Source organism: Myripristis murdjan, chromosome 14, assembly GCF_902150065.1.
Source record: "Myripristis murdjan chromosome 14, fMyrMur1.1, whole genome shotgun sequence".
Lineage (NCBI taxonomy): Eukaryota > Metazoa > Chordata > Actinopteri > Holocentriformes > Holocentridae > Myripristis > Myripristis murdjan.
The window spans coordinates 17506804-17567428 of NC_043993.1; the positions used below are offsets into that span (position 1 = coordinate 17506804).

At 41.4% G+C, this 60625-nt stretch overlaps 1 protein-coding gene across 6 annotated transcripts; it reads right to left on the bottom strand.

Annotated features, from left to right (window-relative positions):
* Positions 1 to 635: 635 nt before the first annotated feature.
* Positions 636 to 38172, bottom strand: usp25 (ubiquitin specific peptidase 25). 6 transcript variants are annotated; one of them, XM_030069317.1, is made up of 26 exons: positions 37936 to 38172; positions 30643 to 30720; positions 29674 to 29818; positions 28767 to 28890; positions 27607 to 27769; positions 26111 to 26197; positions 24558 to 24695; positions 22924 to 23000; positions 22632 to 22705; positions 21643 to 21794; positions 17005 to 17132; positions 16802 to 16897; positions 16461 to 16625; positions 14341 to 14579; positions 14170 to 14240; positions 13811 to 14045; positions 12037 to 12297; positions 10931 to 11070; positions 9935 to 10108; positions 8988 to 9083; positions 7479 to 7657; positions 5664 to 5742; positions 5382 to 5461; positions 4856 to 4979; positions 2418 to 2610; positions 636 to 1541 (listed from the first exon to the last, which is right to left on the bottom strand). In XM_030069317.1, exons 1-26 carry the CDS (start codon positions 37975 to 37977, stop codon positions 1369 to 1371), a joined length of 3513 nt encoding a protein of 1170 aa, XP_029925177.1. In that variant the 5' UTR covers positions 37978 to 38172; the 3' UTR covers positions 636 to 1368. The 6 variants fall into 6 exon arrangements, with proteins under 6 accessions (XP_029925177.1, XP_029925182.1, XP_029925181.1 ...); XM_030069318.1 differs by having other exon boundaries at positions 1369 to 1541; positions 13817 to 14045; XM_030069322.1 differs by lacking the exon at positions 9935 to 10108 and having other exon boundaries at positions 13817 to 14045.
* Positions 38173 to 60625: the final 22453 nt, after the last annotated feature.

Consider the following 60625-nt stretch of genomic DNA (forward strand, 5'->3'; position numbering starts at 1 on the left):
AATAGCAAAGCCTTTTTCAGTACCTAGTGGTTTGCCAGCCTGTTCTGTAACAGGAAAGTCTCAGGTTTGACTCCTGCAAGCAACATGCATCCTGTCAAAGTGTCTATGAGCACTGAAGAGCTACAGGCATAAACTAGAGACAATGAGAGCACTTACCACCTAATGCCTAGAATGAGAAGTGACATTTCACTTGTTTTTTTCCCCCAATATGCTCATCAACAGTCAACTTCTAACTTCACTGGCATGATCTTCAAATTCATGCAAGTTAGAGCCACATGTGATGCCACTGTAGACGTAAGGAGGACAGCGATTGCTGGTGGCTGACTGATCCCATTCAAAAGACAGAAATCCTGCACTAGATTATGATTCATACAAGCACAGCGCTAAATATAATTAATGATATTTATGGGTTAATTAAGGAGTATCAGCATTTTCTGCGTTATTTGACAGTCACAGTAGAGAGAGACCGGAAAAGGCTGGGGAGAGAGAGGGGAAGACATGCAGCAAATGGCCTGAGGTTTGAACCCATGACGCTGTGATCAGGTCTCAGCCTTGATAAGTGATGCGCACTCTTACCAGAGGAGCTACCGGGGCGCCCGTTCAGGAGAATAATAAAAAAATCAACAGACAAAACATTTATTTGGCCTAAAAGGGCCATAAATAAAATTTTATTCTCTCAGATTTATTAACAAGCCACAGAGTGTCCATGGCTGTCTACCACAGCACTTAAAACGTCTCATTCTGGTGCAGTCCACAAAGACATGAGACCCATTTGAGATACTTAGAGCCGCTGATAAATCTTAAGGCTCTCATTTCCTTACATCCTTAGAAAAATAAAACAAAACGTGATAATACTGTACCAAACGGGTGGCAGAGCAGCAGGGTGATCCTTTTCACGCAGAGAAGGGTGCTTAAGAAAGGGCTATCTTGGTGGTTGGGAGGGAGGGGGGCTTAAACCAAACAGCAACGACAACAATTGAGAGAAAAAAAAAAAAAAAAAAAAAACTACAAAAACCCTCAATTTTGTAAATTTTTTTGCAAAGATGAAGCATAATGTGCTTGGCTTTCAATCACTGCAGGATTGCTTTTTTCCCATAAACTTCCAGCTTTCTGTAACTCTTCCCTCATTTCTTTTTTTACCCTCCCAATAGTCCTTCTTCTCCTTCGCCTTCCTCTGTTGTGTTTTGCGTAAAATAAAAGTGAAATAATATTTATAAGGATAAAACCTATAGCAGCAAAAGAGAAACAGAGGAATAACAGCAATAAGCAAGTGACCCCTGGATTTATAAGGAAGGCATGGGTTAAAGAGACGTCCATGGATTTGTGCCCAGGGCCGGGCCTGTGATACAAGGAGAGGGGAGGGGGGGCTCATCTGCACTCAGTGGGTGCCCTGCTGAGGGTGGCCATGATGCGGTTGAAGCGTTCACACAACTCCAGGGTGGAGTAGGTGGGCAGCTTGGGAGGGTCATGGAAGCTTTTGATCTCCGTCGAGCAGTCCAGCAACTTGGGGAGGAAGTCTGTCAGCTTCTCCTGGAGGTTTGCTGCAATCAGAAAGAAAGGGGACAGACAGGAAGAAAGTGAGTAATTCATCTGCATGGGCCCTGCATTACAATGAATGGACAATCAGATTGGCACACAGAGAAATAGCAGAGTAAATATTTTCACTACGATATCTAAAGTAATCTCAAAGCACGTTCCACAAAGAAAGATTGCAAAAATACGATGAAAGAGGCCTGGGTGATAGTATTTCCTGAAGAGAGGCCAGGAGTTCTGAGAGCTACTTCTCTACTGCCAAGATAAAGGCTTGTTCATATCTCAGCAGTGGTTTTCTACCAAAAAAAATCATTATGCAGGAGCATTCACTGACCGTACCTTAGTGCAATTTGACAGACAATCTCGAAATTCTCACTGTGGGACTTTACATTCATTTGCATGATGTCAGAAAAAGACAGAGGTATGTTCATGCAAGACTCAAATATGTCACGTAATGTAATCACGTAATCAGTTTAGGTTTTGAACATTTTAAGGCTATGGCTTTAATTGGGGGAGCAATTATTACTGGGAAGGTTTCTTCCTCCATAAAGTGATTTTATTTTTTAAAGTAGTTTCAAAAGTATTTTCTCTGAGTTCAGAAAAGGACCGGCAATCATTTGATTTTTTTCTTTTTTTTTTTTTTAACTATCCAAAGCCCTGACATTTTTACAGATAAAACAAACTGAACATTTAAATTTGCAGGTTTTCCGGGACAAGTACGACACCCAGTCCAACCTGCTAGCAACTGCAGCCTGTGAACTTTGCAGTGGCCTGATTATGCTGATATTTGGCAGGGGTACGGGAAATGCACTAGTAACCTGAGCCTTCAACTCTCCAGAAATATCTAATAGGTCGAGTCCACTCCTTCTCTCTGTGGGACTCACATTCCATCTCTTGGCCCAGGTAGGAGCACCAGCGGTTCCTCATGTCCTCCACTGCCAGCAGGTCCTTCTCAGCATCGTGGACGAGCAGCAGAGGGATGCATGGCACCACCAACTCGTTCATGATGCCCAGCCCCGTGGTCACCTCTGGCTCCTCCCCTGACTCAAACATGGCAGCTGCTTGCTCGTTTAGTTTCTACATGGAGGAGACACAGAGGAGTACTGAAATATAAAATATTTCCCTGTACAGCTTATGTACATGTGTTTGTTAATGGGAGTACATCTCAGGTGATCCAATCACAAGTGGACAGCTCTCAGTGTGAATGGGGTCCTATGCATCTTAGACGCACACTGAGCTCCCTAAAATCACCTTCGGAGGTGGTCAGGGCCACACTGGGCCACACTGTATTTGTAGTGTGAATGCTGATGTGTCCCTGACAACATCAGAAGGACTGCCTGGTCACTTTGTGGATACTGACTGCTTGTTGAAGTGACTAATGGCAGTGGAATACAAATTTGGATGAAGCTTGTTTTTGAGATGGTGGTGTGTTTATTGGCCAATCAAATAACAGAGATGTCGGGCAGAACTGCTTCATGAATGGGTCACAGATAAGGAATAGGATGGGTGGGAAATATTGTAAAGATAGCGATACAGAAGTGCGGAGGAAATTTTTAAGAGAAGAGCAGGAATACGGCACAAAGGAATCAAAGTAAGAAAAGAAAGGACAGAAGTAAGTCTGGCAGATCTGAGGTCGGTCACAAATCTGATCACAAATCAGATGTGTGATCTGGAGACATCTGGAGAGCCTAGAGACACACTTGAGATGCAAGATAAAGATAGGTGTGAACAGTGATCTATCACGGTGATCAGATCTCTCAAGATGGATGTAAAAACAAAGCATGAAGAGGGTTTTAGTTCTCTGTGAGCTGAACTGCAGCCTGAGATCTTCAGGCCAGGCCTACTGACAGTTGCTCAGTCTTGACTCAAAACTGAAGTTGAGTGAGATTTTGCCACCGGGGCCCCGAAACATCCTGGCTGAGGCAATTCAAATGACTAAGCCTAATTCTGCATTATCTTTTAAATAACTTTTTAAGAACATATTTTTTACAGACATATTTTTGTGTCTTAATCTTTGACTTTGCTCTTTTTATAACCCTTTGTGTCTTCTATTGTTATTTTACTGTTCTTGTTTCTATGCTTTCCTGTAGAGTACTTTGTATAGTCGGTTCTTAAACTTGCGAAACAGTTAAAGTGAAGTAGTACTGGTAGTAATTCCAGAGACATCATCCATGTGGCAGTGTACTCTGCAGCTCCTGGAAGTGATGTGGGTCCTGACATTCTTGTTGCTGCATGTCATGTGGACAGGCACTACCCCCCCTGCTCTTGGCCAAAACCATCTTGCTGTCACATAAAAACTCCCTGACCCCCTCCTCCCTCAGGAAACTACCCTTTTTTGCAAGCCAGTTTGAAATCAGGGGCCACAAGGCTGGATTTGCAAAACATCCAAGTACATTAACTGTGTCAATGTTAGTAGTGTTTTCAATTAAAACAAGAGCTGAAGGTAAACAGCTGAGCGGACGGAGCAGGGAGCCAGAGGTTCTGGCCAGAGATCTGAGATGGCCTATCAGGCTGTGCAGAGCTGAGGTTCGAGGTTAGCTGAGGACACTTTTGTGTCTCATGGTAATGTGTTTACACTCGCTGGCCCTCCTGCTTCCTATTCCCACTCCAATGATTACATTATGAGCACAATGCTGATGTAAGGTTACTGAGTGCAGCAGCAACAGGACTGCAACAGACCAGTACAAGGCTGATCAGACCAAAATACCCTCAGCCCTAACCAATAAAGCCTAAGCACAGCCTGAAGCCTGATGTGAGTGAACTGAAGAGGGGGCTCACACCAGACCACTCAAAGGATTTTCATCTGCCAGTATCAGATGAGAAACTTTCAGTGGAATCTTTTGTGGGCCATAAGGAAGCCAAAGCAATATCTCAGCAAAAGCAATGTGATTTTAGCACTGCTGTTCGGTACTGAAGGGGAAACGTCCAGCGTTCTGTTACTTTCACTGAGTCATTTTAGGAGAGGGAGAGGAAAAGGAGTTACCAAAAGGAGGCTGGGATCATGGGTGACACAAAGGTTTCCATTTCAACCCAGAATACGTACACTGGTGATGCATCCTTTGAAATCACTTTCTTTAACTGCAGACATGTGACCATGACCAAAACTATGTAAATTAAATAGGTTGATGTTTTATCATTACATCTTGCTTAAGTCTGTGAGCTTATCCAAGCTAGTCATTTTGGTCTTCTGTTCCCTGTGCTGCGGATGTGAGTTTGCAACCAGGGAAATGTGGGGAACAAATGAATCCACTAACTTCAGTTGAGGTTGAGAGTTGTTTAAAAGAAGCAGTTATCTAGATGGTGTGTGACCGTGTTGTCTCACCAGTAAACACTCCCGACGATAATAACCAAGAAGCTCCTCGTCGTGACCTCTGTACAGCCCCTTGGCCAGAAGCTCCCTGTTGTACTGGTATGAGTAGATCAGGTACATCAGGGCCTCCACATAACTGGACAGGAGGACACAGATACAAAACTTAAGATATAAAACTCTTGGTACAGTGAATGCTGAAGGTGTGCTGAGAATGTCGCTCAAAGTTCATAGTCATATAAAATGAACTGAAAGAAGGCATAAACTAAACTTGACAATTCAGTGAACATGCGCAGCCATCTTGTCTTGGATCCAGCTAGGTGTGAGTTGCACATAATTTGCTGCCCTCTGCAGGTCACTCTGAGGACTCACTGGCTGACACAGATGCAGGGGAGCACTCAAAATAAATGTAACATGCAAATGGATATTGAATACTTAGGCAACAGAACAGAAAACCTCTAACAAGAAAGTTGGAGAATACATGTCATTGTTCCTGGAAGAGATTAAACGTTAGAAGAGCACTGGCAAGGTGTCACCATACTTTCTCTTCTGGAAGAGCTCCAGGCCAATCATCATGAAGATGGTTGTCTCACGGAAATTCCTGTAGTCCTGATGCCACATCTGATGGAACAGAGTTTAACAAAAGTGAGCTCTCTAAAGTTCCAAGAGGGGATGTATACAACTGATTTAATGTAGTATGAGCATTTTTTCTGTGTAGTGTACCACCAAAGACAGAAAACACATTTTGCAATCCCATCTTAATGACAGTCTTAAAAGAGCTGATATCTAAGATATATAAAAGCCAGAAAACAGTACTGCTGACCTCATACTCATCCATGTTGACCTCGTCGGGCTTAATTAGGTCCAGTTTGGCACGTGCCACATTCATAATGCTCTTACATCTAGGGGAGGAGGCGGGAAGATAGGAAGAGGAACTGGCGTTAGTGATGAGATGGTGAGTCATTGTGAGGTACTCCAGGAGATGAAATGGTCCTCCCTGCCCCTAGGCCTTAACATGGCCTAATGAATCACTCTTTAGTGCTGAGAGGAGAAGTGAAACACTCCTCCGGAGGCTCCTATTGAGGCCACAAGCACACATAAATCTAATTATCCAGCTCAAAATAGAGGAGGAGGGAGAAATCAATTTTTCACTCATGAATATGGATTGAGGCCAACAAGCGTAGTTGAAAAGTTTTTAGAGATAGTAAGGGGCACTTGATACCCTAATAGCATGAGAACCAGTATGTTAATAGGAAGGGAATTGTGATATTCACTAACGGTATAAAAAATGTCATTTATTGGACGTACGTGTCTTAAGATATGTGTCTGAACAATGGTGGAGGCGATGCTCATCAGTAACGATTTGCTGCAGAAATGCATCGGCCAGATGAGACATTATCAGGCTGCAGCTGACAGTGAGCCAGCAGGGCCATCCCAGACATGCCAGAGTAAAGGTCTATGCTACCCTCTGCTGGTGATTTGAGAAAATTGATCCCATATCAAAATCACCCAAGTTGTGTCCCAAAAGTATACTGTATACTCATTCCAACAAAGTTTTGAATATATAGTGTGTTCACAAAGTAGTATATTGCAGAGAGGGGGGAGCTACAAAGGGGACAATGGTAAAGTGAGAAGCTCATGAAAAACAAAAATAAAACAAAATATCTGTTGAGATACATTTTTGGGGGGCTGTTTGTATTTGCATGCTTCCTGTTTTTGTTAATATGTTCAATTTCTATCATACTGACTGCCAAACCAGTATACAATGGAGATGATAGAATAACACAGTAGGTACTATCTAGCATGCAGTGTGCTTTTGGGACACAAGGCCAGACTTAGAGCTATTTTCTACTGCAATGGTACTAAAACCTTTTGAAACTGGCACTAAAAAACAAGAACTTTGGATATTCTGTTCATTAAGGTTCCAGTTCTAATCAATTATTTGGTCTCTGCTTGACATTTGGGCCTATCAGAAACCAACAGCATCCTGGAGGCAGGGGGGGTCTTTTACTGCTGATTGGTCACACACTTTTGCGTCAATGAAGCAACTGATGGTGAGAGCCACCATGTTTAAATTCATACTTGAGTAGAAATATTTTGCTGTTAACTGTCAAACATCTGAGGAAGCCAAATAGAGGAAAAACACAGCACTATGGAGCAATGCTGAGGTCTAGCTCTCATCATCATTTGGCCAGAGGATGAGATTCAATGTGAACCTGAGGGAACAGAAGAAATGACAAGCAAAACAATGCTACGTACAAGGGAAATGGGCTAGGAGCGTGATACTGACAAATGTTGGCTAAAAGTTACAACAACAGGGGCAGACAGGACAAATGTCTGCTCTGCTTCAGTTGTCAGATATCAGACGACATTCTGTTGTTACTTCAACAGTTAGTTTCCCCTGATGACGGCTGAAACACAAATGATAAACTAGAACCAGATCTAGCACCAGTTCCTGTTTTTTCCCCCATATGAGCTAGTTTTTGTTTCTTGTTGAGCAGATGAAAAGGGCTCTTGGGGTAGTCACAAACTGGAGAGTGTCAACTGAATGGTGTGCCATACTTTATACCCCAAGTCAATATGCACCAGATGCACACGACAAGTACGTGGCAACAACATAGTGCAGAGTTAACCCTACCTTTCATCGAAGGCCAGGTTCCTGTCAGCAAACTGCGTGAGCAGAGTCCTCTCCAAGATCTTCTTGGGTGCCTGGTTTTGGATGAAGTAGACGATGATGTGCTGCAGCCGGTAGTCCTTCTCTGGAGGCGTGTCCTCCTGGGCGAATCTCAGAAGACGAGTGTACTCCACCTTTATGGCCTGACCAGAAAGAGAAAGCAGGAAGAGGAGCTAGAGACTGTGCTTGAGGTCGAGGCAGTAGGAACATGCTCACTTACTCCTGCTTATTCAGCTCTTTGTCATCAAGAACTTAATTAAAAGGTAACCTGCGTTGGATTTCATATCACGGTTTAATGAACTGTGGATGCGACTGTCGATGTGACATTCAGGAGCCCCTGTGAAATGCTTTTTTGCTTTTTTTTTTTTAGTCAGGATATTATCTGATCAGCTTTATATCAGTCTCCTTCCCACTGTTTTTGATGGGTTGTACATGACTCAAGTGGAAGAGATTTGAAAACTTCTGAAAGCACAAAGCTGACCACTGGGGTTATTGTTTCCAACAGCACCAGCTGATTTTTTTATGGGCAGGAATGGAATTTTACAGCAAAACAATCAGATTAGCACAGATGCAGCTGTTTTAGATGTAATGTAAGACTGATGCTGTAAAAAAAATCTGTCTTCACAAACCTTGGGCAGATAGTTCTGAGATGATTTACCATAATGACAACAATATGTCTGAAAACACAATGATTTGACCAACGATTTGTCATTTCAGACATTACGTTTTGCAGGACATCTGGATCTCAGGAGCTCATACTTGCATAGTAAATTGTGATTTCATAAAATCCAGATGGCCGGCAAGGTACTGACAGGCCTGTCATGTATATACCCTAACAAGATTCTTGGACAGTCAGTCCAAACACTGTCATATGCATTCAATAAATGTTGGATGAAAATGCTAACAATATTAACCACTGGAAAACAATCACTTGTCAACACTACATACACTTAATGTAACAGGAATTATAATCACAACACTAGAGCTGCAATGATTAGTCGAATAACCGATGATCGAACTATTAAATTAATCACCAACTATTTTGATAACTGATTTATCATTTTTGTGATATTTTTAAGAGGAAAATTCCCAAACTCTGAATTCAGCTTCACAAAGATGAACATTTTCTGGTTTCTTTAGTCTTCCATGACAGTAAACTAAATATGTTTCAACTAATTGATTAATCAAGAAAATAATCAACACATTAATCAATAATGAAAATAACAATCAAAAGCTGCAGCTCTACACAACATCTATGTGATCGTAATCCCCATTATCCTCATGACTGTGAAAAAAAAAAAATGCAAAACTGTTGAGGTTTCTTGTGATTAAGTGGGTTTGTGCTAATTTGAACTTTGCTTAACTACTCCACTGTGAATAAATACAAAGAAAAAGATGAGTGACACAACAAAGGAAGGACGGGGGAGGTGAAGAGAGAAAGAGGAGATTAAAGGGAGATATGGGGTGGTGTACCTTAAAGAAGGCCGCCTCAGGCCCACTCTTTTCATATACGCTGCTGGATTTGCCAATGGCCATAATTATACCCTGCATGTTTGGGGTCATCATCGCCTGCCCAAGAAGGGGGAACTGTGTTAAACAAGACAGTAGATCCTTGGGACAAACCAAACAAGGCCAAACACTATGTTATGTGCTTTGAAGCACTTCGGCATACCAGGGCATGCCAGACATCAATGAGCAGTCCATGCAATGGTTAGAGTGACACAACTGTGAGGACACAGCCAGTCAATTCAAAGGAACAACGCTTTATCCACACAAGGATAATGTGTAAAACCCAAGGCAGCCATATGAAGGCTGTGCAGAATGACAAACAGCCAGCTAATGATGCAAAGAGACAGGCTAGATTATTGACCGCAGGCCCACACTCCGCACACCGAATTACTGCAGATATCGAGCCACTATTGCATTACATCTTTATTAAATCTGTGCAAACCACAAACCCAGCAGAACTAGATGCATTTCAATTTGTATGCAAACACAAGTTGGGTGTCTGATAGAAAACATATAACATCTGAACATTGTTTAAGCCACTGACGTGGCCATGTTCATTTCAAAGTGACTAAGGTGAGGAAGCACAGCTGAGCTTTCTGTCAAGAAGTCAATGTGCCCTTGTGCCAAGATGCAGGCTGGAGAGACTTTTCACACAGGAGTGCTGCATGCAGGCCAAGCAATAGGTCCATCTTATTCTGCCGTGGTTTCAAGCACAAGCCTTTTCAAAACTGGTGACAGTCAGCCTCAAGCTAATTCTGACATCAGTCAGCATAAGGCAAAGGATTTTCCCAGGAGTGAAACATCTTTGAAAGAGCCAGCAGAACGAGCAGTGATGCTGCTGCTCCACATATCAAACAGGCATTGGCTTTACAGCACAACAAGGAGAGAAGACTTGGTGGGGCGAGAGCTACCTCGTCATCATACCCCCCTTCTTCTGACTCAATGACAAAGGTTCCCACGTGAGGGATGGCCACCTCTACTGTGCGCTGGCCAGGCGACTCATCCTCCGTGACGAGGTCAGGAGGAGGGGTGGAAGGGGCGTTCACCTGGACCTTGGGCTGGGGGGAAAGGGGGAGGGAAGGAGACTGTGGAGAGAATGGGACAGATGAGACAGGACGAATAGAGGACAGACAAAGAGGCGAGGAACATTAAAGGTGGAGAGAAAACTGTCTTGAAACGTCCTACATCATGGAGTTTTGAGATGGCTGAATCATCCTCAGCCATGATTGGTTGCCATTTCATGTGTGAGTTTAATGGACTAGAACCTTTGGATCTGTTGACTAGTTGTTGTGGCTCACTGCCACCAGTACAGACACAGTTAGTAACATCTGATGTTTAATTATTATAGTACAAGACGAATTTTTGGTTTAACCACTTTAAGCAGTTTTGCATACTGTTAAGCAATAAACTGAAACACAAGGTGATTTATTGACTTTGCATGCATTTCATTTTGATCATACAGAACACAATTTTTCCATTCATGTTGTTGCCTTTGTCTTTAACACTGCTTCTGCCAGCAAAATAGTACTATTATGTGTAATTAAGCATTATAAAGAGACTTCTGTAAAAGCTTGAATGACTTAAAAAAGGTGGAAGGAACAATTTTGTTGTTGTAGTACTTACATATTCAATTTTAGGAGGCAAGATGACAATTTATGTATGACATTTAACAGATAAAAACAGAACTTATGGGAAACAGTTACTCCTGGCTGGGCCTCTTGCAAAGCATTTCATGAGACGAGATTCTTAAGGGGAAAATGCTCCCAAAAACATGTAGAGAACACATGTATGAACAAATTGGGATTTATGTCATCATACTGAAATGGACAAAGGACAGGTTGTACATGACAGGCGACAACACCTGTACTTTGTCTGTATGTTTGTGTGTGTTATCATGTTGTACACACAGCATTAAGTAGCGCCTCGGGGCTTCTCTCTTCCTGCTCAGCAGCAGCCTTGGAGATGGCCCTCTCCATGTCCTCCTGCAGGTGCTTGGAGTCATTCGTGGGTGACGGCTGCTCCATGTACTCTGGGTCTTGCTGGGGCACTGGAGGAGGATCACAAAACCAGCAAAGAAATATGGAATGCATGTTTCAACACTTGTTAGGCACCCTGAATACCAATGTTTGTATCATAGACTGAACTTTCAGCTCTGTGTGTTCTGAGTCAGGAAGTAAGGCATTTAGTGCAAAGGATCTGATGGAACAAGCCCTTATTTTGGAAGAGCGCCTTGGTAGAAAGAAACCCACTTTGCTTATTAGTGGAAAAGCGTCGTGGAGACTAGGTTTACCAATGGGTGGGCACTTCCTATTACAGGTGCCTTGTTGTATTCTGATGTAATACTGCAGAATTTTCACTGCCTAATTAGGATCAGAAGCCAAACATGACACCATTTGTCCACCACAATTCAGTAAAAATCTGGGTCACAATTAAGGATGCACAGATCTGTTTTTTTGAGCTGAGAACCCATTCATTGTTTTCCAACCAAAATGCCTGGTATTGATACCATTTTTATAAGAACTGTAACACAACTGCGGGTGCAAATCAAATTAAGCTTTACAGTTAAGCCAGTCTTCAGATAATTGAGTGGTTTTGTAAACAAAAGACAATATAACATAACAGTAAAAATCATATTGGACCGATACTGATATTACTTTTTAAAGCTGATATCTGCAGATACCAACTGCTAACATACTGATCTATCCCCACTCACAATATACATACCGTGTGTGTAATGTTGGCTGAATCGAGAGCATATACAGTTATGCGCACGATTTTCAATTGTTTAGTCAAAACATGTCCTGAGATACATGCTATATAACAGTTCATACTGCATTATAGATATAAAACCGCATGCCAATATTCAAGGGTCATTTCCTCATTCTTTTTATAAGACTCTTGGGAACCATTCAAGTATTTCTTCTGGACTAATCTGCCTACCAACCATTGATTTCCAATTAAGCATTCTGCTCTGCATCCCTGCTTGGTGCCCCCGAGTGTGAGTGAGCCTGACCTGTGTTGTCTGGAGGGCTGGACTCAATGCTCATGGGCTGAGGGGAGGAAGAGGAGGTGGAGGCGCTGGACGCTGCCAGGGTGGAGGCGGCCGCTGTAGCCAGGGCCAACTTCTCCTGCTGGGCCTTGCGGGCCTGCAGGGCGTCCCACTCCTCTATTTCCTTATCGAAAAGCTCGTTGTCCTCCTTGACGTACTGCTTCAGGTCTGGGGGCAGTTTGTCCAAGCCACTGAGCATTTGACCCGTCTCTTTATCAAACTCCTCTGTAGAGACACAACACATGGAACATATTAGATCATATTAATACTGGGCGATACCTATAACTATCACAAAACTGTCATGTGAAAATACGGTGACGTTATGATTACAGCTGATTCTGGACAAGAATTTCTGGCCTTTTAAGAGACATATCATTTGGATAGGTTAGAATAAATTTAAATAGTGGTAAACAATACAAACTGAAGGCAATCACCTAACAAATGCATTTTAAATACAACACAGTGAGTATTCCATTACTTCTTAGTCAGAAATTACAAAATGAACCCTGAGACAAAAGTAGCTTTTATAGTGACTATTTTAGAAACCAAATGATACAGAGCTACTTTGTGCTGCAATGTCAGAGAATACAGAGGATAAAAGTTGTGTACATTCACGACATCTCAAAGTTTAAAAATAATGAGAATTTCTGACTTTGTTAAGACGTTTCACACTGGTTATAAAAACAAATTGCACAGTTTATTAGCCCATCATGACAAGAGCTATAGCATTATATTTTCCAATCCCCTGTCATTGTTAAGTCACACAATAAATACGTGGTTGTAGCAAGGTATAGGAAATGGATCATTATCAGATTTGGTAAATGGTGAATTTCTATAGCGGTTTTCTAGTCTACCCCCACACAAAGCACTTTACATTGTTCGCCTTACATTCTCCCAATCTGCACCACATTGCCCCACGTGGTGCCAATAATTTTAACAAATCCATACCTTTTCGCTATCCTTTCTATGAGTAAATCTACTAAATTTATCAATACTAATGAGTGTGAATATGTTATTATGTTGTAGTTGAGTGAATGACTTGCTTCCCCTTAAGCTTTCTGTTGTGCATTCCATTAGCTTTGCCACTTCAGTGGCCATACAGTGCTGACGGCAAAAACAAGATAGACAGACTATCACCTGTTGAGGATGATATCCAACTGGCACATGAACTGTTGTTAATAATCGCTGATATCCAATTATATCACAGTTTCAACAAGCTATACTACAAAGCATGGCTTACTTGTTCCAGTACTGACTAGTCTGTCAAATTACAATACTTTTTCAGAAATAGTGTTACTGCAAATAACCAATAAAATAGTAATTAAAAAAAGATCTAATAAGCCTGAAGGAAATTATGAATATCCCCATCCCCTCATTACTTCTTTTCATGATGAGCTCCTAATTTGCGACAAAAATGACCAAGCCTCTACAAGTTATCCTACTGGAAAAAGTGGTTTACCTTCTTTGAGTGGAATTATGCTCACTACTTTGATTTAATTGAGACTGTAAGGACCTAACCAATGGCTGACACAAACCAGAGTTAGTAGTTCACTACTACTTCTAAAACTCTTTCATACACAACTCAAATAAGGATGACAAAATATGACAATAACATTGGGCATCAACGCTATTTGATTCTCCTGATAATTCACCAAGAATTTTTGAATTACGTCATCATGGAGGGTTTATTAGGAGATTATGCAATGACCAAATAAATGAACCATATTATTGTACTCACGTTTACCTTCTATGAGAAAAGGCTTCTTGTCATTGATGTACATGAGGCAGTAGGCGCTGGCATTGCGGTACCCTCCAAATGAGTCCCTGACCAGCTCCTCCCAGGACGATTTGGTGACAGAGATGTCATTGTACTTCATCCAGCGCCGCTGGTGCGGGTCGTAGATGTAGGCCCAGTAGTGGCCTGCATTGGCCTGACCTTCGTGGACCAGCACAGCATGAAGCCTGTATGGAACCTGGATCCACACAGAGGAGATTTTGAATGCTCAAAAACACACAATAAAGAGCCTGATGTGATGTAATATCGCATATAATGCATTCTGTATTTTTTTAGTGAACAGAAAAAAGATTGCTGCTCACCTGCATCATAGACTTGTCAGAGTACATCATCTCAATTGTTCTGTGGATTCTGGATATACTGCCCTGTAGATCTGCGAGGAAGTCAACAATTGTGAGACATAACTAACTGTCATCTTATGTGTCACCCCTGCCTTATTCCTGAATGTGTGAGGGTACATAAATCAGTCTTACCGCGGGTGTCATTCTCCACCTCGCTCCTCCATCGATGCAGGCAGCCCTCAAGCACCCTCAGCTCCTCTTCAGTGATGTGGCGCGGGGCAGGGTGCATGGGCAGATCAGGAGGCAGCCGGGACTGGGTAAAGGGCTTATGAATGGGTACTCTCTGCTGCTGGGCTGCAGTCGGGGCCGTGGCGGGGCCCGCGGCCGTGGCCGAGCCATCTGGGGGGACCAAGGAGCCCTGTTCGGCTGTGCTGCAGGATCAGAGATGACACAGGACATGGCATAAACATAAAAACACTGTTTTGAGATCTATTTTAATGTCTCAATATATGGAACAACATTGTCAAACAGAGTCATATTAGTGTGCGTTCTATTCAAGATTAAGGTCAAAGCACTATCAACTCATCTGACGTCAACACCCTTGACTGGAAAACCATTTCCTTAAAGGAGCTCTGATGTTCTAGTGAAAAACTCTTTCAATCTTTCATTTCATATTTAAAAGGGACTGAACTCGAAGTGAACTGATGTCATCTTGGCCCATTAGTCTAAAAATCACTTCTTTTTTCTTCACCTACCTCCTGCTTTCGTCTGTGGGAGAGGTCCAATACCATAGGACATAAAAGGCAGTAAAGTGCCACAAAAGAGTTGAAGTATTCACCTTTGGGTGTTCATGCCTTGTTTATCTCAAGAGTCATGCCTTGTTTATCTGTGATATGGTTAGTGTTTATGCTCGGGGGCATTTTTATGTCACAGACAAGCACTGACTGTAGGGTCCAATCATGGTACATTATCCTAAGGACTACTGGCAACTACCGGGCATTTTTCATTATTTTGTCCTGAGTTAAGCTATCTGTTTTATGTCTGTGGCCATCAGTCCTGCAGGTCATATCTTTTGAGCTGGGAAATAAGTAAGCAGAGTCAGCAGACAGCAGAGAAATTAAAATTAACAGAGTATCAACAATTATCAAAACAATGTTAAAGGTCAGCTTTTATTCAGATGATCCTGGAATCAGGGACACGATACTAAGGCCATTGAAAGAAGAAAGAACATACAACAGAACGGCGATGAAACATAAAGATACGCTGTTATTTCTAGTCTAAAATGGATTGGACAAAATGCTTTTTTTATTTCATCTATTACTTTGTGCCTTCCAGAGTCCTTAACACCCAGCAACCATTGTAACCATTCTATCATATTAACTTCTGCTCTTCCCTTTTATGTATTTTGTTAATTTATCTTTAATCTATAGGCTACACTGATCCTTACGACCAACTATCTGGTATACATAAATATATACAGAATAAACTAAAACAGTTCAAGTTCTCAGCTGCCTGGGCAGCTAAGATTGTCTATAACCTAACATGTATTTTGTTCCTCTAAGGTCAGAGAAACACTGCCACATTATCAAGGCACCCACAAACCAACTAAATGCACACCATTTCCTAAAACAGTACACACCCTGAACTAAACAGACTTAGAGAGTTTGCACTTACACTGCATGTGAAAGTCAAACTGAACCTGAGAGCACACATGAATACTGCATGCCATGCTTAAACTGCATTTGCTTTCTTTCAAGTTTCATACAAAACTTCTGGACATGTATACATTTTAAATGCACGGAAATGGAAATATTACTTTCATCTTGTTCTTAGCCCATCTCATCTCTCAGAGGATTCTGAGGAAAACATAAACTGTCAAGTTTCAATTACTCTAAAGTTGGTCAAATTACACTGGATATTCATTCAACCGATAGTCCCAGTCTCCAGTTCTGAGTACTGTCAAAGCTCTTGAAAAATGAATAAATAAATAAATAAAATAAAACACACATAACTACGTAACAGTTTAAATATTAATGTGCTAACAGAAAATCATTGTTCACGGGGGTGCTTATGCATCACTAATAACAGGTTAAAGTTTTCTGAAACTACGTTTCGTTCACTCAGTTCAGGTGCAACTCTGAAGCACATGTAATTCCATCGTTAGCCTAATCTGTTCCATCTCTCTTTCCTTTCCTCCCTCATCTACTCCCAGGTATATCCTAGTTTCTTAAAAAAAAAAGTAGAATTAGCAATGATGGGGAGGGGGGAAACAGTGCACATAAGAAGGAGGGGCTGTCGTTTGCGCAACTTGCCTTGGTGGAGGGAGTGGTGGCCCTGTTGTACCACCGGGGGGCGCTGATGTGTCAATGTCCTCCACAGGGGAGGTACACACTGGCTTACTGGAGGCAAACTCCATGGCATACTGGAGGACATCTGCCAGAGGAAACCTCTTGGGGCCTGAGCCATAACTCAGATACCTGAAGGAGAAAGACAGAGCAAGAGAGAGAGAGCGGGGAAAGGAAAGAGGGAATAAAAAGGAACAACAAAAGACAGAGAAAGGGCGAGGTCAGAGTGAGAAATTACTCTCATGGGATGTGTTAGAAAGCTTTATAGACCTTGGGTGAGTAAACGGGTGTTGGCCAGCAAGTTATACCTCTCAAGTCGCTGTTGGAGCAGCGTCAGATGCTCTTTTAGCCTCCTGATCTCCTCCCTCTTGATCCTGGTGATGTCCCTGTTCCTGTCCATGTACCTGACAGTACACAGAACAGAGATTCAGTGTTAAGGAGATCTGAGGGTTAAAGTGTAATTTACAGCATTTACTCTTATTAGGATGGCCAATGCTGAGACTTCCATCACCTGTCCATATAGAGCATGGAGGGGAACTCCAACTTGTTATGGATCTTCTCGGGACGTCCGAGTGCTTGGTTGAACTCAAATCTGGACAGTTCAAAGGTCAATACAGGAGGGAGTTCTGTGAACCAATGCTGAAAGAAAATTGAATGTTGATATTAATTTACTTGTACAATTTATTAGAATGAACTTCACAAAAACTTAACATGTTCCTTTAGACCTGGGTTTTTTAAACCTTTTCTAGACTTTTCTTATAAGATTTTGTAACAGGGATCACTATGTGGGAGGATGTTGTTGTTGAATTAATACTGAACTTTACAATGTCAACATTGTGCAAGCACATGATGGTTGACACCATCGATTAGAGTCATTCATTCTATATTTGAGATACATCTACAATTGGGATCTTACAAACTAAAATGACAAAATTCCTCTACCTCACTTTCTAATTTTGCTGAGGATCTCTTCGAACAACTTCAAGGACCCTGCTTTGATGGCCACTGCTTTGAACGTCTAAATCAGATTTCTTACTGGTGTTTTAATGTGCTCATCACTTATAAATACCTGAAAATTTACAATAATATCAATGTCTATCAAAGACACACATGCCCTCATTGATGCCAGGTTGTGTTCAGAGTCATTCCACTCTTAACCACTGACATTGCTACACACAAATGCATAAATACATTACATGAGTGTGGACACCATGTAAAGAACACACAGTTCTTAAGCAACCCCACTCCCTAAATATATTCTTTTGTCATTTCTTTTTATTTGAACATTTAATAACTCATTCACTCCCTCTCTTTTATGCTGCATTTGCATCATAAAGGGAAAAGACTGCAGATGCAATTTCACAATTTTAAGGTGTTCATATCAGCTTTCAGACAGAAAATGCTACATGGGAAAAGGGATGGGACGATGACCAATATTACTGTATACCACGGTAAAGACAATAATGGCTATGGAACTAGCCCTAGTTTCTATTATTGTGACCACTGCAATAATCAGTGACTTGTTAGGAGGGTGACTAACAAACTAAAACATACAGTACAGCCCCGGGTTTCTCTAGTTTGTCATCACTGATGTTTAATTTTCGCCAAAAGGGGGAGTCTTCTAATTGTTGGGAAGTAAACAGTGTCATAGAGGAAGCAACTGTGGTAAACACATAAACACAGTCATGGCTAAAGCCAGGACTAATCAGTCTGCAAGCGATCAGCGTCACCACCCCTGTCAAATACTCTGCAGAGTCCAAGAACAATGGAGCTATTCTGCCCATCAAAGAGGTCCAAGTCTGAAGTTTGAAATTACTGCTTTGAAAAAGATGCAGACGATGATTTCCTGGTCTACATTAAGAGCCAAAGGAAAGTGGCAGGCGGCCAAGGGAAGCAACCAACAACACGCCAATTTATCACTCACAACCTGATTATCTCCAGCTTCATGTATTTACCACAGAAAAGTCCTCTATGACGCAGTTGGGCTGGTGCTTATTCACTAGAGTTCCTGAACATCCCCACAGTACAAAGAATATAAAACAAGTTAATAAGATATTGTCAACATCATATTTGGCTAATCTTAGTTGAGCTACTTATAAATAAATAAATAAATAAATAAATAACTGTTTTTTTGTTACAGGGGCTGTTACTCGCTATTGCTCAGGTTGGGTATCTTGTAATCCTGTTAAGCATATAACTGAAGCATAGTACTTTTCTGTTTTTGAGGTTTTCATCTTTCATCTAATAATTGAGATAATATTGTTTATGTTGAGATAATTTTAGCCAAGATTATCATCATCACAATCAATTATAATTTTACAATGGCACTAGCCATTGGAAAGTTGGCAATGTCTTGAATTCTCAGGGTTCCTGAATTCTAATGTCAGCAACAAGGAAGGAGCTGTAAGCAAGTGTAGGGAATGATATATTACCTCAAAAAATGACATGACTGGATACAATTACCTTCCGGATTTTTTGTTTGTGGTTGACACTGCAAGGTTTGATTTGCTGAATAATGAACTCACATGTTTCACTCACCGAGTGCATGTGCACTGAATGTTAGGGTTGGACTGACGTATCAGCTGACCATCATGTTGGCCGATTTCAAAAAACAATACTGATATTGATATTGCTTAAAAAAGCAGTATCAGCATCAGTCCAACAAGTAATCTTACTGCCAATACTTAGCTGATTGTGAAATTTGGCATTTTGTGTGCCCATTTTCTCTAGGAAAAGGGTTATTCAAACGACTGTGAAATAAGCAACAGAGCAAAACTAGCATGGGCCTTTGTTTAAGAAACATTAATTAAGTATCTTAAGACAGACCTGTCTGAAAAGTTGAACCTATTGTGCATCTGCATTTGTATTGCGATTCTTACAAAAACACATATTGGTATTGGCCTCAAAACACCTCCAATTGCTATTAAATGTGAAAACGACAAGGGGCAAGTCTTGGTGGCAATTCATGGCAACATTGACACTTCCAAACTGTTGAGTGTGAGATCCAATGGTGATGGTGATGGTGCGATGGTTATTCCCATATGATGTGAACAGTGCATCATTTTTAGCAGTCTCTTACTCTCTCCCCATGTTTTTCTCTCTCTTCCTCTAGCTGGTGCTGTTCCAGGGGGTTGGTCGCCATGCCCATATGTTTAGTGGTCTGGTAATTAGCTGTTCACAGCTGCTGTGGGACAGTGTGGACAAGGCTGCAGCTAACTAGGGGTCAAATCCAGACTAGCAAGGTGTTTTTTTTTGTTGTTTTTTTTAACTGAGCCTCAGTAATATCTGCTTGGTTGGACAAAGCCATTATAAAATTATTTCTGTAGTGCACTTGCCACAAGTTTATACAACTAAATATGCATAAACATATCCACCCTAGCAATGGCGTAGAAATGTTTGTCAAAAATGTGATGAATAGCCATGGAAAAAGATGCAGCAATATTTGCAGGAGAGTAAAGAAATTCAATGTTCACCACAGCCTCCTAGCAATTTAATACACGTCAGTCCCACGTGCAAGACTCCTTTGTGGTCGTTGGGCCATGTACCAAATGCATTTCTTTGTTTTCATCTTTACACAAAAATATGAAATGGGCCAAAATTAGCTGATACCAAATAACAATAACATTCACAGTTTCAGTAAGTGTTTTCAGATTTTTCTTGCTGATGTATTTTTGGCATCTCTTGCACTGCATTCAACATGTGTCAAAACAAAGTGATCAGTCATTCGACTAGGAATTACAAGTCAGAATTTTGGGTTAGGGTTAGTCACATGTCTGGTTTCTTCAGTTTCAGTTCATGTAAGAGCACGTGTCAGAAAACAAGGCACCTTTTGCTGTTTTCAGTAAGAGTTGAATCAATACAAGTGTGTTTACTTTCTACTTTACTTTCTAGTAAATAATGATGCAAACAGTTTTGGCATTCTCCCTGGAGGAAAATGTAGAGTTTCTTCTTCTTGTTCACATATGTTTTTCTCAACTTGACTCCATGAATACAGTGTTGTTGCAGGTCAGAAACTGAAAGTTGGAAATTTGAAGTTCCAAGTTGAAATGATTCCAGCATTTCAGGATAAAAGAAGCATTTTTACATACCTCCACCTAAATGAAATGCAGAAGAATTCACATTTTATTTTTACCAACTGAAAAAAAGGTTCAGTCAAACTCTGCCTGACAGGTGGATGGAAACTAGGGCTGTAGTCTGTTAGTCGACTGGTCGATTTATTGGTCGATACGTTCTTGATCGACCAAAATCTGATTGGTCGATTATTTGCAGTGTTTATTTTATCAGGAGTAAAGCATTAAGTGCTAATGAGGGTGTTTTCAGAACACCCTGTTTCACAGGTAACAGTCTGTCTTCAGAACACCCCCTTGTTCTCACAATTTTGGATTAGCCCATCCCACTGGCGGAGACAGCTAGGTAGGCCCGTATGTTCTGAATTGAAGAAAAAATTAGGCCTGGCTTTCCGAATATTTGCTTAATTAAGAACGTTTAATGAATATTTAGTCCTCTACCATGTCAAAGACGTCGTCAATGTGGCAGAATTTTACCAGAATAGATGGAAAAAGAGTCGAATGCAAACTTTGCAAACAACAGTTTGTGCATCACAGTTCAACGACCAACATGGCATATCACCTAAAACGGTAAGCTAACATGTCTGCGTTAGGTTGCTGTCAGTTTTGAGTATAAACATATCAGAATTGGCATATTTCAAAGTTTGAATCTAATAATCGTTTTATAACTGCAGGCGCACACACCCGCGACAACGGCAGCTTGACATAGTACTATTTTCGGAAATCATAGGCTATGATATTGCGTAGGTGCACGTGATGCAATGCTGTCAGAGCCGACCGACTCTGGTGTGTCATTCAGTGCAAAACAATTAGGTCAAAAATGATTTAATATACTGCAAATACTAGTTGTTTATGTTTATTTATAATTCATTTAGGCGGACAAGGCTACCAAGTAGGATACTGCCCAGTTAATTAATCTAAAAATAGTAACTTTTTTTTTTTTGTATTCCCTCTGCCCCCCGATTAGTCGACTTTTGGTCCAAATTTCAGGACTTTAGTCGACCAAGATTTTCTTTGGTTGACTACAGCCCTAATGGAAACATAATTATTGTGTGTGGATGCCACCCTGCCTTGGTACTGACCTCCTGTCCAGACCTGGCTGAGTTCTCTGCTGAGTGCAGGGACTCGATCTCGCCCTCAATCATCGCTGCTTCGAGACACTCATGGAGGTCCTTGAAGCCGTTCACCTGCAGGGGGTACTGCCCGAACATCTCTGTGTTCTCAAACTTTTTACCTGTGGAATTCATTTATACACACACACAAACACACACACACACACAGGATCGCAATGAATAAATAAGCACTTACACAGATTGTCATAACTGTTGACTTCATTGAAAAACACTTTGAGAACAAGCACACTGTGTACCTATTAGAGGCATTTGTGTCCTGTTATGCAATCTACTCCTTAGAGCTGTGTCCTCACAGCCAAGTGAGTGAAAGAAAAGAGAAAGAGAAAGGCAGCATGGCAGAGACAGACTAAGAGCACCATATGTATGGACCCAGAGAGAAATGGGTCAGGCGTGAGAGAGGAGTTGGAAAGGCAGAGCGCTTGAGAGAAAAAAGCAATAACAGCAGCCATTTCACACTCGTTTGCATCCAAGCTGATTTTCACTAGTTCAGCAGTCGCTCACTCATCATGACCACTTTAACACAGAGCTCTCTGCATCAAGTACTGATGAGAAGTCACAAAAAAAGAGGGGGAGAGGAGTTGTTAGCGGACATGCAGATGAGGCATTAAGGTCATTTTATGAGCAGAAGTGTCCGCTGGCCCAGCTTTCGGTGGCTCTGGGCCAGTATTGTCATGCATAATAAGCGCAATGTCAATCAGCCGTCAAGGTCTTCCACAATCAATGCAGTCGCCCTCTTCCTCTTTTACATGGGCCACATCTCATTAAAACAAGGTCACCTTTCATTACCAGGGGCAAGGACTCGCTTGCTTTCTGGCTGCTGCATTGAGGCCATGCTAAGCCTCACTCTCTCTTTCTCTCTCCCTCTCTCTCTCTGTGTAGTAATCCCTCACCCCCCTTTTATCAGTTTTGTGTTCTAACACTGTTCCACCTCATCTCACCTTCCAAGACACCCACAGCCAGGAAGCGTCCATAGAAAAGCTCCACCATGGGGTTCTTTGGCTTCTCACCCTCCCTGACAAAAAAAAGAAAAACAGAAGAGGAGGTCACAAATGCACAACCCAGAGCTGTTTAAAGAGGGCATTTCAGCCTCAGAGCCCCCTGAATAATGCTCATTTCATCATCTGCTTTGACCTGTGCTGCTAACTAAAAACCTCTACACGTATCAATTTCCTGTGCTGATTCTCTCCGAGGAAATCTGTCTCATAGCTGGCATATCAATGCGATGATTACCTGTCTTCCTCGGCCTTCATCTGGAAGGCGTCCTCCAGCCAGTCCAGTAGCTTGTGGGTGAACTCGCTCACATCCTGCTGTTGGACAAAAACAGGTATTGATACATGAATACCAGTAACGGGACTGATTTTAGGATGCGGGGGTTGCTAAGTCAAGTTACAGGGTTTTACTACGGCTTGAAGTGAGCAGACTCAGCCAAATCAGTGTTTCATCTGTCATTTGCTGATACAGACTAAGGTTCAGATATGAAATGACTCTACTTAGCGGAGGACTTCACAGATTGTTGAACTTCAAAGGGAACCTGCAAGGCCCTGAGGCCACTCTCCCATAGACATCAATGTTGCACTGTAATTCAGGTCAATGCCTCTCTAAACTGACTAATACACAGGGGAGAGACATGACTGATGAGTGCAGGGGCCAGAGGGCCGACCTCAGTTGACCCTTACAGAGACATTAGCTATTGAAAGAAGAGGGGCAGGGGACAGTTTTTGGACATTTGTCATATGAATGTTATATTACAGGATATTTGCATACAAAGGCTAACTCCTGGTCAATAGTGTTTTTTGCAGAGCTCAGGAAGGGTGATGTGGGTTTGGGGATTAACATTTATAGACAAGGGAGGTTACATGTCACAGAGCGGGCAGAGCTGAGTCAGGAGAACAATAATGGGATCTGAGGGGGTCAAGCCATCAACCAAAAGGACAAGACATAATAAAGTGTTAAAAAAGTATTAACTCTTTTAGGTGTATGCAAATAGACAACAGAGATGCAGTAATTGTATTCCAAAATGTAACAGGAGGACAGATGTCACCACTACAGTTCTATCATTGGAAAGTTGCATTTATTAGAATTACTTACATTCACTTAAGTCAGACTGTAACTGCCCTACTGATTAAAATATTCATATAATGTAATAATGTTTAAAAAAAAAAAAAAAAAAAAAAAAAAAAAACACATAGGAAAACTCTAGGTGCCAACAGCTAAGAGTTATTTATAAGACAAGACGTGACTTTGCACTTCTACTGCTGTTAAATAACATGTTATGCATCAACAGTTTAAAAACAGCAACAAGTTGAACCTATGCATTTATAATTAGAAGGGCTCATGTTCAAGACTTGACCTGCCCAAACACATCTCTGCTGTGTTTGTGCAGCTGTCCATTGGAAAAATGGATAGGTGGAAGTATGGCAGAAATTTCTTTGGGATACATTTTAATTTGCAAAGAAAAAGCACTTAACGATTTGGTATTTAGACATTGCATATTTGTTCTGTGGTTTGCAGTTGTGGAAATGTAATCGGAAGTCTAAGGAAAAATACTCCATTGTGATATTGTCACTGAATGAACAAGGGCACAGTAAACATGTTGCCCCCAACAATGATGCGGTCTCCCTATGGGCCAATTAGTAACAATTATGTCACCTTGTTTTGACCTAGAATTGTTAAGGCTCACTTTGGGCCAGTTAGTGAAATTTTTAAAATGCCAAAACACATTGGCAAAATGCATTTCTTTCCCAAGTGTCAACAAAATAAAATCAGTGGTGTCTCAGATATCACTAGTGATATATTAATGAACAAACGGCCGATAGACAGTAAATCATATTGAGTCAAGCAGGCGATGGCTGAAGGAGGGTTACCTGCTGTGACTCGCTGGACTTGAAGGCATCTTTGAGGATCTCCACAGCGCGTGATGGATCCACGTACTTCCTCTTGGACCCCACCATGAGGGAGAAGAGGTTCCTCAGCTCCTGCATAAAGGGGAGGTTCCTGTGCTCCTGGTTAAAGAGATGAACACAGTTCTACCACAACCAGTTGATGTAAATGACTCATTTTCAACACATTTTAGTCTTTGATTTCTTTACTTGACATTATTCAGTAGGTGTATTATCTTAGAGAACAATTCAATGGTCAGCCTGACCCACCGAGACAAAAATCAAGAAAAAATTTTAAATTTTAAAAAATTTTAAAAAATACACTATACCCCTTCTACATTTGCCTACATGCTGACAAAATGATTTATTACATAGCAATAAATGTGGTGTGTAATGCATAGAGATAGATGGTAAGGCCACATGAATGACAATAACTCATTGCAATTTTTTGAATATTATGACAATATAAATTGCAATAAATGAGGGTTCAGCTTTACAGTTAATTTCTTTCTTTCTTCGATGGTTAAATAATGGTAACTTCTGCACGAATCCTGCAAAGCACTAAAACTGTTGTTTGTCTAAAAGCCTGCCTTTTGAAACAAAAATCAAAGCCTATTGTATTTTGGAAATTGTGGTATTCAGTGGCCGAGTTTCAATATTTTCTTCAATCAGTTTCAGCTGTGGGTGATTTTTTGGAAAGCTGAGCAGTACCAACATATTGATTTGCTAATAAAGACTGCAGCGAGGGTGAGGACATATGGCAAAGTCAAACTTAACACTCCAAACTGAGACATGTTGACAGTGCATGATAAGCAAACTTTTTTTTTTTTTTCTGTCCTTGGGAGTCAGGGATGCAGATGTCAAGATTAGGACCTAAGCTCTAGCTGCCTCTCACTGTTGGAAGCAAAAGGTCAGTGTTAAGACTGAGGAGCCTGAGATCAAGAGATGACTGACCAAAGCCATACAGCCACGGCAGAGGCTTAGACCAGATTAGTGACACGGCGCTAACCCTATGGTGAGCTCTCTGTAGGGAAAGTGGGGGAGAATGACAGCATATTGAGAACTATGGTGCAAAAGTAACAGCGGCTGGGCTGAATTAAGCAGCTCAATATTGCCGAAACCCTTGCAGCCATTGAAACATGTACCGATGTGGATGAGGGTGTGGGTGTGTGTGCTGCTGGAGAAATGCCAAGGGTCCATTAAACATTTCACACCAGTGGACAGTCCCTATGGCTTGGCTCACTAGCAGGAAGATAAGTGGACTGTCAGGGGGAAAAGCTAAGTCTCTGTGACCTCAGGGTGAGATCACACAGCTGCTGAATGGTGCCTTAACATCCTGCGTCAATTTCACCCTGGTGGGTTGTGGCTGTTCGCAAAGGGCCAAAGCTTCAAGCCTAAAGTCCCGCTAGTTGTAGTTGGTTGCGTTGGGGCTGCTACGAAGCAAGCTGGTCTGACATGAGGTCACACACAGGGGACTGGATGAACCAGCGCTGAAAGAGACTGCACTCTGCAAAGTCACCATCAGGAGGGTGCCTCACCTTCTGGTTGCGGGGCAGATCCTGGACCCTTGCTGGGGGAGAGTAGTGGAGCACCAGCCTCTGGAATTCCAGCAAGTTGAACAGAGACTGAGGGGGAAAAAAAAGGTGGGAGGCACAGATGAGTGAGTAATCTCATGATAATGCAACCTTGGCCCAAATACATGCCATGTCTTGTATGGGAGCATATTATACCAGACTGCGTTCTCTAATCATTTCTAAAAGTTCCTCAATTCTGTAAGCAAAAAGCTGTTTGTTAAGAGTCAACTCCTTCATATGATAACCATCCAATAGAGAAAGCTGCAGCAATTAAAAAAAAAAAAAAAAACGATTAGAAATTATTCACAATGTTTGCTGATGTCCACCAAGGTCTATTTTGAAAATAAAGACTGTGCGAATAACCATGAAAAACAGTTTTACATGTTTAGAGTTTGCATGAAATGAGCAATGTAACAGTGTAACAAAGTCGTCGCCATTCATAAACTACGGATGTGATGATTTGCTATGTAAATCAAACGTTTCTAAGGGGACTATTTTCTAATGGAGCGACATTTTCATTCCATCCAATTTCAATTTCAAGTAATCTAAACAAATCTAATCTAATCTAAAAAAGCGAGCGTCCAAAGATTTAGAAATCTGGTCACAAAAAGAGAAAGTTGTTTACTGCTTTTTATCACCTGCCTTCAGCAGATGGGTCAAGTTCAAGCTGTGCCATCTTCTCAAGGATGGGTGTTACATTACACACAGGAGCCAAGCACCATGTGATGGTGTATCCAGTGTTCAACTGGCATATTTCAGCTCAGTTCACATTCTACCACTGGTTCCGCAAGGATACAAGTAATGGTATTTATGTGTAAAAATATTCCTGCATACCAGCATTTACATGATGCTTTTATCCACTGCAACTAAGCTTCAATTACTGGATCACCAAAATAAAAAGCAGCCAAAAAGGAATGCTATAAGGAATACAAAAGTTGGTGTCCTTGAAATATTCTTGTGGCCACAGAGAGATTATGTAAGAGCAAAAAGCCAGGCCAAGACAAAGAAGGAGGCCCATGGAGACAAAGAGACAGGATCTTTTAGAGTGCAATTAGACAGGAGTATAAAGTGGATAGCGTTCAGAAAAAAGGCTAATTTTCAATTAAGTATCTTTTAGAAAGGCTTCATTTTACATTTTATATGATCCTTTTCACTCACTTGGCCTTACAGTGTGAGCATGTGCGTTAAGGGTGGATAATATGGACAAAATCAAATATCATGATGTATTTGACTGAAAACCTTGATACTGATATTATGATACTGCAGGGATGACAACTAGAACAGTTAACAGTGTGAAAAGTCTAATCAGTTCAGAAAATTGTCTTTATTTCTTTTACTGTAATGCAGCAGAAAAAACACTGCCATATGACCATATCACAATATCTAGTCTTATATCACAATATTAATATAATATCCATATGTCTCCCAGCCCTAAGGTGCTTGTGAATGTTTGTGTCCACCTGAATGACTGCGCTGAACCAGCAGGTATTGCCGACGTTCTTCAGCCCCACGGGACAGTTGTCCATCCTCTTCCTGTCGTGTGGGTTGGGCGAATCGCTCCATACTTCTGTGTGGGTGCGCTTCAGACTCGCCTTGTTCTCCGCTATGCTGGCCTCCAGAACTCTACACAGGAAGCGAAGCATGTCAAACAAATTCAAGATACAGGCGATGAATCGGCCTTCCACCAAGTGATACAAAACCTCTCTTAAGTTGGCATATTCCCTCTCGTAAAGGCCAAACAACTGCCAGGTTGTAGCTCTTTATTTTTGTGTTTCAGTTCACACGGCACTTGACTAATCCACTCTGCTTTACAGCATAATTCTTGTTGTAAGACTCTTAATCTCACTTATCACTGCATACTTGGATCTGCCAAGCAATAATGAATTAACTACACCACGCATTTCAAGATAGCTGAAATTTTCACAATTCTTTGGACAAAATGGTGGATTTATGAGAGCGGGGAGAAATAAGAAGACTCTTAAATGTAGTTCTGCTGACAGTTTCTCAAAAAACTCATTCTAACATTTCTGGTTCACTCATTTCATGTCTGGCATGTGCTAAAATATGGATATGGATTTCATTGCAGAGGAAAAAACACTTGTGATCTAATAAAGTTGTATTTTCTTAAAAATGACCAGTGTCTTGTTTTCTTTTCTTATCATTCTAGGAAATTAAACTAAACTCAGTCTAAAGGCCCTATTGTTTCTAGAAAAAAAAAGTATTAGATTCAAGTTGTTTATCTGCAATTTACTGATCTCATGATCAGAAACTATTTGTTGTATGGAATGACTGCTGCGTGGCAACAGTGCAACATTTGGTCTGACCTAGTTTTACATGAGAACAACAAGAGTGGGTCATCTCTCTCTCTTTTTCAGAGCAGACTAATAATTTAGCATTGCATGACACAGATTCATGCAAGACTTGATCTCCCTTGACACCTCACCCAGTAGAGAAATGTAGATATTGTAGGTGGGAAATTTGGGGATTCTGGCCACTGATGTTGATCCCTAGTGTAAATTAAGGCTTGGTTTACACAGGATTTTCTTCTATTTTGGGTCAGAAATTGTTTTGAGAAGTCCCTGGCATATTTGCTATAGTTCAATAATCATGCTGAGCTCACCTGCTTATGGCCTGCTCCTCATCAGTGATTCCTGTCTCCCTGAAAGCCCGGTTGGACTCCTCCAAGCTGAGGGCGATGGCCCTCTGCAGGTCATCTTTGTCGTCCCCAGTCAGGTCAATCACGTCTGCAGCAACAAACACAAACAAGCATGCTTTCCATTCATGTGCGCATCACAGACTACTTTCACAATGAAGACTAACAGTCCTTTAGAGTGAGATAAAAGGAAGACAGAAAGATGAACACAAAGCTTCCTTCTCCCCTCTCTCCTCTAAACAAGTGCTAATAGCCATGAAGCTGATTACCAACTAGGAGCGAAGCCCTCCTGCTGTAAATTTTACTGCCACTGGTCAGCTCCCAGAGCCAAAAAGTTTTGAAAGCAAAAAGCAGAGCAATGGCACCATCAATACAGCAGAGACTCTGACATATTAACTTAGTTATTTATGTTTACTCCACATGAGGATTACTTTGGCTGAATTCAAACAAATTTTTAACTTTTAAAACCTGTCTTCAGTGGCTACAATATTTGGAATACTTTTTATTACTATGTTTATATTTGGAATAATAAATGTAGTCCATTTATCACCTGGTGAATGTGAACATCATTTCTCATTAATAATAACCCCAAAAGGCTCTAATACCAATTATGAGAAAGCTAGATAATGGGCTAAATGACTTACCAATCTCAATTAGTAAGTCCAAGAGAGGACCTAAATCAGTATGTGAGGAAAATATTTGGAATATCGCGGCCAATGAGATAGAAGAGGTGAGGCCATGGCAAAACGTCTTCTAAAAATCACTACAGATATCACACACAATGAAATCGGTGTGAAAAGTGAACAGGGGACACAATCTTAAGGTCAGGTTGTGCCTGTGGCATTCTCACAGGATGTCAACACTGGCTACTCACTCGTGTCTGCCTGGCTGCCCACGCTGATGTATCTGTCGTTGGCCACCTGGGAGGTCTGGTAGTAGGTGGCCTCATCTTGCTGAGGGACCTTGGCATTCTTCTCCGTCAGGAAGGCCACAGCCTCAGCCAGGTCCCCATTGCTCACCTGCGGCAAGAGAGGAGAGAGGTCAGACTGTGAGGGAGCACTTCTGAAGTATCAAAATGGTTCATAATTAAGTCTCAGATAGTGTTTCTGGATTCTGCTCATGGCTGGTTAATCCTTGTTCAGGTAAGAACAGATAAGAAATTCAAATCAAAACTCAACTTCCACCAAAGGACCCTATAGGGTTTTCCTTTTCAAGATTCCAAACTTTTTTCCATATCTTAAATTTCCCGACTGGGTTCGAAGATACCAGCTGGCGTGCAGTATGATGTGTGCTCATTGTGGCTGGGGAATACTACTGCCACATTACACTCTCTCTACTAAAGTTGAAGACTGTTTTTTGGACATGTGTGATTGTCCCAAATTCCATAAAATGTGTGGCCATTCACCAATCAGAAATAAGAACCATTATTCCCCTGCCTCTGCGATTTTTTCTCACGTAAAAATATCTGGACATTGTCAAACTGACTTCCCGTGCTTCTAAAGACTTGCCTGTAACTATGCAAACTGTCACACTGACACAAATTAAAAATATATGTAAATATGTGTACAGTCAATTATTAGTGTCATCTACAGACTTTACAGATACATGCAGTGAAATTATGAGTAATATGTGATGCTGCTTCTGAGGCAGCTGCTCTCTCTCTCACTGTGTAAGAAGTGAAAACAGCTTGGAATAAGAGAGAAACTGAGTTTGCATAAGACAGTGTCTGACTGTATGTCTGAGGCACACAAAAAGACAAACAGAGCAAAAGACAGGGTGTCTACGTGGGTGTCAGCTGTAAAATTAGTGTTTGTGATGCATGTGCGGCGTGTCAGTGGCGTACCTGCAGGGCCTGCTGGAGCAGCTGGATGTCTGTGGTGCCCGTGACCTCCCTCAACTGGTTTAAAAGAGTCTGCTGGTGCTGTTGGAGAGAGGAGAGAGATGAAATACAAACAAAATGTCAATTAGCAAACCCAAGACGACAACTGCGACCAAAAATTACCTGCTAACACTGTAACGAAATCTAAAATAAATTAATCTATGTTGAGTCTGTATGATACTCTGTGGGGCAGGGCTGCCTGACTAACTATTATTTTCATAGCCAGCTGATCTATCAATTGATTTTTAGTTGACTTTTTGATGACTGATTAAAAATTTAGTTAATAACTGACCAGCAGCCAAAACAACAAAAACAAAGTATTACGAACAAACAGAAAGTAAATCTTGGCACCTCAGAAATATTACTGAAGCTGTATTCAGCAAATATTTGTCATTTAACAGGTAAAAATCCCAAACAATTCATCAATTATCAAATTATTAACATTAGTTTGAAAAATTTGATGACTGTCATTCCAGTAATCAACTAATTGTTACACTGTTGTGTGGAGACAGGTGCAACAAGTCTTATGTATTATATTCAGTGGCGTGTTAAAAAAAAAAAAAAAAAAAAACAAAGGGAACATTTTTTAATTACAACAAAACTTGTCACTGCTTTATTGCTGGGCCAAAGGGTCTTAACTGTTTCGTGCTGACACTACATAACGCAAAAAAAAAAAAAAAAAGAATCTCAGGCACAGCTAATTGCAGAGACATAACAATGGCTACACAGGGAGCAAGCAAAATACAAAACGCTGAAGGACAAGGAGCATAATTGCATTCATTTTGAATAGAGTCGGGGAGTGTTCACAAGCAGATTTCATTAGTTGTTAATAAATTTAGGGTAATGTGTTTTCATTTCATTTCCTTATTTGTTTTTTTTTCCTTTGAGTAAAAAGTAAATGTCATCAAGGCACAGCTGAAGCACACTTGTTGAAAACCACTGGCCTTTTCAGACAGAAAAATTGCTCTGAGAGGACAAGCCAAAGATCTTGGCCTCCTGGTTAGAAGTCATCAACCTTCATTCATTTCAAAGCATGTGATGTTCACTCTCACAAATTTGGAAAAAAAACAAAACAAAAAAAACGAGGCTGTCCTTTGCTGTATAAAATGAGACAGGAGAAAAGACTGATGCTAAATCCACCGTCTTTAGCTGATGAGTGCACCGGTGTCTGGCTTACTGTTATATGTCAAACCCAGCTGGAGTGCATGGCCTTACCACGCACTTAACCTGCGATGCACGCCTTGAATGAATGCACTCTAAATAATGGGGGAGTGCACTTACTGTCAGCACCCAAGGCAGACGTCTTTTATAAGTAACGGGAGAACAGACAATGGCAAGTACAGTGGGTAACAGATAGGATAAGGGTGCTAAATCAAAGGGAGCCTGAAGAAAAGCAGGACTGCAAAATAACTCTCTGTTTGTGCTGATGTAAAAATTGATTCCCTTTTGTCACCCCCAACCTCAAGCTGTTTCAGCACTGTAGCTACACCATGTTCCCGCAGTCGCCCGTCACATAATTCGCTGTCCAAGTTGCAGAATAACAGCACAGTAATTCAACAAATACACTCTTTATTCAACCACTGAAATGCCAGCAGGCTGGGAAGAGGGGGAAAGTGAGATGTTGCAGCTGGTGCACATCAGCTACAATGCCAAACAGTCAAAATACAGTTTTGAACTAAAAACAGAGATCTAAACAAACAGCAAACATTTAATGTGCACCACCCTGTGAAGAACTACATCATATACCTCCCAGATCGAATTTGACAACTTCACATAAAAAATTCAATGCTGTGTTCAGGTTACAGGTAGGCCATCATGACAGCATTTAAAGGCAGACTATGTAGTTTCAAAGGGGAGGCCACACCACTTTATGATATGGTAAAACATGATGACCGGTAATTATGCTACTTATACATGCCTCATGAATTTAGCACAATACTTCTACCCCATTATAACCCAAAATAAAAGGGCATTTTGCTATTTTTTTTATTTTTTTATGAACATAATATTAAAGCACTGAATTCAAGAGACATTTAAAAGTGTTGCATCAGTGACACTGGTTATCAGAACTAAGACTATGAACGTGAAGGGTTTTATCTTTCCTGAAATGCATCCTTTATATTAATAAACAAAGCAGCCTGCCCTCCCCAATGGAACTGCATGGTCTGCCTTAAAGGAGGGAAACTTTTTTATACAGACAGTAAGTGTTAGTCACCTAAAAGGTATTTTGTGTTGGTCTCTTGCCCGGTGCATCTCTTGTTGATGAGTCAGTGATGTTATTAAGTTGCCATTTTGATCCCCCAAACTAATAGGTGTGTTAGGTTGGCCAGCTAATATTAGCAGATAATTGATGTGTCCCTTTGAGAAAACACAGGCAGTCCCTCAAACCTTAATGTCGCTCAATGGGACTTTGGCAACAAAAAGATTCTTTATAGAGCTGCAGTGGTGAATATATGGAGTAGCCTACTACATGCTGCAATAGCCAGGCCCTGGTGAAACCAGCCAGCCAAGTAACTTTAACAATTTCTCTGTAATTATTTCAGACCGCTAACTTGGAGGAACCAAGCTAAAAAACACAGTCCAGATAGTTAAAACTTTTAAAAATGAAAACCCAGGATTGACACCAATGAAGTTTGTTTTTACGGCAGCAGGTGGTGGACAGCAACCATTAGCGCTGCTGGAATGTCCTCGAGCAAGGCACAAGATCTCAATCAGCCCCAGAGAACACGGAGACACTTCCTCTTCCTCGATCCTGCTCATGATCTCACCCGCCTCGCAGCTACACAATTTTCCATAAGTGTAAAAGACAGCGTTGCTTTTTCACCCCTGGGGGCAACTGTTCACGAAGCCATTAGACATTGGAGGAAAAACAGAGATCACACCTCTGTTAGAGTAACAGCGTATAAATAATGCACCAAACCAATCTTGTCTCTGGCCCTGCTCACAGTTTACTAGGCAATGATACACAGCTCAGTTCAGTGAGTTCAATACTCATGCAGCCAGCTAGCTCAGAGCTTCAGGCTGGTGAATGTCAATACAACACCACTCCCTCCTCGAGACTCCTACAGTAGAGAGGACAGCTATCTCGATTTGACTGACTTCTCACTGTATCGAATGAAAAATACTGCAGCTGGATTCTTACAATCAAGCAATACTGTGTCTAAACTAAAACTAGGAATGAAACTTTCTAAACTCTTTTTTGAGTAATTTTATTCACAGCAGTTTACCACTGAAGAACATACACCCAAGAGATCATATGGCAAACATTTTACTTTAGCTAAAAAAAAAAAAAAAAAAAAAAAGCTTTCACTCAACAAATATTCAATATTTATAAGTAGGAGACAACTAGAAAATATTCTGACAAAAAGACCGATGGATCAAAAAACTTTACCAAATTTGTGCTACCATCACAGCCCAATCTAATACATCATCTAGTATTTTAGCCACAGGAGTTGTTTACACACATACACACACACAGTATGAAAACAGGAGTTACAAAAACTTGACATGCCTCTTTTCCCACAGGCTCCAATTATAGCAGGTTGAGCGCTGTGTAGTTAAAACGGCTGCCTGTGGTTCCCGACTGGAGCTGGGATGCGTTATGACATTTCTTCACTATCTTTAAGAGCTGCATGAACAAACCATTTAAAGCAGTGTGGTTCTTGTGCTTTTAAGGGCTTTTCACACAGACAGCTTTAAGGCACTGGCTAAACAAGCACATGTGAATGTGGCCAGTGTGTTTTGGTCACTGTCAGAGGCTGATAGAAGCAGGCTGGTTAGTGTGAAAGACAGAAGGGTCAGTGTGGTGTGAGGGACGTCATAACTGTGACAGATTTGGGCCAAGTCATCTACAAGCACAGTCACCCACACAGACAACCACATGCAAACACACACACTTCTCATCTTCATGTGACATGTCTGGCACGCCTGTTTGTCACACTGGTTGTCTGCCCTTAAGCAGCAGCTTGTGAATGACACCGCAGGGGTTTAAATGAGCTGAGATCTCTGGCTGGCAAAGAGAATCAACTAGGGGTGGCAATCTTTGAGAATCTCACAGTTTGATTTCGATTCTTGGGGGGGGGTCACGATTTGATTCAAATTTAACTCTTAATTCATTATTGATTCTTGATTAAATTATTCTATACATGCATAGATTTGGTTCTAAATTGCTGTTTTGAATGACTTTTCCCATTTGACTGCAGCAGACAGCTTAATAGCCCTAAAAAAAAAAAAAAACACTGAATCACATGTAAACCTTGAGAGGAATTTATTTTGTTATGCTTCTGAGTTTAGTCCAATCAATAAATAAACATAAATGTCATTTAATCAGACGGCAATCATCTGACACATGTTACTGGTGAGTCTGCTGTAGTCTGCAATAACAAAGCAAGGCAGCCCTGGGACAAAATTTCTTAAAACAAAAATAAAAACTTTTTCAAAGATAAAACTGGCAGCTTTCTGTGTATCATTTCCCGACAACTTCCCGAAATACTTCACCTTTGCTTTGCAAAGACTGCATACTACATGAGCCTTATCAACCTCCCTGAGGGATAATAAAATCCAAAATGTGTCCAAACACTTGCCCTATCTCAAACTGGAGCAGGTTCAATTTGTTTTTCCTCTTCCGTTGCTTGAGGATTCTCCATTGCTGCTGCACTTCTTGTTCATGCCAAGGAGGTCTGGCAACAACGCACCATCTGTAGGATTTAGCTAGCTAAACAATTTATAGTTCTCAAGTCAGAAAAAAAATTGAAACAAACATTATTACAAGACTGAAAAACTTGATTTTTCAAATCGATTTTTTTTTTTTTTTTTTTTACTGAGAATCAATTTTTTCCCCACCCCATAATCCCAGCAGGTTACAGGCAAAAGTGGTCTCAGTGAACCAAACCGTCCCAAAACTACGGCATCCTGACTGCCTTGTGTAACTAACTGCAGAGGCTGGTTTAGCTGAACTTCAACATGACCTCACAGTGAACTACAGGTCACAACATGTCTACCCACACCACACCTTGTTACCAAACAGCACCACAATAACACAGCAACACTACCAAGCCTGGTAATGTCTGTTACTAAGGCACAGCAACAAGCTGCTGAAGCACTGTTGTACAAACTTTTCCTTGGCTGGTCTGCACTGTCAAAACAATTCAGACCTGAAGCAATACTGTGGGCTACTGTGCCGACTACTCTGAGAATAAAAAAAATCTTTGAAGCCTTCAGTAATCAGTTCATCTGACTTTACCTTACAGGGATGTGACAACGGCAAAGAAACATATAGGCCTAGCCTAGACTGTGCTACAACTCAAGTTGTAAGAAGAAATCAGACTAACCCATTACCCACTCCAACCACTGTCTTAGTTAAAATGTAGCTTGGGCAGTATGAGAATTTTTTTAATTATTACATGAACATAGGATTAAATGAGGCAGCTATAAAATAGATAAACATAAATAAGGAACTGCCATGTCAAACCAAGCAGATCATAATGCAGCAATGAGAAATGTCCACTTGAAAACCCTAAACTGTTGAAACCACACATTTCTAGAGACTTTTAATTTTTTTCTTACTTTTATCATCATTATTACCTTTAATATTCTCCTTCTTCATCATCATCACTTTGCTTACAACAGTCAAGATTCTCCATTCCCACCCTTTCCTTCACTAAAAGTTTGATGCAAAAACTCTTAGCACTGCATAAGCCATCAAGACAATGTCCTAAACTCAAATATGCCTGATAACATTAAACATTACACATTTTACAAGATGCAGACTAACATAGATTAATTTGAAATTGAAGTAGAGTGTGCGATCGTATTTCTACTGAGTATGGCCAGACCAAAAAGCTGCTTGTTTGCTTATTCACTACACACATGCCTTGCACCAACCAGTAAATACAACATCACTAATGACAGTGCATAAGATTTTGATTGTACTTTTTTTTGTATCTCTATTGTCACTTGTGGCAGCCTAATGGCACCTTTACTTCAGCCAAACACATGCCAGACAGTGCAGTCAGGTTTGCATCATCTGACTGTAGACAGCAACAGTGCTACTGTGGTAAATTAAAGTGTGAACTCAAACTAGCTCCTTTGGCCCGTATTCTAGGCTTCTGACCATCAGCCTACAGCCATGGTTATCAAAACAGAAAGAAAGGAGGCCACAGAAGGGCAGTGTCACATAAGAGAGGTGCTGAAGTCTGTGTGGAGGAGTAAAGACATGACTGTGGATTACATAACTAGATTGTAGGAAATCCATTTTGCAAAACTGAGACCAGCAGATAGGCTATTGAATTGGAGCAGCGAACATCTCACCTAAAAATGTAAGGGTTGGATCCTGATTTAACAACAGGCAAGTTCTTACATAACCAGCCACAGGAAGCTATGCTCTGTTGGCTATGCTCTATGGATACATTTCACAACTCGTTAGCAATGGAGGAAAAGGATAAACGCACTTTGCTACAGTGGCAGCATGATCGGTCATCTGCCTTTAGTCTACCTCCTTCTGATGATCTGTAAAAATAGCATGCATTGCCTTGCAAATGTTAACCATCACACAGTTGGCTTGCAGGCTAGCTGCTCCCTCCGCAGCAGGCAGGAGCGAGAGGCTCGCCTGTCCAACGTCATCGCTGGCCATGCCTTGTAAACAAAGCTATCAGATATGTTATGAGTAACATTAGAAACATTCGCACACCGAAAACACCATGTGGCTACGCCTATAAACCAAACACCAACTTCCTCGCTGTTTGCGGTAACCTAAACCATGGAAATATGTTGGGCACAGCGCACTGTGACAGCAACCAGACTGACTAAGTGAATATTAAAGAGTTCAACGACAACAGATGCGAGTCTGTCAGTGTCACCTGGCCTTGTTTATTTCAGTTGACGACACGGTTAGCTCAGGCAGCTAACATTAGCGAGCCAAGTCTCGGCTCGTCTTTAACATGCGCAACAGAACTTGGCTAGCTAGCGTTGCAAAACTGCGAGGTTTAACTTACGTACTAAAGTTAGCTAACGTTAGCTAGCACCTAGCAAAAATATTAAGTAACGCTTCACGCTCAGATAGGCCTTCGTTAACTTACTGGTGAACTGCAAATGGTGCACACGGTTAGCTTGTTAGACTTGTAAAAATAGCTGCACGGTGAAGTTAACCAGCTATGTAGCTAGCTAGCCGACTTGGACTGTAAGTAGTTTGAGTCCGAGAACTATTTAGCTAGCCAATTAGGCTAAAGGTAGCACGGCTCCAAGTTAGCTGCTCCTTACCTTCTGAGAGTGCTGCTGGAGGACATTCTGCTCCACGGTCATGGCCGCGTCACGGTGAAACCAAGCTGAATTCAAACCAGAATTAGGAAAATGTGCCGTCCGATGTCCACCAAAGCGAATTAAAACGCGATGCTAAGATGTCCCCTCCTTAATCAGCGACATAACGGGCGCCATGGCAGAGTGACTAGCGCAGATCGTCAGGCATGAAAACATTGCTGCTCCCCTGCCTGGGATCTGGGATCGATTACTCACGTCTGCCTGAGCTGCATCTGCGTCACACACCAAACCAGTGAAAATTACGTCATTTTATAACTGACAACATTTTACAGTTTTCCTAAGCAACCCAAACCCTAAAAACATGTTTATACACTTTAATTTAATTAGGGCCCGAGCGCTGGAACAGCGCGAAGCCCTATTGTAATTGCTTCGTTTTTTTAGGGCCCGAGCGCTGGAACAGCGCGAAGCCCTATTGTATCTGCTTCGTTTTTTTAGGGCCCGAGCGCTGAACAGCGCGAAGCCCTATTGTTATTGTAGTGTTTTTTTTTCTTTTTATTATTATTACGTCTAAATAACCCTTAATTTGACCCCCTAAACATGCTCCAAAACTCACCAAATTCGGCACGCAGGCCAGGTCTGGCGAAAAATTTGATAAAATGGACAAACAGGCCCCCAAGGTGCAAAAATGAGCTTGGTAGCGCCACCTAGGCACACAAAGGCAGCCGCTGTGGCCCACAGGAATGTGATAGAAAGACCAAACCACTGCCGAAATGTAGGTCTCATCAAGCCCTACAAATCACGAGCTGACACCCCCGACCTAAAACCAACAGGAAGTCCGCAATTTGCGTTTGAATGTCACGTTCTCGCCCAAAATTCCGCTTTGAACAAAATCTATCTCCTCCCAGGCCGTAAGTGTCAGCGGCTTGAAAATTTAACAGATGACAGAGGACACAGTGCTGAACAAAAGTTGCTAAACACTCCGTCATTACTCGATTCGTTTGGATTTCATAAGCCCTCAAAGTCGGAGTGGCCAGAGCCAAAACCTCATTTTTTCCCATGGAGTTTGGTGTGCAGAGGCTGACACTTGGCACTAATTAAGCCCCTGGAGTCTAAAGTAAAAGTCTGATGGCTTTGAAAACTATGCAGATGGAAAGAGGACAAAAATTCCTACGAAAATATGTAGTTTTGATGTGGATTGGACCAAGTTTGTGGGAGCTGTGAAGACTTTTCAAACATTTTTGACTCTGGTGTGCTCTGCTCTGCACTCTGCCTGGACATGTGACTCACTCTAGCTGCCTCAGGAATGTGCAATACACACCCATTGTAAGAGCTCAGAGGGAGCAGAAAACACTCTCAAACTAAAACTGCCATAACTCAAAAACAGTAAAAGATAGCAAAATCATGTAAATGGGAGATTTATAGATCCAAGTCTCGTGCCTCGTTTAAACTTTGAATCAAGTCGGTCACTTAAACGGTGACCGAGCTGTGACCCCTCAAAAAGGGGTGGGTTTTCTGGATTTCTCCATTAGATTGAATGAGGATTTCTCTGTGTGCCTGCATTTTGGTGTGATCATGCCACAGCTGCCACTACTCAAATCAGTCACACACTAGGACATGCTAAGGGCGCCATCTGCTGGAGGGGCGCTGCTAGTGGCCAGAGGGGCACCAGCAGCGAATGTACTACGAGTGGGTTTTTTGTTGGCGTTCACACACTAGGACTTCCGCGGCCTTTCAAAATAAAAGCCCAAAACTCTTTCAAAATAAAAGCACTGAAAAATACCCTTTAAAATGGCACAAACAGACGAATTATCTGCACTTCGACACGCGCGCTGTCCCCGACGTGCACGGGGGGGCGAGGGCCCGTCCAACGCTGCTTGTTTTCTTCGTTTTTATTATTATTACGTCTAAATAACCCTTAATTTGACCCCCTAAACATGCTCCAAAACTCACCAAATTCGGCACGCAGGCCAGGTCTGGTAAAAAATTTGATAAAATGGACAAACAGACCCCCAAGGTGCAAAAATGGGCTCGGTAGCGCCACCTAGGCACAGAAAGGCAGCCGCTGCGGCCCACAGGAATGTGATAGAAACACCAAACCAACGCCGAAATGTAGGTCTCATCAAGCCCTACAATTCACGTGCTGACACCCCCCACCTAAAACCAACAGGAAGTCCGCAATTTGCGTTTGAACGTCACGTTCTCGCCCAAAATTCCGCCTTTGAAGAAAATCTATCTCCTCCCAGGGCGTAAATGCCAGCGGCTTGAAAATTTAATAGATGACAGAGGACACAGTGTTGAACAAAAGTTGCTAAAAACTCTGTCATTACTCGATTAGCTTGGATTTTATAAGCCCTCAAAGTCAGAGTGGCCAGAGCCAAAATCTCATTTTTTCCCATGGAGTTCGGTGTGCAGAGGCTGACACTTGGCACTAATTAAGCCCCTGGAGTCTAAAGTAAAGGTCTGATGGCTTTGAAAACTATGCAGATGGAAAGAGGACGAAAATTCCTACAAAAATATGTAGTTTTGATGTGGATTGGACCAAGTTTGTGGGAGCTGTGAAGAGTTTTCAAACATTTTTGACTCTGGTGTGCTCTGCTCTGCACTCTGCCCGGACATGTGACTCACTCTAGCTGCCTCAGGAATGCGCAATACACACCCATTGTAAGAGCTCAGAGGGAGCAGAAAACACTCTCAAACTAAAACTGCCATAACTCAAAAACGGTAAAAAATAGCAAAATCATGTAAATGGGAGATTTATAGATCCGAGTCTCGTGACTCGTTTAAACTTTGAATAAAGTCTGTAACTGAAACGATGACCGAGCTGTGACACCTCAAACAGGGGTGGGTTTTCTGGATTTCTCCATTGGATTGAATGAGGATTTCTCTGTCTGCCTGCATTTTGGTGTGATCATGGAGCAGCTGCCAGTACTCCTGTTGCTCACACACTAGGACTTCCGCGGCCTTTCAAAATAAAAGCCCCAAACTCTTTCAAAATAAAAGCACCAAAAAATACCCTTAAAACTGGCAAAAACGGACGAATTGTCCACACTTCGACACGCGCGCCGTCCCCGACGTGCACGGGGGGGCGAGGGCCCGTCCAACGCTGCTTGCAGCTTTAATTAGGGCCCGAGCGCTGGAACAGCGCGAAGCCCTATTGTAATTGCTTCGTTTTTTATTATTATTCTTACGTGTCATTCGGCCTTAATTTGACCCCCTAAACATGCTCCAAAACTCACCAAATTCGGCATGCAGGCCAGGTCTGGCGAAAAATTTGATAAAATGGACAAACGGACCCCCTAAGTGCAGAAATGGACTCCGTAGCGCCACCTAGGCACACAAAGACAGCCGCTGTGGCCCACAGGAATGCGCTAGAAAGACCAAACCACTGCCGAAATGTAGGTCTCATCAAGCCCTACAATTCACGCGCTGACACCCCCCCTCTAAAACCAACAGGAAGTCCGCAATTTGCGTTTGAACATCACGTTCTCGCCCAAAATTCCACTTTGAACAAAATCTATCTCCTCCCAGGCCGTAAGAGTCAGCGGCTTGAAAATTTAACAGATGACAGAGGACACAGTGCTGAACAAAAGTTGCTAAAAACTCCGTCATTACTCGATTCGTTTGGATTTTATAAGCCCTCAAAGTCGGAGTGGCCAAAACCAACACTTCGGTTTTTTCCATGGACTTTGGTGGGAAGAGACTGACTTTTGGCACTAATTAAGCCCCTGGAGTCTAAAGTAAAAGTCTGACGGCTTTGAAAACTATGCAGATGGAAAGAGGACAAAAATTCCTACAAAAATATGTAGTTTTGATGTGGATTGGACCAAGTTTGTGGGAGCTGTGAAGAGTTTTCAAACGTTTTTGACTCTGGTGTGCTCTGCTCTGCACTCTGCCTGGACATGTGACTCACTCTAGCTGCCTCAGGAATGTGCAATACACACCCATTGTAAGAGCTCAGAGGGAGCAGAAAACACTCTCAAACTAAAACTGCCATAATTCAAAAACGGTAAAAGATAGCAAAATCATGTAAATGGGAGATTTATACATCCGAGTCTCGTGACTCGTTTAAACTTTGAATCAAGTCTGTCACTTAAACGGTGACCGAGCTGTGACGCCTCAAACAGGGGTGGGTTTTCTGGATTTCTCCATTAGATTGAATGAGGATTTCTCTGTCTGCCTGCATTTTGGTGTGATCATGCAGCAGCTGCCAGTACTCAAGTCAGTCACACACTAGGACATGCTAAGGGCGCCATCTGCTGGAGGGGCGCTGCTAGTGGCCAGAGGGGCACCAGCAGCGAATGTACTACCAGTGGGTTTTTGTTGGCGTCGTGTGTGTGTGTGTGTGTGTGTGTGTGTGTGTGTGTGTGTGTGTGTGTGTGTGTGTGTGTGTGTGCACGTGCGTGTGTGTGTGTGTGTGTGTGTGTGTGTGTGTGTGTGTTTGTGTGAGTGACTGAGTGAGTAAGTGAGTGTGTGTGCCTGCATTTTGGTGTGATCATGCAGCAGCTGCCAGTAGTCCTGTCGGTCACACACTAGTTGCTTCGTTTTTTCCTTCTTCTTCTTCTTCTTATTATTATTACGCCCAAATAACGCTTAATTTGACCCCCTAAACATGCTCAAAAACTCACCAAATTCGGCACGCAGGCCAGGTCTGGCGAAAAATTTGATAAAATGGACAAACAGACTCCCTAAGTGCAAAAATGGGCTCGGTAGCGCCACCTAGGCACAGAAAGGCAGCCGCTGTGGCCCACAGGAATGTGATAGAAACACCAAACCAACGCCGAAATGTAGGTCTTATCAAGCCCTACAATTCACGTGCTGACACCTCCCACCTAAAATCAACAGGAAGTCTGCAATTTGCGTTTGAACGTCACGTTCTTGCCCAAAATTCCGCCTTTGAACAAAATCTATCTCCTCCCAGGCCGTAAATGCCAGCGGCTTAAAAAAGTTAACAGATGACAGAGGACACAGTGCTGAACAAAAGTTGCTAAAAACTCCGTCATTACTCGATTAGTTTGGATTTTATAAGCCCTCAAAGTCAGAGTGGCCAGAGCCAAAATCTCATTTTTTCCCATGGAGTTTGGTGTGCAGAGGTTGACACTTGGCACTAATTAAGCCCCTGGAGTCTAAAGTAAAAGTCTGACAGCTTTGAAAACTATGCAGATGGAAAGAGGACGAAAATTCCTACAAAAATATGTAGTTTTGATGTGGATTGGACCAAGTTTGTGGGAGCTATGAAGAGTTTTCAAACGTTTTTGACTCTGGTGTGCTCTGCTCTGCACTCTGCCTGGACATGTGACTCACTCTAGCTGCCTCAGGAATGCGCAATACACACCCATTGTAAGAGCTCAGAGGGAGCAGAAAACACTCTCAAACTAAAACTGCCATAACTCAAAAACGGTAAAAAATAGCAAAATAATTTAAATGGGAGATTTATAGATCTTAGTCTCGTGACTTGTTTAAGCTTTTAATCAAGTCTGTTACTCAAACGGTGACCGAGCTGTGACACCTCAAACAGGGGTGGGTTTTATGGATTTCTACATTGGATTGAATGAGGATTTCTCTGTCTGCCTGCATTTTGGTGTGATCATGCCACAGCTGCCAGTACTCAAGTCAGTCACACACTAGGACATGCTAAGGGCGCCATCTGCTGGAGGGGCACTGCTAGTGGCCAGAGGGGCACCAGCAGCGAATGTACTACCAGTGGGTTTTTGTTGGCGTCGTGTGTGTGTGTGTGTGTGTGTGTGTGTGTGTGTGTGCACGTGCGTATGTGTGTGTGTGTGTGTGTGTGTGTTTGTGTGAGTGAGTGAGTGAGTGAGTGTGTGTGCCTGCATTTTGGTGTGATCATGCAGCAGCTGCCAGTAGTCCTGTCGGTCACACGCTAGGACTTCCGCGGCCTTTCAAAATAAAAGCCCAAAACTCTTTCACAATAAAAGCACCGAAAAATACCCTTAAAACTGGAACAAACGGACGAATTGTCTGCGCTTCGACACGCGCGCCGTCCCCGACGTGCACGGGGGGGCGAGGGCCCGTCCAACGCTGCTTGCAGCTTTAATTAGGCCCTCGCCCTCCATCGGAGAGAGGGCCTATTGTTATTGTACTGTTTCTTTTTTTTTTTCCTATTTATACGTCTCTTTGAGCCTTAATTTGACCCCCTAAACATGCTCAAAAACTCACCAAATTTGGCACGCACCCTAGGTCTGGCGAAAAATTCGATAAAATGGCAACTCGGACCCCCAAAGTGCAAAAATGGGCTCTCTAGCGCCACCTAGGCACACTAAATCGGCCGCTGCGGCCCACAGGAACGTGGTAGAAAGACCAAACCAGCGCCGAAACGTAGGTCTCATCAAGGCCGAGATTTCACGCGCTCGCCCCCCCAACCTAAAACCAACAGGAAGCCTGCAATTTGCCTTTCAAAGTAAAAGTCGGGCCCGAAATTGCGCATTACACAAAAATTATCTCCTCCCAGACCGTAAATCGCAGCGGCTCATAAAGCTAATACATGACAGAGGATACCGTGCTTAACAAAAGTTCTGAAGGAATTATTATTAATTTGAACCGTTTGGGATCGATAAGCCCGCGAAGTCGGCAACGCCGACTTCGAGGGCGTCATTTTTTCCATGGAGTTTGGCGTGAAGAGGCGCACACTTGGCGCTAATAAGGCCCCTGGCGTCTAAAGTAAACGTCGCACGGCTTCGAAAATTATGCCACACGAAAGAGGACGAAAATTCCTACAAAAATATGAAATTAATTTTTAAATTGGAACAAGTTTGTGGCCGCTGTCAAGACTTTTCCAACATTTTGGACCCTGGCGTCCTCTCCTCTGCACTCTGCCCGGTCATGTGACTCACTCTAGGCAACGGACAGTTCCGCAATACACACCCATTATAAACCGTCAGCGGGAGCAGAGAAAACAGTCAAACTTAAACTGCCGTAATTCAAAATGGTACAAGATAGCAAAATAGTGTAAATACGAGATTTATAGAGCCGAGTCTTGTGCCTCGTTTAAACTTTGAATTACGTCTGTAACTGAAACGATGTCCGAGCGGCATTACCTCAAACATGGGTGGGTTTGATCGATTTCTCCATTGGATTGAATGAGGATTTCTCTGTGTGCCTGCATTTTGGTCTGATCATGACACAGCTGCCAGTACTCGTGTCACTCACACACTAGGACATCCTAGGCCTTTCAAAATAAAAGCCCAAAACTCTTTCCAACTGAAAGCACCAAAAAATACCCTTACTAATGGGAAAAATGGATGAATTGTTCATCGCGGACCGGCACCGGTGCGAGGGCCGTCCATCGCTGCTTGCAGCTTTAATTTATTATTATTCTTACGTGTCATTCGGCCTTAATTTGACCCCCTAAACATGCTCCAAAACTCACCAAATTCGGCATGCAGGCCAGGTCTGGCGAAAAATTTGATAAAATGGACAAACGGACCCCCTAAGTGCAGAAATGGACTCCGTAGCGCCACCTAGGCACACAAAGACAGCCGCTGTGGCCCACAGGAATGCGCTAGAAAGACCAAACCACTGCCGAAATGTAGGTCTCATCAAGCCCTACAATTCACGCGCTGACACCCCCGACCTAAAATCAACAGGAAGTCCGCAATTTGCGTTTGAACATCACGTTCTCGCCCAAAATTCCGCTTTGAACAAAATCTATCTCCTCCCAGGCCGTAAGTGTCAGCGGCTTGAAAATTTAACAGATGACAGAGGACACAGTGCTGAACAAAAGTTGCTAAAAACTCCGTCATTACTCGATTCGTTTGGATTTTATAAGCCCTCAAAGTCGGAGTGGCCAAAACCAACACTTCGGTTTTTTTCCATGGACTTTGGTGGGAAGAGACTGACTTTTGGCACTAATTAAGCCCCTGGAGTCTAAAGTAAAAGTCTGACGGCTTTGAAAACTATGCAGATGGAAAGAGGACAAAAATTCCTACAAAAATATGTAGTTTTGATGTGGATTGGACCAAGTTTGTGGGAGCTGTGAAGAGTTTTCAAACGTTTTTGACTCTGGTGTGCTCTGCTCTGCACTCTGCCTGGACATGTGACTCACTCTAGCTGCCTCAGGAATGCGCAATACACACCCATTGTAAGAGCTCAGAGGGAGCAGAAAACACTCTCAAACTAAAACTGCCATAATTCAAAAACGGTAAAAGATAGCAAAATCATGTAAATGGGAGATTTATAGATCTGAGTCTCATGACTCGTTTAAACTTTGAAACAAGTCTGTAACTCAAACGGTGACCGTGCTGTGACACCTCAAACAGGGGTGGGTTTTCTGGATTTCTCCATTGGATTGAATGAGGATTTCTCTGTCTGCCTGCATTTTGGTGTGGTCATGCAGCAGCTGCCAGTACTAAAGTCAGTCACACACTAGGACATGCTAAGGGCGCCATCTGCTGGAGGGGCGCTGCTAGTGGCCAGAGGGGCACCAGCAGCGAATGTACTACCAGTGGGTTTTTGTTGGCGTCGTGTGTGTGTGTGTGTGTGTGTGTGTGTGTGTGTGTGTGTGTGTGTGTGTGTGTTTGTGTGAGTGACTGAGTGAGTAAGTGAGTGTGTGTGCCTGCATTTTGGTGTGATCATGCAGCAGCTGCCAGTAGTCCTGTCGGTCACACACTAGGACTTCCGCGGCCTTTCAAAATAAAAGCCCAAAACTCTTTCACAATAAAAGCACCGAAAAATACCCTTAAAACTGGAACACACGGACGAATTGTCTGCGCTTCGACACGCGCACCGTCCCCGACGTGCACGGGGGGGCGAGGGCCCGTCCAACGCTGCTTGCAGCTTTAATTAATGATTAACTTTGCTGAATACCACTAAAAGCTAAACAAAGATATTTATATACACACTGTGCTGCTCTTTTTTTTTTTTTTTTTAGTTCATGAGTTCATGATGTTTGCAGATTAAATGTGACCACATCTGCAAAAATATGTACAAGCCTAGATCTTTTTTTTTTTTTTTTTAATTTTATAGAAAATATAAAAGAGAATCCAATTTACTAAGTCTGATCTTTGTTAATGGCTAAAGTTCATTTTCATAAGTTGCAGGTTAAAAAATGAAATAAAATCAGGAATACTGTACAATATATGAACAATATCGGACACTGTTGCTTTAGAAAACTGTAAAACTGGCCAGGATTTCCAGCCATAAGACCCTCGTTTTGTAATTTTGTTACATTCCACTTGGTTGTATGTATTCTGTGTCAGTTGTTTATCCTCATTGCAAAAAACCTTAAGGAGATATCTTGACATTTTGAGGGTTGTTTTTCCCTCCCTGGGATCTTGACACAGTCTGGGGTCAAGACAAATGCAATGAGTACTTAAAATGACTTTTTATCTGAAGGAGCAATATAACAGAAAAATTAAAATGTCAAGATAGAGCTGCAAGCAGACATTCATGGGTTTAAAAACACATGAAATTTGTTAAGGGTTAAATGTGATTATGCTGATTAGAAATAGCATGAATAAGCCAGGCCGGTGCGACCCAGTCCATGTCTGCGGCTCTGATATAGTCACAACATCCCGATATGAACATCCCAGTACTCCAGTCCAAGAGTTTTTCATAATAATATTCCAATCCAATAAAATCATGACCATGACACAGTTACAGAATGGAGAAATACTAAAAGCACCACCATCCTGCCACCATACACAGAGATACACTAACTTTAATTTATTACATTATAAGTATTGTACACATGAAACACAATTTCAAGTTTTTAACCAGGCTCGCTGCATCATCATGAGACACACCACCCACACACCGCAAACTACATTTTCTAATTAACAAAAAAAGGGCATACAAACAAAAGTACATGTTTTTATCCAGTCCTATCATTTTTTTATCCTTAACATCCATGCATCTGTCCATCCTTTTTTCACACCCCTTTATTCCTATTCAGAGACTGCTATCCACCCTTGATAATTCATTACTGTGGCCATTTCAGTGTCTGTGTGAACAAATAAACAGTAAAAGTCTTACCTGAGGTCTAAAGAAGTAAAGTGTGCAGACTCCATGATTACATTAATAACTTAGTAGGGGTTTCTGCTGAATTATGATTATCCAAATCCAAAAAGCCTTGGACATGAAGTATTTTGTAGGAATAAGGCTTCTTTAATGGTTTCACAGGAGATCAATGATTAAAATAAAAAAGAAGAGGAAACACAATGAGATTAAAGGCAAGAATAAATGATGCATTGTGTAACAGCTTAGAATTGTGTAACGGTGACTGTCATACATTGGTGTCATTACCATAAACAAACAAGGACAAGGTCAAGACAATTATCAGCTTCTATAGCACAGGAGTGTCTTTGTTGGTGTCAGTGCTTCCTAAAATTAAGGACACATTTCCCAACCCCACCCCTTTGTTTCCTGTCGCAAAGAGGACATTTTCCTCACCGGTTCAACTTCTGTGGTTTGTACTTTAGTCTGATCAAAGAGAGTATGTGTGTTGGATGTGATTTTTTTTTTTTTTTTTTATCAGTCTTTGATTCACTCTACTGTCTTCCATGACCAGAACCTCTGAAATACAGCTGTCTTACTTTTCTGTACCACAAACAATCTCCCTGAGTCGTGTTAAACAATCAAGCAGACTCCCTGCCAAATCCAGCCTGGTGGCACATGATGTGAAAAGCAGCGTGAGGCCGGACGGGCCTGCCCTTTGTTTATAGTAATCATACTAATGGCCTAAAATTAAAGTGGCAGTAATTCATTGATGTTAAAACGCTACATGTCACACATTTACGTCATCTTTATGAATTGATTTTTTCAACAGTGCAGTTTGGCTGTAGTCACTCATTTATTTCACTTAAATGTTATTAAATGTCTTTTATTGTGAAGTAACTAGCAGTTTGTTATATTGCAGTTTAAGAAGACTTCTCCAAACACTTGTACATCAGTACATGCTAAAAACACACTAATATCTTGTAAATATTTTGGCTTTGAGCATGTAATTTAAAATGACCTTCTTTGCAGTAGCATTTTTGACATGAACCACAGGTAAACACAGGTTTTACTAATGATGTTAATCATGGTTCTGTTACATTGAGGGTTAGGTTTTGTTCATGCTGGCTCACCAGGAAAGCTCTGGGACAATTAAATGGAACCTTTTTTAAAGCTTTTTTGTGGCATTTCTCCTTTATTTGACAGTCACAGTAGAGAGAGACAGGAAAGGCAGGGGAGAGAGTGAGGGGACAACATGCAGCAAAGGGCCTGAGGTCAGTTTCGAACACAGGGCGCTGCAATCAGGACTCGGAAAAAAGTGAAACAAGTTTATTGGACAGCGTTGAAGAATTGTACTAATACTAATTTAGATAGATAGATTACTTTATTGTCATTGTACAGAACATACAACGAAAATCAGTTGCATTCAAGACCGGACTCTTATTACAGAATAAATAAAAGGAAAATAAGAATAAATAAATGCATTCATCCATCACTCATTCTTTCATCTACACAGTAGACAGACCATACACTCATCGTGCCAGCGTATGCAATTAAAAAAGGGATAAAATAAGAGGTCACAATTATTGCACATTTTGTGATGTGTTCCAGGGGGTTGTTTTCAGTTCAGAGCTCATTATGGTGATGGCTCTGGGATAAAAACTGTTCATAAAACGTGTGGTGCGTGTTCTGATGGACCTGTAGCGTTTCTTGGAGTTCAAACAGGTGGTGGGCAGGGTGAAATGAGTCCTTTAGGATGTTGTGTGTCTTCTTCAGGTAACGGTAGGTGAAGATGTCTTCTATGGCAAGAAACTGTTGTCCTTTGAGGGTACTAATTTATCCTAATTATATGTGTACCACACATGAAAAACTCAACAGAGTGAAAGTGGTATTTATTCAAGTGAAAGTTGGAATTACTAGGACCCTCATTTTTAGTCATTTGCACATTTAAACTTTACCAAATCTAAACATTTCAGTATCGTTAAAACATGCAATAAAGGTAATTATCACTGAAACTATTAAAAATATAGATTGATTTTAGTTTTGAGGTCTATTTGTCAGTTTTTTAAACACAGGTTGGATTGATTGTCGCTGAAGTTGGAGCAGCCAGTTGAGGTTAACATCCTCAATCACAAGTGATTATGCTGATGCCTAATTGGAGAACAGATTCAACTAGAAGAGTTCACTGAACAGAGTGCTGAGCTCCGCCAGGCGTACCTCCACTTTTCTGGGCTGCAGGACACCGTATGAGACTCAGCAGAATGCATTGTATCATCAAACGCTTTTCAAATGACAAATTAAATGGCTGTATGACTCAAATATAATCCAGTCCAGTACAGGAAATACACCATAAAACTCCCAAAGCCTCTTGAGTTTAGTTGTTTCTTGTTCTCTCTGTTATCTGTTTCACTTTATTACACACATTATACCAGTGGTCAGGAAACTATGGCTCGCGAGCCGTTTCTGGCTCTTTGCCAGAAGTCACATAGATTTCGAAAGACCTGTGAAGATAAGGCAAATAGTCCACTGATAAGGAACAGTGACGGCTGTTTTATGCATCAGGCTACGTAACCTATTTTAACTCCCCTCTCTGGCACTTTTTTCAGTGTTTTTCCCTGCATGTGTGTTCTGCGTTCTGTTGACTTCCTTGTCACCAGTGTGTAACCCCCCCCCCTCAAAATAATGCACTTTGTAGATTTTTTTTCGGCTGCAACCAGAGTGAACACGACCACAATATGTTAAAAAAACAAACAAAAAAAAAAAAAAAACAAGTGAGGTAGATAGTGGATGATGTGAGGGAGTGTAAGTAGCTAGTGCTTTCCATTGTTCAATAACTGTAGACATGTCATGTAAAAGTGCTTAGAAAAGTAACAGAATAAATCCTGTGGAAGAAGGCATAAGGTATTTTTTCTAGTGAGTTTTCTAGAGAATTCCAGCTGTATGTAAAGGTTCAAGTCTGTCATTTTTCTATTGTTTTCGTTCTCACACAAAAAGGCAGTGCATATGGTTGTGCTTTCTGAGAGAGGAATTGATAGCTGTTCATTTTCTCTCAATTGCAGCTGTGACACCTCAGCGCTCAGTTATCTTGTCAAGTGTTTCAACCTGAGGGAAGATTTGCTTTGCATTCTGACAGGGTGTTTCTGAGAACAGACATCTGAACACCGAGGACATGTACGGCCTTCACCTTGCCACCGGTTGAGTCTGTAGCTGGTGGCAGCACATCACAGGTTGCTGTTCTGATAATGGATCCAAACTGTGTCACCTTCATACCTCATGGTTCTTTTTGAATTTACCCATTTTTTGAAATTACTGCGCTCCAAAAAAAAAAAAACAAAAAAAAAACACTTTTTTTGCTCCCCCCTGACAAGTTATTTACCTGGGTATCATTTTTTTTTTTTTTTATCTGTTACTTACTATGTGTACAAATCTAGAAGATTTGCAGTGGTGTAATCTATAGACAGCCATCACATCCACCTGGGTTTGGTGAACATTTTCTGGGAAATCAGGTCCATGATAAATTTTCTGAAATCTTAAACTGTTACCCACAACAACTTGACCTCACTAGTAGTTAGTATATATATAGTCATTAGTATATAAAAACACACCCAATCCTTTCATACTGGAATCTCATAAACTATCGTGTATGGCTTTAGGTGAATTTTATTATTCCAAGTGGGAAATTCGGGTGGCCATAGTGCAGAAGTACACAAACAGTACTTCAGTACAGTCAAAACAGAGATGTAAACTGTACAATATGCGGCCCCCCTTCCATTCCCCTAAAACACACACACACACACACACACACACACACACACACACACACACACTCCTATGCATGTACACAGAGGGAGGAGGAGAGAGAGCATTTCCAAGCACCCTCACTCTAACACACTGGTACACCTTGGTAAAATAGGCAGATAAATGTATGCAGTAGACTGCATGATCCCTGAGAAACAAACAACTTTCAAGCTGTTGCATAAGGATTACCATTGCACATAGCTGTGACCAAAATATCATCAAATCCTATGTTTTGCACTGTCCCTCTCACTTGTTGCAGGAACAAAAGACTTCCTACATTTGGGTATTCTTATTTTGCTTTGCAGAATCCTTCCCTTGCCCCAGTAGCTTAGCTGGAAACTAGAGGGTGAGTATGTGCTCAGCCTTGAGGTCTTTACACAACAGAGCAGCTGACATCGGGTCACACCCAATGACCCCGCTCGCTATCTTGATCATGCGTTGCAACCTTATAAAGGAGGTGAGACCGATCATAACCACATGACAGTTTGTTAAATCTAAACTTCATTGTATTATCAGGTTTCAAATACATTGGTTCGACATTCCAGGGTTGGTCACTTGTAAATGCAGCCACTAAATCAAAGCCTGGTTTGTGGCCTAATTATTCCAAACATAACAGAGCACCAGTGCCCTAACACTGGGCATTTAAATGTGTCAGCTGTTATTCATTCAGTGGAAGACGGAAGGGAACAGTCCTCTGATACAGAACTGGGTCATTTCTCAGAGGTTCAGGCACATTCTTGTTGTAATAGTTGTAACTAAAGATTTCACAAGCTTTCACTAACACAAATAGTTTTTTGTGTCATCTAACTAGCACAAATGAATATTCACTGGCATATTCAAAACTTTGTGGTGTTATCAGGAGAAAGAGGTACAGCATCCAGCAGTATGTGAAAAAAGGATATTTTGACTTGATATGTTTTGCAGTTTGACAACACAAAATAATCAAAATTATGCTATGCGCCGTTTGATTATATGTGCACACAAACAAATAAATATCAGTACATGCCTTGGCCACATAGCCAGTACAAGCACTTGGTGCTCAGTGTTGCACCAGCGTCCAGCAGATGGCAACATTCCATCTCATTTGGAGCAGCAGGTTGCATAATGACAAATCCACACAGCAGCAGGATGAACGAGGGAAAGTAAATGATTCATGAAAATGATTCCACTTGGTAAATCAAGTAGCAGTGTAAATCACAAAGTTTGTTTTCCAATTTTCAACGCTGCGACTTAATCAATATTTGATACTTTTATGTGTGGCATGCTGAAATATTGACTGACCAGCAGAGTGTGTGAAGGTTACATTGAGCACTCAGAGGGCCTCTTTAAACCAGCTGGGTTGTACAGCAGCAACATCACACAGTTTGACCTCAAGGCAGGAGGTAGAGCTATCAGTCAGTGTATCTGGAAAGCCGTCAGGAAGCTAATCAGAAAAGAAATTGATGAATCAGTTGTCAAAGTCAAACAGTAGCCGCTACATTCTGAACAGATCCGTGGCTGAAGAGGAGCTATAAAGAGTTCTGACTTGTTTGTTTGAGATCAAAGTGGATCCTGAGAGCGAGCCTGAGGGCTGCGAGGAAGCAGCTTTACTCACACCAGGACATCCAGAGAGTCCCTGTGCTCCTCTGTCTGATCCAGTCTGACCAAATAATCCAGCGCCAATACGCTGCTGGAAAGCTAAAATGACGGGAAGGGTAAAATCTGAAAAACCATCAGTCAAGTCAGAGGTATTCTGAATCAAGGTAATGAAATCACAACATGTTTGCATATCAAACTTTGCACAAGGCTGATGAACTTCTTATTTTCTGTCTTGGTTCTTTATTAGCAGAGGCTCATCTCAAACTGGCTTTGCACAATCAATGAACAACTTGATATTCATGTCAGGAGCGCTGTTTGGAACATGCAAATTTTATGCAAATCCATCCAAAAGGGGCAAAATGACAGTACTTGGAGTGTTTAGCCATTTGTGTTAATGTCAACACAAGGATGGATACAGACAGATTATCTCACTGAATGGATGTTTCAAAGGTGCTTTTACTGTCAGTTCATATCTTTGAATGAATCTTTAACATAAAGCAATATATCAACAGTGATGGCCCTTAGCCTGAAATAGTTATTATTGTTCCACAAAGTCACCTCTGAGAGCATCACAGTTCACCAGGGTGGATTTGCTGCTACACTGAAACTTTTGAGAAGCAGTTCTTTCCCTCAGGTTGTTCAGTTTTTTTAAGGAATTGACACCAACCACAGTGCCAGGGCTGTCTCTAAAACCAGCCCCAGAGACGAGAGAGGGGGCTGGGTGGGGTTTTCTTTCTGTATACACATTATATAAGAGCAATGTTTTGGAAACAAAGTGTTGAAAGGCATCCATGATTATCTCTGCTGTGCTGCCCTCTTGAGTCAGTTTGTGTAATTGGGAGGTCTCACTCGGGGTTTTAGGGACAGGCTGCAGCTTGATACTCTAGAGTCATCATAAATACAGCAGTGGTCATATTAACTAACACAGTGCCTTGCCACAAAAGTATATTTCTTTGAACATGGCTGACCAAGTGTCATCCAATATGATCCACCTGCTCTAGAGCTGACTATGCACTGGTCACACGATGAAGTTGTGCATGGGTGTGGCCTGTCACATAAAGGCTTGCAACGCCAGTGCAGCAGCACAGTCACTATGAAATTTGATGTAGCTGTCAAGATCTCAGCCATGACAGACAATGAAAATTTCATCAGGTAAATCAGAAATAAAATTCTCATTAGTCAGAGATGGAAGGAACTAATAATACTTACTGGTGCTATTGTAATTGAGTAGCTTTTTTGAATACCTTTTTGAGTATTTTTTAAGTCAGTAATTTTACTTTTACAGAGGTACATTTTTGTGTGAGTATTGTACTTCATTACATTTTAAATGATATCCATTACAGAGAACAAATGACCGGTGACAGATTGTGGAACCTTTCACAATAAAACTCTCATTCAGCAAAGATGAGACTAGGAATCTGGGGGGAAAAGGGGAACGATATCAGTGATCTGGTCTGACAATGAGAACCACATAGACTCAACCATCATATTGCTGATTGAGTATTTGTCATTTGAATCTACAGCGTCCTCACTTCCATCAACCCTCAGCAGTTTTGCAGAATGCACCTTTAAGAGAACGTAATTTGAAGTGTGTACTCTCCTCCTCATGCATGGAAAAGATCGCACCTAACACAGTTACTGTTTTGAAAAAGTAACTCAGTAAAGTTGAATCCCAATACATTTAATATGAGCTACTTTTACTTTATCTGAAGTAGATTTTTACAGCAGTACTTCTACTTGAACATAAGTAAAAGATCAGCAAAGTAATAGTGCTTCTACTTGAGAAGCAGTTTGTAGTATTCATTCCAACACTGTCATTAGTGTAGTTTAAATATTTCAAGAGTTTCAGAGTGATCAATATGCAGTGCAAGATGTGCATAATTGGATTTTTTTAATATTTCAGATCAAATTTCATTAAATTTGGACCACATTCTCATAGGCCTAAGTTAAGTCAGTGGTGTTGGGCAGCATGGCCAAGCGCATAATAGCTTATTACAGAGTATGTGTTTACAATGTCCCCATGAAAGCAGGCATACGTTTATGTCAGGACCTCTAGTTGAAACAAAAGTCATGCAAATTCATAGGTAAGTTGATGGAAAAAGGGAAGGAGTTTCATGTCTTAAAGATGGATGCATGCAGTTTATAACCACTGCAGCACTGTGCCTCTGAAACTTACCTAATTTTTGAACATTCAGCTCCTGATTCCTGGCATATTTAAATCTGGGCACGGGTGCCAGAATCATTACTCATGGCTATACTTTCATTACATTTAGGAACACAGAGATGCTGCAGAGTACGTGGCAATCAATCAATATATCAATCAAGCAATTCAATCTGTTTGTTTTCCACGGCAACACCCAATAATCATTTTCACCACTGTGGACTTATATTTTCCCAACAGGATATTACTTGCCATAAAACATGAAACAGTAAGAACTGATTCATCATCTCAGCTGTGTTTTTTCAGGCTGAGGGGTAGATGGGTCTTAGTGCATCCAGGCCGCTGTATATGAGGTCCTAGGCCTCATATAAGCAAGACAAGTGTCAGTATCTGTTGCGGTTAGGGGATATTAAAATGCCACAAAGAGATTCTAGTTACTGATCCTCACATTTAATATCAAATACAGACATGGACGTCCATCACAGATGTTATTATGTGATACAGCAGAGATGAAACGCAACATACCTGAGGAACATAACAGAACTCATGCACCAAGGTTATATTCAGCACACACATCGATGCGTTTCATGCCAGCAGTAGTAAAGAGTTTACTGAATCAGAAACAACCTTCCCTCAAACACAGACACTGTTCTGCACCATCCCTGTTTTTTTTTTTTTTGATGTGTGAGTATGTGTGTGTGTGTGTGTGTGTGTGTGTGTGTGTGTGTGCAGAGAGCAATGTGAGCATTGATTTTATGACAGTGTAATGAATGAAGTAGTTAAAGCCGGTCGTGACTGGTTAAAGTGCATCCTGACAAGATGTGTGTTATGTGGATTTCCAGCATACTGTAGGTTTCTAATCCGGAGCCGTCTGCTAGACTTTCACCACTTCAGTGACAAACTGTGGCACACACCAATCAGGCTTTTTCAAAATCAGATTTTCCCCGCTGCTGTCTGTGTTGATGCTGCAATCTAGAGTTCGCCCATATAAACATACATAGGTGTATTAGCACAGACAATTGAATTTTAAACAACATAGAAAGCATGGGCTAGAGTCCCATACTATCTCTGTTGTTTAGTCTTCTGTTTTTCATCTACAACACAGTTTTGGGTACATGTGACTTTTTAACTGTAAGAAAGTAACATTTAAAAAATCATAAAGCAATGGATTATGATTTCCGGTCTAATCCAAATGCAGGTCTGTTGTACTGTGAAGGCTTACACAAATTACAACGTTAAAAAATTTAAAGCCTCAAAATACACGGAAAACTCATTTTCAGGTACTATACACTGTCAGTCCGTTTATCAAAAGATCAGTCAATAGATAAATGAAAGTATGAGCAATGTCAATAGGGGGCGCTGTTACAATTTGGGGCTTTCTTTCACTGTGGAGCAGCAATAACAAAACACTGCACCCTTACAAAGTCATAAATCTTTGTCCTCATCCCTTACAGTGTTAGATTGCCCTGCTATGCATCTCAGTGTCAAATTTTTAATGACTTAACTTTTCACACTATTTTTTGTAACCAAATCCCCCCTGAATGCCAGATGCAGCATTATTTGTTCTGTAGACCTCCACACATGGTGAAACATCAGAGCGCAAACTCAACAGAGTTAAATTTGGCATGCTTCCCCCTAAATGGCCCTTAGCCCCTGCAGCACAAAGTTCACATCTCAAGCTGGTCTTAGCTAGACTGGGTGACACTGAACTGCCCTTTCTCATTCTACCGGGGATTTTGAGAAATGTTTACTTGGAAAGTTCATGACCCTGCAGATCAACCACAATATCATCATGGGTGCTGGGACAGGCAGGAAATTAGCAGAAAATACATTTCCTGGACATGGGGTTTTTTTATACATCAAAGAGGTTGAAATTGGTGAAATGATTGTTGACATAGTTGTCTCTAAGTCTAAATTGAGTCATCTGAGGTCAGAGTGAGGTTATGGGTGAAATTAATCACCAAGAATGCATCTTCCACCTGGAGTTTTCCTCTATCTTCAAAAGAAAAAAAAAGAAAAGAAAAGAAAAGAAAAGAAAAAGCTGCTCAAAAATAAATGAACAAGTGTTTTTGTTGAAAGAGGAAGTACAAGGGAATGCTTCTTCTGCCTCCACGAGGCACAGAAGCATCCATCTGATTCATGGAGGAAGGAGACATTAGCAGACAAGAGGCTGACATTGCTAGCTCTCCCTAGCCAGTTTGTAAAACATTTACCCTCGTGCTTATCTGACATGGCAAATGTCATCCATGTTCTTTCAATGTCAGCCAAGATCCCTCAAGCTGACAGGATGCACTGCAGTCTGCAGAGACTCACTCGTCATAAATATTTCAGTCAGTCTGTTTACATGCGTGCACTTGACCATCAATATGGGAGCTTAACAAAATACCTTTCATTGACCTTATCAATAATGAAAACTTGTGAACCCTTGCACTTTGGTCTTATTCTTTTACACACAGCAGTGTTAAAGCTAGACTATGCAGTTTCAAAGAGGAGGGCGCACCACTTAATGTGAAGGATGGGGCTGAGGACAAAATACACCTCAGGTTCAGAGTCTGACTTATGGATGCCAAGACCTATGGCATGAATGTAACACATTTAAATGCTTGTCTTAAATGGAGTGGATGAATGGAATGATTTTTTTTTTTTTTTTTTTTTTTTTAAGGAGTAGAATTCCCTTATATTTTGGATTATTATTGGGACAAAGAGTTGTCCCAAGCTTATATTCTTTCAGAATGAACTGGCATTCATCACTCTTTATCACATCATAACCAGGTGGACCGCCCTCCCCTTTGTAACTGCATTGTCTGCCTTTAAAGCAAAACTGAACTTTGGCATAGAGTTGGGTTGTATAGTTACCTGGGCGTGATATGAGTCCACATATGGTGGTGAAATATCATTATTAGTTGCTCCATGCTCCTCTGGGCTGCTGATCCACAATACTGTATTTGGGTCTTTCCATTCCTTCACTGCAAAAGAGCTCCAAAATATCACTTTAATAAAATAAATGACCTCGAGCAAAATGGATTATGCCAATTTATATATATATATATATATATATATATATATATATATATATATATATATATATATATATATATATATATATATATATATGTATGTATAAACAAGTCCCAGCAGCCATTTTTTGAGGAATCTAAATGTCTCTTTTCTTGTTACTTTCCTATTTGAATCGGAAAGTAGATCCAGCAGGTGGCATCTGCAGGAAACTTCTGCACACTGCTTTTGCACCAGGAGGAGCTAAAATGCTTTGTACTTTCAGACTTTCACAAGTAAAAACTGGTGCAGTAACTTGTTTTTTTTGTTTGTTTGTTTGTTTGTTTTAATACTGCATAACCTGATTTTTTTTTTTTTTTTTTGCATTCCATAATGTGTTATTGAGAGCAACCAATGAGGATATACAACACTTCACCAAAGTTCAGTTTAGCTGTAAAGAAAATGCACTTTCTTTACTTCAAAATATATTTTTTCCAGCTCTTCCTGTACACTTAAAAGCTGTACACATCAAGATTATTAATGTCAGAGTAATCAGTGCGGCAGACTGTATTTGCAGACCTTCTAGGAGGCAGAGCAGGTCAAAAGGCTATCAAGTGTGATTAAAAGAGAACTCCAGCCATGCTGCCAGTTGTCATATTTATGCGAAGCGCTAAAAGAATGGCCTTGTGATTGTAAGGATGGGAGGTGGGGAAGGTGGTGTGTGTGTGTGTGTGTGTGTGTGTGTGGAGGTGGGGAGTTGGGGGTGGGGTCACAGCTGCAGGCCAACAGTTGATCCTGTGCCGGGAAACAAGATCAGCCAGGTCAGGGCAAAGCAGGGCTAAAGGTCGTGACCCCGGGGGTAAGGAGCAGACTTCACAAAGAGCTACATCTTCAAAAGCAAAAGCCCCGATGGGGGAGCTGGTAAGGTTGAGAAAATAAACCAATTTGACCTCCTTTCTCAGAGCAGGAGTCTCCCCAGGTGTTTGCTTTAACCTCTTTATTGTTGTCTGACTTGAGGCTCTGCTCCTCTGTATTTTCCACTCATCTAAAGTATTGCAGTAGTATTACTGCAAGGCAAAGTAAAGAGGGATTTTCACTAGGAAAGTCTGTTATTTTCTTAAGAGCTCTTGCCTGAATGACACACCAAACAGATTCATAAGTGCAATAAAATGCTAATTACATTGTGTGTGTGTGTGTGTGTGTGTGTGTGTGTGTGTGTGTGTGTGTGTGTGTGTGTGTGTGTGTCTGTGTTTACATAACATCTGAGGTCAAACCATGTGCTCAAAGTTCAAACATTTGTATGAGGCCGGGTGATCGAACATCTGTGAGCATATTTATCACAGCAATCACCATGACAACTAATGACAAGTGTTAGTGTAACCAAGTATCTATGTGTCTCTCTTTAAATAACCATAACAAAGATGAGATCTAATTCAAGTATATACTCAGCAGGAATTTATTTTGGGTCTGGCAGTAGTATGCTACCTAAGTCCATTAGAAGAAAAGAAAATACAAAATTTTATGGACTGGAACGTATCTCCTTTTTTTTTCTTTTAATCAGAGTCTGTTTGTCCAACTCAATGATGCACTTGCATTGTAGAGATATAAACAACAACAAAATATATATATATATATCTCTTCAGCTTTGATATAAAACAAACAAACAAAAATTCTCTTGACAAATTGTTGTAATCCGCACTTGGTATTTCTTAGTCCAAAAAGAAATATATATATATTCCCAGTAGAGAAGAAAAAAAAAAAAATTGGGTACCCAAAAAAAATACTATAGAGCTCTATAGAGTAAAACAGTTTGTGGTACTCAAATGATCCACGAGCTGAGCTGAATGATGACTGATGACACGTCCTGTGGAACAGTGGTCCTGGGGAACTCTGTCTGGCTCCGGTCCACCCACGCTAACAGGGAAACAGCTAACAGGAAAAACAGCATAAAAACGGCAACTTGAAGTGAAGGTGGCTAGCGGAAACGGGCTACAGCTCAGCCACGTCTTTCCCCCTCTCAGCATCAGTCAAGTGCAAAATATTCTAAACTCTACAGAGTCATTACCATATTGAATGCACATATAAACAATTTAATCATTACAGCGACTCATTTAGAAGGCTGTTTGCCGTTAGTTCTCAACTATGACTAGCGATTAGCTCGCGATTAGCATCAAAACTGAAAATATATACTTACACATACACATTTACACATAT

What these genes read in the sequence shown, in the direction of transcription:
- usp25 (XM_030069317.1), bottom strand. Translation starts at nt 37,977, where the DNA reads ATGACCGTGGAGCAGAATGTCCTCCAGCAGCACTCTCAGAAG. An exon ending in TCCAGCAGCACTCTCAGAAG is followed by an intron (nt 30,721 to 37,935) that starts GTAAGGAGCAGC and finishes TCTCTCCAACAG; the next exon opens with CACCAGCAGACTCTTTTAAA. An exon ending in CAGCCCTCCAGACAACACAG is followed by an intron (nt 11,071 to 12,036) that starts GTCAGGCTCACT and finishes ATCCTCCTCCAG; the next exon opens with TGCCCCAGCAAGACCCAGAG.